Here is a 72089-nt window from a genome sequence, read left to right as displayed (position 1 = left end):
ATGCAGGGAGGTTCTTACAATTTCTCCCTTTCTTTCATTTTCACCCATTTAGCTCCACATTAGCCAAACTTAGCCTTTTGACCCATTAACTACACCCAAATTAAGCCTACCTGTCAAGCTAGTTTAGTGTACTTTTTGTGGTATATATCTCATTGTTGCGAGTTGGTTTATTCCTATTCATATGGAGTTGGTAGAAAAGAAAGAAAAGTGGGTAGGAAAATGAGAAAAGCATGGAAAAATAAAATGAAAAAAAAAAACGAAAAGCAAAAAAAAGGAAGTTGGAAAATGAAAAAGATAGACCATATAAAAAAGGGAAGTTTGAGACAGTCTTACTCCTATGCTTTATTCTATATCATTTGAGGAGGAGTTGTTTTTGGTTTGTGAGTTTTGCGCCAGTGAAGGGCGTGTGTGCTTTATTTTCATAATCAGCTGAGAATTGGATGTTCTTATATGGTCTTATTTAGGTGCTAGCTTGACGCTTTACCTCCACACATCCCATAATAATTTTGCCTTTTTTTACCTGTTGCCTCACTTTCCCATAACTTTTGTAAGCCCTCGGCTGTGACGGACATTGTTGGTTGGAATGTATGTATGGTGATTAGAATCGTCTATCATTTTTGTTGCATGCATGTTATGTGGGTCGCAGCTTAGGTGAGTGACTTTTTCCTCTTCTTCTCTTAAACATTTATATTCACCCTTTGCTTCATGAGAGAAGAGTGACCCGTGAGAGTCCGATTTTAAAGGTCTTGCAAGGTCGACAGGTCAGCTTATTTATAGACATCATACAATTCGTTTGTGCTTGACTGTTGTAGCTATAACCGTTAGTTTTGATTGCATTAAATGGTTTAAATAGAAAAGTTATAGCTAGCTCTGAGTTTTCATATCCGTTCCATTAGTTTGCATTTAGTTTACTCGAGGACGAGTAAAGGTTCGGTTTGGGGAGATTTGATATGTGCAATTTATATAGCCTTTTTAGCCTCTTATTGCACGCATTTTCATGTCACTTGTATTGCTTTGTATTGCAAAATGCCTCGAATTGGCTACTTTGGTTTGTTTTGTCTTAATTGCAGAAATGGACCTTAAAGTAGCGGAACCGTGCCTTTTTCGTCCGTCTTAGCATGCATTTTGAGGAGATGGAGGTTTTAGAGCAGAAAGTCGTACCTCGGGAAGCGTGAAGGAGTCCGTGGAAGACTAACCAAACGAATTCAAGGCTGTTTTCAGTGGAAGATACTCGATCGAGAGCTTTTATAGATCGATCGAGTAGTTTGGCAGATGAAGATGTTCGATCGAGTGGTTTCTGAACTCGATCGAAGGTAGCTGTTTTGGAGATGTTCGATCGAGAGCTACTTTTGCTCGATCGAGAAGATCTGTAGGAGAACCACTCGATCGAGAGGAATAAAAGGCCTCGATCGAGTGGATAGCTTATATACACGGGATTATTATTTCGTGTTAGGTTTATTTATGTTAATAAAACGCTCCCCTATATAAGGGAAGTCGTCATTAGGTCATAAACACACTTTTCATACACTTAATACTCTCTTTACTTCTCTTAATTACTGCTGCTACTTTGTTCTTTACGCCGGGTTCGCTCCTTTGTAATCTTTCTTTACCCTTAATCTCAATCTAATCCTTTGCTTGCCCTTAATTATTGTTCTACTTTGCCTTTTGTCCTTTAATTCTTATTGTTATCATTGTTAGTATACAATTCATCTCTTTACTCTCTTTATCATGTCTCTTATTAGTGTATTCATCGTTATTGTTGTTAAATCTGATAGCATGAGTAGCTAAATCCTTTATGTTAGGATTAGGGGAGCCATGGTAGTAATGTGACGATGTTGTGAATAGGCTAGATGATTAATTGCGAGAACCTGTGACCATAGCAATATAACTGTAATATGTTTAGTTGAGTGCACGCTTCTAAATGACTTTAATCTGGTTAAATTCGCTCCTAGATCGGAAGATTGGAATGAACAGGACTGCTTATGAACAAAAGAGACTACCCTAATGAGGACGGAAGTTAAGTTAGTTGTAATCTAGGGTGGATAGCGGATCGGAAGGACCTTTCCCTTGCCCTTCTCACAGTAGATTGTCTAGATTATTTATGACTGGGTTGATGAACTGCCATGGTGAACCGAAATCCTGACATACCTCTCCTTATCTGATCAATCTTAGCTTTTTCTTGCCTTTATTGCTCTTGTCTCTATTTCTCTTGCTTTATATCTTCAGTAGTCTAGAAAACAAATTTAAAACCCCCAATTGTGAGCCGACAGACGTATTTAGCAGATAGATACTTCGCCTCCCTGTGGAGATCGACCCTACTTACCGCTAGCTTCTGTTAGTTGTACTTAGGTATTTATTTTTGGTACCTAACGACGGTATCATATGACATCGTTCCCAACAATGTTCTTTTTGACTTTAACATCACTCATCAAAGTATTCTCATTGTTCTAATAAATAGTTTATATTTGCATTATAGTGTGAGGGGGAAATAAAGCAAATGTAAACTATTGACTGGGACGGAGAGAGTACATTTTAGATATAATAAGTTCACTTTAGAAAAGTTCAGATCCTACAAGTTCTTCAGATTCTATAAGTCCAGTTCAGTTCAGATTCTATAAGTTCAAAAAGTTCATCTCACATAAGTTGAGTTTAGATCCTATAGATTCAGCTCAGAAAAGTTTAGATCATACCCCCTCTTATTCTCTGACATCTTTCGCATTTCCTAAAACAGCAAATTCATAAAGATCGTCTACTTTCTTTATTTATCTATCTTTTGTGGTTATAATATCTTATAATCCTACATTCTCTCTCTTATTTTCATTTACATCCACATATCATCCTTCCACTAAATTTTACCCAAAAACAATGGTGGAAGAACATAGAGAATAAGAGGGAGTATAAGTTAAATATAAAAGAGTTCAAAATTTAGTACAAAGGAACATGACCTTCACGTTATTACTATTTTTATGTTCATTAATTCTAGTTTTAGGTAAAAACAAAATTAAAATGGTTGTATATTTGCTCTTAATTTGAGCATTACTATATAATTCGTTATCGAGTCACCCATCGAATTGACTAAAAAATGAGTCATGGACTTATGGGTCATCAATTTGGGTAGGTTAGCGTCGGATTCCTAATGGGCCAGATAAGCATTATTTTTAACGGTTAGCCATAACCTTTGATAAGATTGAGTCGGTTTGATTTACCCAATTCTTCGGGTTCTAATAAATTACTCCCTCCTTTCTAGTCATTTGGTTATCTTTGCTTTTGACACAAAGAATAAGGAGAGATAAAAAGATTATTTATTATTATTATTATTGGTAACAAGTGGATCAGAAATAATGGCGTGAATGATCATACTACGTATCAAACCATTATCAAAACACAAATTCTCATTATAGACGGACGCTATCCGTCTATACGTATAGACGGATACCATTTTCCCTCACAAAATACTCATTTGTTATAAAGTGGAAAGCACATGGAGGGTACCCCATCTTGTCTCCCTTACCCATTTTATTAGAGGTTTTTACCCGTCTGTTCGCCCCACCCGTCTATACCAAGACCTGTTGTTATCAAAATAGGAGTAAACAAGTGAGTGAGACACTTAAACATGCATATAGATAAACAAACGACTGAAATAAAGAGCCCGAGGTTCAGGCGTTTTAAGTCAGGTTCCTTAAAACGAATTAGATTTTGCTAGCTAAAATATCGGGTACGTAATCCATAAGCACTTAGATCAATTGAATCGGCTTCGTTTGGAAGAGTGCACCTCGGGTTTATTTGTTAACTCAAAAATCTGATGTAAAGAGTTGTTCTAATTTAATTAGAGTTCTTGAATTCAAGTCCTTAGAATTTAAAAGTATTAAAACTCATGCACAAAAACTTTACCACCCTAGTGATACAACAAAGCTCAATAGATATTAAGTCGAATGGTATACACACAAAAAAAAGGTATCGGGTACATAGACTCGTAAATACCATCGACGTTGCCGGCTTATCAATAGCAGCAAGTCTTGCTTGTCACGGGTATATTCGTCGCAAGCTTGTGACGGGTTAAGTACTACCCATGTGGATAGATACGATAAAACATATTGCTACTCCCTAGGTGAGACTCTGCTTTTGTCAACTACTATCCATATGAATAGTACTTAACACGTTGCAAGCTTGCTACGAATATGCGCGTCACAAATGAGAAATAGTGTAACAATAGATAGGGACATGAATGTAGTAACATGCTGATGTCGAGGTTTTATATGCAACTTGTTCTTCCTATAATTCTAATTCTTATCTTATAAAGTGGGCCTGTTTGGAGTCAACGGATGGTACAGCTAGACACCTTGTTTGACTTTTAAGTAATGTCCATGTAAAAGACTCGTGACCGAGTTCTTCTCATTATAGACGGTCACTATTCGTCTATAGTTATAAATGGATAGTGGCTCTGTCACAAAATTAAAGTGGAAAGATAAGTAAGGGTATTCATTTTCCACCCACTTGCACTACCCACTTTCATTTGTAAAAAAGACACTATCCATATATCCGTTTATAATGAGAATTTGTGCTTGTGACCAAGTCTCAACTTCTAAATACGATTGACTTTATTTACGAGCGTACGTCTGTACAAGAAAGTCTATGAGTCTCGACGTTAAATATTTATTTCTATTTGATGGGGCATATTCTGCACCCGCTGACCGAGTCAACATATTGAGTAAGGTCAAAGCCAAAAGACTGCAAGTCAACGTATCGAACAAATTTAACCGACGCAAGCGCGACTGTCACCATGTCACTGGGTCTCGGCTAGGCAACTAGCCGCCGGGAGGCATATCCGCGTACTCACATCCGGTCCCCTCGGCATGGAGTCAACCAGGCACCGGCTGCCATGGGTCCCTCGGCGAGGGTAGAACGATCTTTTCCACCGCTCCGCCACTTGGCCACTGGCCACCACGCGACAAAAGGTGAAAGTCTATAAATACTCCTCAATCCTCATTGAGAAAACGATCCACGATTCATCCTAAAACTCACTATTAATCTGGTATAAACTCCCTTATCTCTCTACAATATACTTTGCCAAGTAACACACAACTTAATCTCTTTAAGTTTACTGACTTGAGCGTCGGAGTAAGTACGCTCGGTACCAAGCCGAGCCCTCAGTTTGTTCATCTTTACAGGAGAGAGCGAAAGGAAGAGTCAAGCAAAGACATCATTCAACAAGCTTACGTGGTCATAACTCTGCTTCGGAATTACACCCGGAACAATTGGCGTCGTCTGTGGGGAACCATACTAAAAGCTGGTCACCTACCTTAAAAAAAAAAAACAACCAAAAACCATTCAAAGAGCTAAGAGGATGTCAAAACAACAAGACGTAATTGTGAGTGACGAAACCGCATACTACCAGGATGACACGTTCCCTAACTCTGAGATCGGACAGTCCCCCACCGGCCGAGTCATTGAGCCGGTGAAGTACGGGATGCCAAGAGAGCCAGAAACACCGATGCCGACCGGCCAAGTCACTGTCATGGGACATGTGGTCGATGCGGCCAAATTGAAGCTGTTCCTGGACATGATGGGTGGTACGCCGGTTACCCCTGTCACGGCGACAGGGGCGGCAGCGCCTCCACAGGTAACCAGGGCCCACAAAGTGACTCCAAACAATTTAACCGGAGTAATACAAGGAGCTGGGCATACAAGGACGCCGGCGGAGCCTGTGATGCCAGTGGCAGACCAAAGTCCTTCCCCCACTCGCGGGAGGACAGCGTCGCCGCAGCGTCAACGAGGCCACCCCCGAAGAAATGAAGAAAGAAGTCCGACTCTCCAAAGTCGGACAACAAGAAGCCCTTCCCGACACATGGAGAGAAGCCGGACTAGGGTTGCGAGGAGCCGATCGCCGCGTGTCATTCGGCACGTGGTCAGACAGCCTCTCAGTGCCTATGTCCTCGAAGTCCCGGTGCCGACCAAACTGAAGCTGCCGCCCATATCATATAAAAGGGATAGCGACCCAACCGACCATGCCGAGGCTTTCGAGTCATACATGTCGGTATGGGAGCAACCCGATGAGGTGTGGTGCCGAGTCTTCCCAACAACGCTGCATGGGATGGCTCAAAGTTGGTACAAGGGGTTACCTAATGGTTCGGTATACTGCTATGCCGACCTGAGAGACAACTTCATAGCCAAGTACGCCTGCAACAAGAGAAGGACTGTGGAGACCTCAGATCTCATGACTATCCGACAGGGGGAGGACGAGTCCCTCCGGAGCTACGTCAAGAGGTTCGACGCTAAGGTTCAGCAGATTCGTGAGCTGAACACCGAACTGGCGGCCTTCGCACTGATGAAAGGCCTACCGAAAGGCGAGTTCAAAAATGAGCTCATCAAGTGCGAGGACCTCAACCTAGACTCCGCCAGAAAGATGGCCGACCGAGCCGTAAAGGTGGAGGACTACCACAAGACCTGGGTAGGCCACAACGAAGCTGGGCACCCAGAGAGGAGGAGCCGCCGGGACAACGTAGATGAAGGACGCCGTGACACGAATAGGTCACGGCCTGAAAGATTTAATAGGAAACAGAACTCGGCGGGTGCCGGGGGGAGTTCGGGAACATACACCCAGAAGCGGTACAGCGGTCTCACCCCCCTAGTCAAATCACCGGCCGAGGTCTTTGCCCTAAGTAAGAATGAAGGGCAGAAGTGGGCCAGGCCCCCCAAGGCGAGGGAGGACGGCGACACTAACCAGTTTTGTGATTACCACGGCCAAACCGGCCATAAGACCGACAACTGTCGGCATTTGAGGAACGCCATCGAGGAGCCGATCCGAAAGGGGGCCCTCAAAGCAAATATGTAGTGGCGGCCCGTAAACAAGCTCCGACGGGGCGAATGAAAAAATCGATATTCCGGCGGATGGGAATGATCCAGGTTGTCACCTGGGGAAACGAGAACGGTGGGTCACTAATGGGCACAAACGGCACCTGAATGAGCTATACCAAGCCATCAACTTTGTGCCCAAAACAAGCGACCCCGCTTCCACCGTCTCCGATATAACCATCGGAAAGAGGGACTACGAAGGAGTCATCGCCCGCACAAACGACCCTCTCGTAGTCCACCTAGACATAGCCAACCACTTGGTCAAGAGGTGCCCGATTGACACAGCGCCTACACAAACATCATGTTCGGGAGTGCTTTCTCAATCTCGGTCTCGAAGATTGAAGACCGAGCCCCGCACCAACCCTCTATACTGACTTCTCCGGGGCCGCCTGGTACCCCGGGGTCAATCGATGCCGGTGATGTTTGACAAGCGAGATGCGGCCAAAAATGTTTGGTCCGAGTTCGTGGTTATTGATGGTTCGTCCGCCTACAATGTCCTAATAGGCCGGGTCACTTTGAGCGAGGCCGATGCAAGTGATGTCCATCAAGGCCCCGACATTGATGTATGTCTCGGACCGGGGGAAGCACAAAAGCTCGTCTTAAAGGACGAGAGAGATGAAATTGTCAATGTCCAAGTATCGCGGAGGGTGCAACATGCAATCCCTCAAAGTGGCGAAGAAATCAGAGAAGGGGAAGAGCCCATCCTTACAGCAGGAGGGTGATCCGATGCACACCAACGTCGGCATGGTCGAAGGAGCTGAGACCGAGGAAGTGGAAATTGACCCAGGGCGCACCGTAACTATCGGTGTCGGCCTGGAGCCAAAATTCAGAGCCGATATCCTAGACCTGCTGAGGAAGAACAAAGATGTCTTCGCATACTCAGCAGCCGAGATGCCAGGCGTGAGCCGGGAGGTGATCGTTCACAAGCTGAACGTACTCTCCACCGCTCGCCCTGTCAAACAGAAGATGAGGAACTCCTCAGCCGAGAAAGATGAGGCCATCAAAGCTGAGGTAGATAAACTATTAGAGGCGGGCTTTATCATGCCTTGTACTTACCCTGAGTGGCTAGCAAATGTTGTAATGGTAAAGAAGTCATCAGGGGGGTGGAGGATGTGTGCTGATTTTACAAATCTTAATAAAGCATGCCCTAAAGATTACTATCCCTTGCCTCGAATAGATAGTTTAATTGACGCAACGGCAGGCTACACTATGCTAAGCCTGCTAGACGCCTTCTCAGGGTACCATCAGGTATTCATGGCCGAGGAAGACATGCCTAAGTGCGCATTCATCACCATACACGGCACATACATGTAAAAAATGATGTCGTTCGGTTTGAAAAACGCTGGCGCAACTTACACTAGGCTGGTGGACAAAGTGTTTCAAGATCCAAAAGGGCGAAACATCGAGGCTTACGTCGACGATGCTATTGTAAAAAGCAAGTCTGACAGCGAGCACTTGGCCGACTTGAGCGAGACATTTTGTTCACTAAGGAAATATAGAATGAAGCTTAACCCAAAGAAATGCAACTTCGGTGTCCGGGCCGGCAAGTTCCTCGGCGTGTTTGTCAGCGCCAGGGGAATTGATGCCAATCCAGAGAAAATCCAAGCAATACTAGACCTGCCGGATCCGAGGAATCGAAAAGAGGTTATGATGCTGACCGGGAGGATGGCGGCTCTCGCCCGCTTCATCTCTCGGTCGGCCGACAAGAGCACCCCATTCTTTAAAGTGTTGAAGGGGAATAAAGACTTTTTTTGGGGGAGGCAGTGCGGCTTTCAAGCAATCGAAAGCCCACCTACTAACTCTCCGACCCTGTCGTGCCAACGCCGGGGAGACGCTATACCTATATTTAGCGATTACCTCGGCCCACGGTCGGTCGTAATGTCGTCGAGAAGAAAACAAGCGGCAACACCCAATCTACTTTATCAGCCATACACTGCTGCCCGCCGAAAGAAATTACCCACTGATTGAAAAAGCGTCCTTCGCCGTCGTCGTTGCCGCAAGGAAGTTAAAACCCTACTTCGACGCACATCCCGTGACGGTCTTAACCGATCAGCCATTGGAGAAAGCCTTAGAAAAATTCGAAAAATCAGGCAGACTTATCAAATGGGCAGTGGAGCTATCCGGCTTCGGCATTCAATACAAACCGAGGCCCTCGATAAAGGGGCAAGCGCTTGCAGACTTCCTGGCCGAGTGCACTTATCAAGAAGAACCAAATCCCGGGGTGTGGGAAGGATACACCGACGGGTCCTCCACGGCGAACAGCTCAGGAGCCGGCATCCTTATCATCAGCCCTAACGGGGACGAGTTTGAGTACGCCTTGAAGTTTACCTTCTCGGCCTTAAATAACGAATCCGAATATGAGGCGGTGATAACTGGTGTCGAGTTAGCTAGAGCTGCCGTGGCGGAGCATGTTGTGGTGAAAACAGATTCACTCTTAGTCACTAATCAAATCAGAGGAGAGTATGAGGCTCGAGACGACGGGATGGTGAGATACCTGGAAAGGGTAAAAGCCGACACTGCAAAGTTGAAATCTTTCCAAATACAATGCATCCCCAGGTCTGAGAACAACCGAGTCGATGCTCTCTCAAAACTTACCAGTTCAAGTATCAAGAATGTCAGTCGAACCGTGCTGGTGGATATCAGGAATGCTAAAAGCATCACTGAGACCGTCGGCATGGTGGGCGACATCGAAGCCGAGACGACGTGGATGACTCCGATAATGAAATATAAACTAACAAAAGAGTTACCGGAGGACCGCAGTCTCTCTCAGAAGATAAGAAGGATCGCCGCAAGGTACTTGGTGTTCGAAGGAGAACTATACAGAAGGTCCGTGATAAGACCACTTTTGAAATGTGTCGGCCCAGCCGACGCAGAGCTCATACTGACAGAGATTCACGAAGGCATCTGCGGACATCACATGGGGGCGAGAAAGTTAGCCCACAAAGCTCTCCGAGCCGGCTACTTCTGGCCGACCATGCTAAAAGATTCCAGAACTAAGACCAAGAAGTGCAAAAATTGTCAGATGCATGCTCCGGTGATACATGCACCTTCCCGAGACTTGCAACACCAAGATTTTAGCCCCCTACCATTTGCACAGTGGGGGATGGATTTATTAGGGCCATTTCCGACGGCCTCCGGAGGAAGGAAGTACCTAATCGTCGCCGTTGACTACTTCACCAAATGGGTCGAGGCTGTCGCGGTACTTGCCAAGACCACGGCGGCCGTAAGAAAGGTGATTTAGGAGAACGTCATAACTCGTTTTGGGTTACCCCAAGTCATGGTATTTGACCACGGCCGAGAGTTTTGGAGTGACATGGTGATGAATTGGTTGGAGGAGCTCGGTATCAAATTTGCATACTCCTCCGTCTGCCACCCTCAGAGCAACGGACAGGCGGAGGCAGCCAATAAAACAATATTGAACGGGCTGAAAAAGAAGGTTGAAGATCTAAAGGGAAGGTGGGCTGATGAACTACCCGGCGTCCTGTGGTCCCTTAGAACCACGGAGAAAGAAGCAACGGGGTACAGTCTATTCCACCTTGTCTATGGGTCTGAGGCCGTCCTGCCAATTGAAGCAGCGGTGCCGACATTCAGAACACAAACTTTTGACCCAGTCGAAAATGAGGAAGGCCTGAGAGCCTCCCTAGACCTGGTCGAAGAAAGTCGAGACACGGCACGGCTCAACTTGGCAGTGTATCAAAACCGAGTAAGAAGAGCATACAACCGTAGGTCCACAAAAGAGACTTAAGAGTAGGAGATCTAGTCCTAAGAAAGTCGGCCGCAACGAACAAAGGAAACATCCATGGTAAAATGACGGCCAACTGGGAAGGACCCTACAAAGTGGTTTAAGAAATGAGGCGGGACATACATACTGGGTGTGGGACATGGAGGGTGTTCCTCTAATGAGCCACTGGAACACGGACAACCTTAGGAAATATTTTGTATAGCGGCGGAGGTGTCCGAGACCGTTGTGGACACCCCAGCGCGTAACTATACCTTATGAAGAATGATCCAAAATTTCCATCAAGATGCTTGTCCCCTCCGCAGTCGTACCAAGGTAGACGCCACGGCCAAAGTCGGCGATCACCGCAATGGCGATTGATACTGCGAAAGCGACCAACATGCTTAGTAGACGCCACGACAGTCACTACAAATGCAGTTGATACTCGCGAAAGCGACCAACATGCTTAGGAACGTATAAGTACAGTTGAGAAACGCAAATCTGACAGCCTCGGCCAATCCGGGACTGGCAGAGGAAGCGATCAATATGTCTACAGATACGAACGCTGTCGAGCCGTAACCTCGATTGCCTCGGCCAAAGCCGGGAGTGACGGGGACACAGCGACCGATACGCTAACATGTTCACAACGGCGGTTGGCAAGCGCAAATCTGACCGCTCCGGCTAAGACCGGGAGTGGAGGAGGAAGCGACCGACATGCCAACATGTTTAAAAACGTTTAAGTACAATTGAGATGCGCCTTCTAACTGCCTCGGCCAAGCCGAAAGTAAAAACGAAAAAGCACTTAATATGTTGAAATGTAAGAAGACAACTTGATCAAGGCAAAATAAACAAACTTTATTGAAAAATGTTTACAGGTGAGGCAAAAACAAAGTCGACGGCCGTCCCCATAGGGATAGCCTAAACACAACCTACCAAAGCTTAACAAAAAAAAAAAAGAAGTACAGCAAAAGGTTACAAACATAAGACTTTTAAGCGCCAAAAGGATGGCAGGGAGGAAAGGCTCAATAGTTGGCCCCCGAACAGCTGAAGCTGTCTGAAGGGCCGGGTGAATCTAGTGACGACCGCCCGTCTCCCTATGCTTGTTTCTGCTCGCCACCGGCAGCAGTAGCAGCATCACCATCAGTGGGCGGCCCAGAAGCCGGTTTGGCAGCTTCACTTGCCTTGGCCCACTCAGCTTCCTCCATGGCCGCCTTCACCTTAGCATCCCGGGCCGCCTTCTCCGCAGCCTCCTCAGCGGCCTTCGCTGCCTTTGCCTTCTCCGCCGCCTTTGCCTCCGCAGCAGCCGCCTTCTCATCAAGAAGCCGGTCAAAATCTTTCCACGGGAAGGAGCTTTCAGGAAGGAGCTCTTTAATTACATCCCTGGTAGCATCTTCGGCCTGGTCCCGGTACTTGGCACACATGTCAGGGATGATGACATTTTTCAGCGTCTCAATGTCCTCCTCCCTCTGGGCAAGGATAGCCTTTGTGTTCTTGTGCTCCTTCGCCTCAGCCGAATGCAGAGCCTTCCATCTCTCCTTCTGCTCAACCACGGCCTTATAGCCGCCCTCAAATTTGTCTTTCTCCTCCAGCAGCTTAGCAGCGTCAGCCAACGCAGCCTCAACCTTGGCTCTCTCGGCTAGGACCGCCTTATCAGCTTCCTCCTTGAGCTTTCGCTCAGCAAGGAAGTCCTTCATAGCGGCCTGAAAATCTTTCTTCGACTTCTCGGCCTCCTTCTTAGAAGCAGCAAGCTCGGTCCTAAGTCGTTCAAGCACAGGGGCAGCTTGAGCCATGACCTGTTCCTGCTCCATAATATGGTTGCCGGCTAGTTCAGTCCACTTAGCTTGACCTCTTGGACAACCTCGTGCCTTCCGCCACAAGCTGAGCGGCGGAAACCTTCTGGGATGAGGTGTCGGCGGTGACATTTTTATCGCCCGTCTGCACAGGCTGCTTCTCCAATTGTCGTTCAGTGCGAACGACAGCTGGCGGCGGCTGATCTACAAAAAATCCAGACAAAGCATCCATGTCAACATTCATTGACATGTCAGAGAGCCTGTCATCAGGAATACCCAATGAACCTGCTAAATCCGAGCCATAGGTAAGATCCGTACCAGTCCTGGCCTTCTTGGGCAGAGGGTCGGTTGGTCCCTTTCCTTTCCCGGCCTCGGTAACAGCAGCGGCGGCAGATTCGGCCTCTTTTCTCTTATTTAAAGGAGGAGGACCCTCCACAACGGTGACCTCCTCTTCAACGTCAACGACCACCTGCTCCTTTTGGATTACGGGGATTGCAGATTGAGCTGGGGTTGATGCCGTTGCCGCCGTAGACGTTGTCTTTGGTCTCCGGCGCGGCACGTTACCGGCAATCTGCGCCTGAGCCGCCGCCACATCCAGTGCCTTCAACTGCTGCTCCATAAGTTCGTGAGGAGCCGGTCTGCGATCACGTGGCAGGGCCTTAGGATGCAGCTCAACAACTCTCCCGTTCTCGTCAAGTCCCAACCTATCAAGGACGGAGACAGGCAGTTCCGAGCCAAATCGGTCTGCAAAAGAAACGAAGCAGGAGTTAAGCAAAAGAAATAAAACTAAGGTTCAAATACAGAAACATAAAAAGCAAAGATGGGCCTCATACCGACCCCACTCACCCTGGCTGAGGGCCGGTATGAGGCCGACGTGGCAGAGCAGCTCATCCTGAAGAACGATCTGCGTCGGGGGCATCCACCCCTTCGGCGTGCCATCCTTCTCAGCCTCAAATAGCCTTATTGCCCGCGTTTCGTCCTCATTAAGATAGACCCTCGAGGCGTCCATCTTAAGCTTATTCCGGGAGACATATTTGTCATGCTCCCCTTGATTCTCACACCGCAGATTGACGCGACTCTGAAAGGACCGGGGCAGCGGATAGTCCTCCGGGACCTCTACGTATACCCACCGCCCCTTCCAGTCCTTGCAAGATGTCAACTTGGAAACGGTAACATAACCCGCCTCGGTCTGTATGCTATACCACCCCGTGCCACCTAGGGTAGACTGCCGAAGATGGTGGAGCCGGCGGAATAGGTTCACCGTTGGGGCCTCCCCTTTAAATAGACATAACCATACAAAGCCAATAATCGTCCTGATGGCCAACGGATGCAGTTGGACCACGGCGACATTCATGGCTTTAATTATGGCAGCAACGTATTCATTCAGAGGAAACCAGAGCCCATACTCCAGGTCTCTGATGTACACGCCGATACAACCCTCGGGAGGGCAACAGACGGCCTGACCCTCCTCAGGGATAATTATTTTATACCCCCTGCCGAAGGAGTAATGGTCTTCAAAAAGATCAGAACCGGAGCAACTAGCGAACTTATTCGTCCAGGCACGATCAGGACTGATCGAGCAGGCATCACCGTGCCACGAAAAATGCGGCCTCTTTACGACAGAAGGGGTCGCCTCATCATCATCGTCGTCATCAAAACCCTCCAAAAATTGAGGATCAATTTCAGGAGAAGGCGACTTAGGACCCCCAAACCCTATCGGGGTGACAATCAGTGGCTCCTGTTCATCAGGATGCGACGGTTCGCCCCCCGGCGCAGAGGTACTGGGTTGAGCATCCGCAGAAGACATAGTGACAACAAAAACTTAACAATTAAAAGTTGGAAAAATTTGTTTGTTTGCCTTGGAAAAAGTGCTACGCCGAGTAACGCTTTGAAGACTAGAGAGAAATTTCTTCGAAAAAACTAAGAGAGGGGAAATTTTTTTGAGAAAATGAAGTTTGATGGCCAAAAAACAGGGCACACTGCTCTATTTATAGAGCAAAGCCCATGAAGCGGACCAATCAAGGCGAAGCCCATGAAACGTCCACCAATCAATGCCAAGCCACGTGTCGAGCATGCAGCCACGGAATGTCAATCGACATACAGTTACAAATCTTCTTCGACACGCTCCTTGGTATCTACTTGCTAACGGCCAGCTGATCAACAAGGCAAAGACAGCACCGGCCGGGGGGCAATCAAAAGCACACGGCACCCTCAACCTTGGTCTCGGCCAGCGCCATTTTCTTTTCCACATTTGATGTCCATTACACATCCATGTGGAGGGGGGATACGGTACGGCCTAAACAGAACCAAGCCGAGGAAGAAGAAGTCGGGAAAGAAGTTCAACTTGCGCAGAATACGCTCAACACTCATCGAAGGTCCATACCACGGCATAGACTACGCTGGGGGCAAATTGATGGGGCATATTCTGCACCCGCTGACCGAGTCAACATATTGAGCAAGGTCAAAGCCAAAAGACTGCAAGTCAACGTATCGAAGACCCTAACCGAGCGCGCACTGTCGGCTTGTCACTGGGTCTCGGCTAGGCAACTAGCCACCGGGAGGCATATCCGCGTACTCACATCCGGTCCCTCGGCATGGAGTCAACCAGGCCGGCCCGGCTGCCATGGGTCCCTCGGCCGAGGGTAGAACGATCTTTCCACGTGCTGCTCGCCACTTGGCCACTACGTGACAAAAGGTGAAAGTCTATAAATACTCCTCAATCCTCATTGAGAAAACGATCCACAATTCATCCTAAAACTCACTATTAATCTGGTATAAACTCCCTTATCTCTCTACAATATACTTTGCCAAGTAACACACAACTTAATCTCTTTAAGTTTACTGACTTGAGCGTCAGAGTGAGTACGCTCGGTACCAAGCCGAGCCCTCAGTTTGTTCATCTTTACAGGAGAGAGCGAAAGGAAGAGTCAAGCAATGACATCATTCAACAAGCTTACGTGGTCATAACTCTGCTTCGGAATTACACCCGGAACACTATTTACAAGTGTATCATTTTATTTTTATACTACTCCCTCCGTCTAATAATATAAGTCATTTTACATTATTTTATAAGTATTAAAAAAGTATCATGAAATGTTGAATTTGTTGGGACTGCCGCCAGCCACCACATTATCACATTAGTACGATAATGTTTTCTTTGAACCAAGTCCGTACAGTTTTATATTTGAGCTCCTTCCTAAAAAGTCTCATAAAAATGAATTGGTGGGTCTCTTATAAACTACAGTGCATGAGTCATGACTATTCTACTTTTCCAATGTAGGCCACAAGTTGCTACCTTAAATAAAGTTTTTCTTATGTCATGTCATATTTTATTAATTTTTCAATGTTTAAGAAGTTTTGTCCACAATAGATGACATTTATATAAAGTTCTTAAATGATAAATAGTAAATACGTAATTGGTATTCACATTTTCCAACGTCATGTTTATTGGTCCCCAAATTTTCATTAATAAACAAACCAAGTTCTTATTTTAGAACTTAATTCTTAAAACTAATAATAAACTTGTAATTGAAATAGATAAACTTTTTATTTTTGGATTTTTGGATTTTTTATTTTCGATGTGATGGACCTATTGAGGAACGAACAAGGTTAGAAATGGCTAGAGTCTTGATAAATGTTCCTTTTGATAAACCTCCTCCACAAGAGGTTAAATTCTTAGATGAGGAAGGGTCTATTGTCAAGGTGAAGGTTAAGTTTGAATGGAATCCTATTCTATGTAAGATTTGTGGGGGTGTTGGTCATATTAACAATGCTTGTCAGAAAGTGAAACCCACTCGACCTGCTAGGAAGAAAGTAGTCCAAAAGTGGTTACCTAAGAATGCAGGGGACAAGGTTCATGTGACTAAGGTTCCAGTGGTCAAGGCAGCAACCCCTCCTAAGGCTCCTACTCCTCTGGTGCACCCTAGTCCTAGGACTGTTTTTACTCCAGTGTTTCCTACTACTAAGCAGGGTACTACTGTTAGGATAAATCAAATAGCTACCCCAGCTAGAGCAGTTATAAGGTTGAGTAGGCAAGAGCTCATTGATCATGACAGTAGCTCTGCTAAATTTGGCCAATATTCTTTCCTGGATGCTTTAAACAATGCAACTCCTAAGGTGGGGATAGGGACGAGTACAGTACCCCCTGAGAGGGGGGTTGCAATGATAGGATTTTGGAATGTTAGGGGATTGAACAGTCCAGCTAAATAGAAGTACATTAAATGGTTCCTTCATCATCACAAAGTTGGATTGTTTGGTCTCCTTGAGACGAAGGTCAAGCCTTCATCTCTAAATGGAATTAGGGATAATATTTGTAGTGGTTGGTGTGTGTCTACTAATACGCAGTATCATAAGGGGGGTAGAGTCTGGATTATTTGGAAGCCTAATCTGTTCAATATCCAGTTCCTTCAGTATAATGCTCAGTTTATCCATGCTTTTGTTAAGGACCTAGTTACTGGTGTCTCTTTCAATTTAACCATGGTGTATGCTTTTAATGGGGTGTCTGAGAGGAAGGCTTTGTGGAGTAGACTTATTGCCTTGAATACTCAAATCCAAGGGCCTTGGTTCATAGGGGGTGATTTTAATGCTGTTCTGAAACCTTGTGAAAGATTGGGAGGAGTGACTACAGAGGAGGAAATGGAGGATTTTCAAGTGTGTCTTGACCAATGTAACATGGTGGATATGCCTGCTACTGGGTCCTTCTTCACTTGGAATAATAAGCAAGAAGCTGCTACCAGGGTCTTTAGTAGACTTGATAGAGCCCTTGTCAACCATGAGTGGATTGAGCAGAGGCCTGATTTTTATGCTCATTTTCATACTGAGGGTTATTTTGACCATACGCCTTGCTTGGTACAGCATACCTCTGATATGGGACACAGGAAAGGGAGCTTTAAATATTTTAACATGTGGAGTGGCTCTGATCTTTTTCTCCCATGTGTTACACAGATTTGGGGGACTAGTATTCAGGGGACTCCCATGTTTCAGTTTGTGAGAAAACTCAAACTCCTTAAACAGCCACTAAAGATGCTGAATAGAGAGTTATATGCTGATATTGAGAATAACACCATGAGGGCTTGGAAACAGCTGGAGCATATTCAGATTCAGCTCAGAGATGAACCATCTAATACTGATCTAATAGGTTTGGAAATCACTGCTACTAAAGAGTATTATGAATTGCAGAAGGCTTGTGATAGTTTCATTTTGCAGAAATCCAAAGTTGCATGGGTGTGTAGTGGGGATAGTAATTCAAAGGTCTTTCATAGCTATATGAAGAGTAGACAAGCTAGGAATAAGGTCTTAAGGATTGCAAATGAGCAGGGCACATGGCTTAATGACCCTGACAGTATTCAGAGTGCTTTTTTATCCTTTTATCAGGAGTTACTGGGGATAACTAAAACACTGCAGGATGTGAATGTACAGGTTGTTCAGAGAGGACCTATGTGCACTGAGGATTTATGTGTGGTGTTAGGTCTGCCAGTTACTAATGCTAAGATTAGAGATGCTGTGTTTCAGATTACAAGTCATAAAGCTCCTGGGCCTGATGGCTTTACTAGTGCTTTTTATAAGGATTCATGGCCAGTGATTGGTGATGATGTGTGTGTTGTGGTTAAAGATTTTTTTGTCAATGGCAGGCTCCTTAAACAAGTGAACCACACCTTGGTTTCTCTTATTCCTAAAGTTGAATTGCCTCAGAATGTAGCACAATTCAGGCCAATTTCGTGTTGCAATGTCATTTATAAAGTAATCTCAAAGCTTCTATGCTCCAGATTGGACATGGTATTCCCTTATATTATCAGTCCTACTCAAGGTGGTTTTGTTAAGGGAAGGAACATCATTGAGAACATTCTTGTTTGTCAAGACATTATCAAGTTGTATAATAGAGCTGCTGTCTCTCCAAGATGCCTACTTAAAGTTGATCTTAAGAAGGCCTATGATTCAGTGAACTGGCAATTCCTTAGCCAGATGCTGGATGCTCTTATTTTCCCTCCTCATTTCAAGAAGCTCATTATGGAGTGTGTCTCTAGTGCATCTTATTCTCTTGTCCTTAATGGTGACACTTTTGGTTTTTTCCCTGGTAGAAAAGGACTCGGGCAGGGAGATCCTCTTTCTCCTCTTTTGTTCACTATAGCTATGGAATACCTCACTAGGATTCTTAATTTTACTACTGAGGTCCTGCCTTTTAAACATCATTCTCTGTGTAGAAGATTAAAACTGTCTCATTTGATGTTTGCTGACGGCCTTCTAATGTTCTCTAGAGGGGACTCTCAATCTGTGATGCTTCTTTTGAGATCCTTTGCCTCTTTTTCTAGGGCCTCTGGTCTGGAGATGAATAATGCTAAGTCTAGTATCTACTTCAATGGGGTTCATGGGTCCCTCAAGCAGCAGCTTATAGCTAGTTCAGGGTGTGTTGAGGGACAAATTCCCTTTAGATATTTGGGTGTTCCTATTGCAGCTGGTAGATTGGGGAAAAAGGAGTGTAGGATTCTGGTGGAGAAAATTATTGATAGAATCAGAATGTTTGGTGGCAGAAAAGTGTCCTATGCTGGCAGACTCATCCTGGTCAAATCTGTCCTTACTTCTCTTTTTTCTTATTGGGCTAATATATTCATGATTCCTAAAGGGGTATTGAAGCAAATTGATATTATCTGCCGTAATTACTTATGGGATGGCACAAGTGACTATATGAGGGTTCCTCTGGTTGGTTGGGATCATGTGTGCATTCCAAAGAGTGAGGGTGGTCTGGGTGTCAGGAATAGTACTCACTGGAATTTGGCCGCCATTGGGAAGCTTGTGTGGTGGATTTATAGCAAGCCAGATAGCTTATGGGTGAAGTGGGTGCATCAGATTTATATAAAAGGTGGTTCCTGGTATGATCATATTCCTAAAAGTCACTTGAGTGGCAACTGGAAGGCAATATGTAAGACCAGGGATCTATTTCAGAATGGGTATTCACATGGTACTTGGCTTGCTGATTTGAAAGGGTACTCTGTTAAGTCTGGTTATGATTGGATCAGGCTTAAGGAAACAAAAGTGGGGTGGTCTAAGCTAGTTTGGAATAATGCTGCTGTACCTAAGCATTGTTTTGTAAACTGGCTTATTATGAGGAATGCTCTGAACACAAAAGAGAAGCTGCAAAGGATTGGGATTAGTCCTGATGATTTGTGCTGCATTTGCCTAGCTGATTCTGAGAATGTTACTCATCTGTTCCAACACTGTCAGTACGTCCTTGAGATACTGGAGCTGATCTGTGCGTGGCTAAAGATTCCTAAACCTCAGGGGAACTCTCTTATCTGGACTGGTAGGAGGAATTGGTCGCAGGTGCAAGAAGACTATATGCTTAGCAGTCTTCATGGCTGTTAATTATGCAGTTTGGCAGCAACGTAATTCTGCACGGTTAGAGGGTGTTTTGATACGACCTACTGTTCTGTTTACTCAGTGTAAAAACCTGATGAAAATCAGGATTAGGTCCCAATTAAGTAAGGTTGTAAGAGCTAGTGATAGGGATTGGATCAATTGTATTCTAAACTAAGTTATGCTGTATCTTGTATCCTTGGTTTGAGCTTAATGAGATTACTTACATTTCACCAAAAAAAAAAAAAAATCAATTAGGTGTTATAAATGCTCTTTGAATAAAATGGCTTATGTCACCTCTTTTTTTCCTAATTGTTTGTGCTTTGGAAATGAAAAATGAAAAAAAAAACATGTAATACATTAGAAAATCTAAAACTACATATAAATAGAAATTTTGATTTTTTTCTAAAACGGCTTATATTATGAAACGGAGGGAATAACTTTTTTTAAGGCATATTTCTTATGGGGTTATATGTTTTGTGTAGTTCAAAATCGCACACTTTTCTTTCATGGTTTTTGGTCCCAAAATTAATAAATAACAATTTACCGGGATTGACAAAGTACCAGACATTGTCGTTATAGTTGGTTCAGACGTGTGAAGATCGAGTTTATCTAGGATTTCTAAAAATAACTAGATTTTTGGTATAATAAATGCAGCTTTAGCATAGCAATAGTGGGTTCTTATTCTTGGGGTTGTCATCAAGAACTCAAATTAAAAAGTTTATACAAATAAACATTTACTTATTTTATATTTTTCATTTAAGAACTTTATACAAATGTCATCTATTGTTAGACCTGGCAAAAGCAACCCGACCCGATTGACCCGACCCGAAAAAACTAACCCGAGACCCGAAGTGACCCGAACTACATCACCCGAATGTGACCCGAAAACCCGAATTGACTCGACCCGGCCCGAACATGACTCGAGCTTTCTTGACCCGTACTGGCCCGACCCGAAAATGACCCGATCCGAAACCACCAAACCTGAAAATGACCCGACAAAATACAACTCTAATTGAACCGAAAAGACTTGAGATGGCTATTTCTCTATTATTCATTGACCCGAAAATGATCCGACCCGAAACAACCCGACCCGCTGGACCCGAAACAGACCCGACAACAAACCCGTAACAGACCCGAAACCCGAAAAGACCCGTCCCGACCCGAATTAACCCGAACTCAACGACAGACCCGAATTGACCCGACCCGAATTGGCACGACCCGAATCTGACCCGTTGACCCGTTTTGCCAGGTCTATCTATTGTAGACAAAAGTTCTTAAACATTGGAACTAATAAAATATGATATGGTATAAGAAGAACTTAATATAAAGTTTCTTCTATTGCTATTGTTAACAAGTTTAGATAAGTTGGAGCTATAAATTATAGAATAAGAACGTTTTATAGTACTATAAAATAACACTTCTATTATTGGTTAAGCACCCATTATTTTATCAATAAAATTATTGATTACTGTTATTTATTATGTCGAATTGTACAAGTTATCCGTTTTGAACTTACCATTAATAGAGTCTAGAGCTAAGTATCTTGAAACACCTTCTTATACGTAAAATTACTCATCAAATAGCCTCGTTCTAGCCGAATGCACAAGGGGTGGATGCAAATGAGTAAAAATCCGAGTCCATTTTTTATCAACGGACGAGACTGAATTCTATCAACATCGAACATTTCACTATTTATGCATAGAAATAAAGGATTAATAGAATATGGAGAGTAAGCACCAAAAAAAAATAGAGTATGGAGAGTATAATATTATTAAATGGGTTTGTGAGAGAAAATGGAGAGAAAGAAAATGAAGAGAATCCTAATTGGACGTAGAGTTAGTTTTTTTTTTTTTTTTTTTTTTTTGACAATAATAAACTGAAATATATTAAAGAAGCACAGCTAGTATACAGAGTTAGCCTGTTGCCAGGCGTACAGACCAGTAAGGATAAATTACAAACAAAGCACGGATTTCCCGAAAGGAATGCCGCACACTAATTGGGACTGGCAAAGAGGTTGCCAGAACTGCAGATAGTTTACAACAAGGTACTAAGAAACAAACCGAACTCAGGCCCAGAGAATGGGCATAGCGCATAGCACATAGAAGGGTCCTGGTGGAAGCGTCAAAAGACGAACTTGCGCGAACAACACTTGACTTGGAATAGTCCAACTCGGTACTGATGATGCAGTAACTGAAACAGTTTGTTCGTGGGACGTAGCGTGTGGAAACAGAAAAAGAAATCGCACTCCGTTGAGGCGAAGATGCAGCTGTGACAACACATGGTGCAACAACTTCATTAGAGGGGTGCAACTGTGTAGGACGTACCTTGGAAAATTGCACATGTGAGTGCAGTAGATCCTCAATGAGTCGACAGGTAACTGCAGGGTCACCGTTGTGATTTCGAAAAATCACGGCATTGCGAGTAGTCCAAATGGCCTGGAGAACACAACAAAAGTGAAGCAGGAGCCACCTTTGATTAGGCACCAAAGATTGTCTGTGAAGATAAGACAAGAAGTCTCCAACCCAAGATATAAAGGAAATAGAAGGGTTAGCTATGGCGTTAATCCCAAGGGCGGATGCTTTCCAAACATGTTGGGCAGCTTCACATGAACGGAATAAGTGCTCTTCTGTTTCAGGGGATGAATGACAGAGAGTACACATTGAGTCAACCGGCACATATTTAGATATTAAATTATCATTTGTTGACATAATATTATGAGCAAGACGCCATAACATAATTGAGATCTTTGGTGGAATTTCTTTTTGCCACACTTGTTTCCAAGGAAAGGTATGGACAAAAGATCGGATGCAGCGGGCAGCTGAAGATTCAGACCATAGGAGCGAATAACCTGATTTTACCGAATATGAGCCATCCTCTGTATATTTCCAGTAGAGAAAGTCATCAAAATTCTGAGCTGGTGGTTCCAAAGCAATAATTTCCTTTGCACAAATAGAGGAGAAGTAACGGAAAACCATAGACGGATTCCAGTCACCGGATTCCAGCAAGAAATCAGAGAGAGATGGTGAAGGCTCTGGAACTGGAGCGGTGCCAAATGGCTGCTTACCATTAATCCAACGACTTGACCAAAGGTCAAGTAAACGTCCATTACCAAGTTTCCAGCAAATACCATTGTTAGCCGCGGAAACAACCTTGCAAATGCCGGACCAGATAAAAGATGGTTGAGATACTCGAGAGGTTGCCAGAGGAACAGGCAAGTCTCGGGCATACTTCGGGGCCATATATCTTGCCAAAAACGTGGTTGGCTGTGTATGGATACGCCAAAAATTCTTAAGAAGCAAAGCCTGGCTGAGCAGATGGGTATTTTTGAAACCAAGACCACCATATTCCTTTGGCGCTTGCAGTATACTTTTGGAAGTCCAGTGAATAGACTGCTTATTCCAGTCATTTCGCCACCAAAAAGCCGTCAGCAAGGCATCTATCTTGCGACACACACCGATAGGAATAGGAACCGTAGAGAAGACGTGATTCAAAGAAGCAAGCAAAATTGCCGAAATAACTATCAATTTACTTGGTTGGCTGAGATGGAGAGCAAACCAGGATGAAATGCGAGTAGTGAGAGTATCAACAAAAGGAAGAAAAAGCGCATACCTCTTGCGAGGGATATCAATAGGAACTCCCAAATAGGTACCAAAAGTGGGAACATGAGCCATCTTCAAAATCGAAGTCAGATGCTCTCGGAAGTCCGCAGGTGTATTCGGACTAAACTTGATATAGGACTTACTGAAATTAATCATCTGACCCGAAAACGCTTCGAAGTCCTTGAAAATATCCCGTAAAGTCTCAAAGGACAAAGGTGTTGCCTTGCAACATAGAAAAGCATCATCCGCATAGAATAAGTGCGAAAGCGTTGGTGCATATCTTGAAATCTTGATGCCAGTCAAGGAGCCAACTTTTTCAGCTCTGATCAGCTGTCGAGACAGAATTTTCATACACATAATAAAAAGGTAGGGAGACAGAGGATCCCCTTGACGAAGACCACACTCTGATCGGAAAGATTCCGACGGTTCGCCATTAATAAGAACCCTATAAGAGATTGTAGACACACATTCCCAAATAATATTTCGCCATAAAATTGGGAAACCCATACGCTTCATAATCAACATGAGGAAACTCCACGAAACACGATCAAAGGCCTTGTTCATGTCAAGCTTAAGCACAGCAAAACAGTTTGAACCTTTTGTTGTTTTGTTAATATAGTGCAGCACCTCATGAGCGACAAGGCAGCTGTCCGTCATCAGGCGTCCAGGGACAAAAGCTTGTTGCGAGTCAGATACAATAGATGGAATTACCAGCTTAAGCCTATTCGCCAGGCATTTTGATGCAATACGGTAGATAACATTACAAAGACTAATAGGCCGATACTGGGTTAGCAACTCAGGGTGTTCCACCTTCGGAATGAGTATAATATGTGTCTGGTTCTATTCCTTCAACATTACTCCAGAATTGAGAAAATGCAAGATTGCCGAAGTTACAAGATGACCAATCTGAGGCCAGAAAACCTGATAAAATCGGGGAGTAATACCATCCGGGCCAGGTGATTTCGAACCATCCATACTACGAATCACTCGGAGAACATCAGTCTCTGTGAAAGGAGTAGAGAGAATAGAACAGTCGGCCGGCGAAAGGGAAGGAACATCCAGGTCATCAAGAAAATCTGCTGTGGACTGAAACTTTTCAGCGGGAGACGACTGCTGACCTCCCAAAATAGATCGAAAATAAGAACAAATCTCCGCTTCTATTTCAATAGGGTCATTAATCCATGTTCCATCAGAAGTGCGAAGAGAAATCAGTCTTTGCTTGGAAGATCGTTGCTTAACACGGTTAAACAAAAAACGGGTCGGAAGGCCGTCCAGAATTTCTTTACGTGTCTTGTTTCGCTGAATCCAGTAACTATGTTGCTTGGAGAGCAGATGAAGGTGGGAAGATCGCAGGTTGTGGTACAAAAGGGCGTCATCAGAGTCCGAAAGAGAAGTAGATGCTTGAAGAAGATCACATTCAAGTGAAGACCAATTTATACCATAGCAGATGCGGTGTCGAATAACCCAATTCAGAATAGCAAAACGAGCAGCAGCTAACTTTCGGGATAGGACATAAGAAGAGGAACCATAAACTGGAGTATTCCATGCATTAGATACAAGGGTCATCACCTCCGGAATTTGAAGACACCAGTTATCAAGACGGTATGGCCTTTTACGCGATTTTGGTTGCGGTAGAAAACGTAGCATAATTGGCGAGTGATCTGAAATAAGAATAGGTAAGTGAAGAACCGAGGAAGCGGGAAAAAGATCAATCCAATCTTGGGTTGCATATGCACGATCAAGGCGTTCCATAATACAGTTGTTAGCAAGTTGGCCATTCATCCAGGTAAAACGAGGACCAAAGAAAGGAATATCCACGAGATTGTTATGAATTTTCCACGCTGTAAACTCAGCTTGACCTCTTATTGTTAAAGATCCACCAAGTTTGTCCGAATGTAACTCCACTTGATTGAAATCGCCAATAACCAGAAAAGGAGAGCAACCAGAGATTTCATTAGAAATATTATCCCATTGAAAAGACCTATATTGGAAAACAGGTTCCCCATACAGGAACATTACATACATATCTTTAAAAACAGCTTGATTTACAACTATGCCCAATTTACAAAAAATAAAACGGGGGCAACTACTTATAACTTGTATATCTACAGAGTCATCCCAGTACAAAAGAAGACCACCACTACGACCAAAAGAGTCCACCCCAAAGAAGTTAGGATAACCAAGATGGTGAGTCTTCGTTGTTGCTATGTCGACATTAGTATGAGTCTCTTGCAAAAACAAAACCAGCGGATGATATTTAAGGACACACTGATGTAGATACGGAATTGTAGGATCATCCGCTTCCCCAAAGCCCCTACAATTCCAACAAAAGATAGTCATTGGTACCCTGGTGGTGACTTAAGGCCCACCACCTGACCTAAACGATCCGTCCTATCTTCAGCGCTGTGAGAAGACAGGAAAAGAGACGAAAAAACAGTTAGCGACGAAAAATGGAAACCCCACACACTGTCAACAGAACATTTAAGACGTTTATAGGAACAAAACTCCAGGGCCGAATCCGAGCTCATAAATTTGCGTTTATTCGGCCCACAAACACCAGTAAGCTGAACTAAATCCGGCGATTTAGGTTTTGTGTAACTGAAACCCGGTAAACCCAGGAAAACAAAAAGACACTCAGGGGGGAGTGCTCGTGGTTCAAGGACAGACAAGGACGAATCCAAGGTTAAGTCCATAAAAGCAGACGAAAAGATCGTTTAAATCGTGGACAACTCAAGTGATGCAGCTCATAGTTTACCTTGCGCTTAAAAACAAATTTCAATTTCCTACCAGACGAGTCCATAGGAACGAAATTACCAGACCCAGAGCTAGGCCCAGCAACCAAAGGGTCACGAAAAAGGATGCCCACATCCACATGACGTGGGGGAGTAACCGGTTCAGGCAGACCAAGATCCATGATAGGATCCAAGTCCATTTCAGGAGCTGTCATACGAAAACTCGGGGAAACAGGAACAACAGAGGTCGATGCTCCATTAAGATCAGGGAGAGAGCGCCTCAAAGGGTGAGACTCAAGCAGAACTTCTCGAGATTCATCTTCATGGACCATAAAAGCAGGCGGTGGCGCAGCGAAAGGAGCTTCCTCATCCCCTCCATTGTCAGAAGGTGAAGAAGAAAACGAAAAAACTGGTGAATCTCCGCCTGAATCAACTTGAGCAGACTCATCAGGTTCAGCGATATCAATTCTGGAGGTCAAGTACTTCACTCTTGAAGGTAAGCCCATAATCTCCGGCGTGTAAAAACGCGAACCAGGTGGGCCATGGAGAACCATTAACCCACTTGCACTAAGCTCCTCCATACGGGCACGAATCCGGCGAGCACCGTGAATCTTCCCAGACGGACAAAAGGATACGCGATGACCCACTTCTCCACAAGTTTTACAAAATCTGAACACGCCCTCGTAAGAAAACCCAATCCACTGATGAGTACGATCATCAATCTCCAAGTAACAACCAGGGATCAATGGTTTCGAAAGGTCCACCCAGACCTTTACTCTAACAAAGCATCGAGAGGGTGTTAAAGAGTTTACAACCTCCTCCTCGCAAATGTCTCCCACATGAGACAACAGGTAAGCAGCAACAGAGGAGTGCATCAGATGAAACGGAAGATGCAGGACACGAACCCAAACAGGGACAATATGAAAGAGCATATTATCCGGGAAAGAAGTTGCAGAGCACGGACGAAGCACCATTAAACTACCATCAAGATTGACAGTTTGACGCTTGCGGAAGTACTTGTAATCAGCCATAGATGAAAAAGAAAACAAGTAATAAGGTTTCATGGGTCGAATCGAAATCGACCCATTTAGCCTCCAGTTGATACCAATCAGGTATAAAATCCTGTCAACATCCAGATATCTCTGGTCAATAAACCGGGCAGTTAGAACCCTATTGAAATCCAATCCCGTGAGGTCAACACAAAGGTGAGGTGGTAGTTTTATATTCACACCAGCCCGACAAGGGGCGGTGGAGGAGGAAGAAGCCATGGTGATGTGTTTAGGTATATAAAACAGGGAAAATATGAAGGTTAAGCTCTGGGGAGGAATTAAAAAGCGTAGAAATGTATATATAGGTGGAAACAGGAGACAAAGGGTTGGCCGGAGCTCTACGTGGCAACAGACCGGACAGAGCACCGACGCGTGTCCAAAACAAGGCAGCAAAAGGGATAGGCCATCTAGCAAATTGGGGAGTTTGGCAGAGGGGATAAGCAAGTTGATAAAGGGGTTTGGCGAGGATGAAAGATAACGGGATGGTGGATGAAGCTGTCGGAGTTGTGTCGGCTACAGAACAGAAAAATTTGGCGGTGGACAAAACCCAGAGGGTAAGAACTCTCAATTAGAGAGAAACTCTCTAGAGATAGAGAGAGAAACTTTGTTAACACACGTAGAGTTAGTTAAGGCAGCATAAATGGTGAGAGACACTTATTTATTTGTTTATTTTCTTTATTACTCATACGGAGTATTTATGAAAGATACTTGAATCAAAGGCATATAAACGATTTTGATAGATGAAATATAGAATCTGTGGTCTAAAAGAGTAGCTGAAAAGGTAGCTGAAACCTGAAAAGGTAGCTGAAAACCTGAAAAGTTAGCTGAAAACTGAAAAGTTAACTGAAACCTGAAAAGGTAACTGATAAGGTAGCTGAAAATTAGAAACTGATAAGGTATTTGATTATATAAAAAAATGTTTGGCAAACTAACTGAAAAGGTAACTGATTTTGATAAAATGACGTAAAAGGATATGATAATTATTTAATAGTATAGATTTAAAGGGTAAAAACGGAAAATCAAACTAAATAAGGTACCTGAAATCTCAAATGCTACTCTAGGTAGCATTTTATTTCAGGTAGCTTATTTGGTTAAATAAGCTACTTGCCAAACGCTTACGAAAAAATAAGGTACCTGAAATTTTGGTCAAATAAACTACTTTGACCAAATCAGGTACCTGAAATGCTTTGCCAAACGGAGGTTATGTGCAAGTCATAGTAGAAAAGCACAAAATCTCACTTTAGACGGATACTATTCTTCAAAATTTTTAGACGGGTCAAATATGTGACCACTTACATAATAAGACAAACAACAAGTGAAATGGTAGGGGTTACTATTCATGCAAACATGAGATTATTTGACCTGTTTACATCTTTAGACGGATATACCCGTCTACACTGAGACTAATTAGTAGAATAGATTGTAGTTACTCTAATGTGGGTCGCATCCGTTAACCAGCAATTTGGATCCTCTCCGTTACTTTCTCTCCATTTTCTCTCAACCTAAGTTAAATATTAACAATACATGCTTTATTGTTTAACTTTGTCAATTATAAATCTTTTAAACAACAAAATCACTAATTAATTTTCACGCATATTCACATAATTCATTAAAAGATGTTAATCTTCATAAAAAAAATCTCCTTTCCTTTTATTTCTCGGTTTTTATTCAGTCTCTCGATTACTATGTTAAGTAGGTATTCATACTTTAACTATCAAGAGGACAAATCATAATTTAATCAGTACTCGAACAATAAACTTAAGACATCATGTATTTTACATCCCGCTTGGTAATTACATATGTAATTTATAATTCAAATCAACATAAAAAATGTAACTATGTTTTTTATAAATCTTGCTAATCTACAATATTAAATTACATACTCGTGCAATTTTGCACGGGTTAAAAATTAGTACACTCTTATTCTAATATATTCTCTTTTCATTCATTAAACATTACTTTTATGAAATAATTACAACCATTAGATCATTCAAAAATTTAATCTGAACCGTTTAAAAATAATGGAGATCCATTTCTTTTTAAGTAATGAAGAGAATCCGTAACGATTAACCAAATAGGTAAAGGGATTGCTTATTTGGTGTGACGATAACAGGTGGAACGTTCTATCAAGCATTTAAGGGTGTGCATATATTCACGGGACCAATATACTGGCGCACGGGATTTGTAAAGCACTTGTCAGCATAGCCCTATGAAAAGTCAACAGACAAAAGAGCTATCACTACTTTAAAAGGGCTTTTTGGGTAAAAGGGTTGTAAATCCCGTGGGAGAGTATATTACCCTCGTGGATTTATGCCCTCCCGCATTTAAGCATCTCTAATGATCCAGTATGAGTCAGTGTTCACTCACACTGTAACACTAGTCACTCAGAAAGCTACTTGTGATTTGAAATACAATCTGTCTCAATTCAAGATTTAAAGCAATAATTAGTTCACAAATTCTCATTATAGACGACACTATCCGTCTATACGTATAGACGGATACCATTTCTCCTCACAAAATACTCATTTGCCATAAAGTGAGAAGTACATGGGGGTGCCCCACCTTGTCCCCCCTACCCATTTTATTAGGTCTTTACCCGTCTTTTCGTCTCACCCGTCTATACCAAGACCTATTGTAATTAGTTTATTTTAAGGGCGATGATAACGCCACTACTATTTTTGTTATTGCCACCCATATAATTGACTTGTAATTGAGTGACATTAACAAAAATGGTAGTGCCGTTAACATTACCCTATTTTAAAGGGTTATTTCATAACAATAATCCATTCTATTAGTAGTCTGCAATAATCACTCCACCATATCAATAATCTCAATTAAATCCAACTTAAACACCATACCTTCTAATAACGAACCAGTTCATATTTTTTTGAAGTTTATGTTGGAATATTTGATAGTTTTTGGACAACCTAGCTGGTATATGTGAAGTTTATGTGTAATATTTTCAAGTGATGAATCAAGAACTTGGTTTATTTGATACACATAAACATAAAAAAATATGAGCTAGTTCGTTATTAGAAGGTATGATGTTTAGGTTGGATTTAATTGGGATTATTGATAGGATGAAGTGATTATTACAGACCACCAATATGATGGATTATTGTTATGAAATAACCCTATTTTAAAAAGGATATATTTGTCTTTAAATTAAAATGGGTTAAATAGTACTCCCTCTTAGGCTCTGTTTGGCAAAACTACCTGAAAAGTTAGCTGAAACCTGAAAAAGTAGCTGAAAACTGAAAAGTTAATTGAAACCTGAAAAGGTAACTGATAAGGTAGCTGAAAATTAGGAGCTGATAAGGTAACTCTGATTATATAAAAATATTTTTGGCAAACTAGCTGAAAAGGTACCTGATTTTGGCAAAATGACGTAAAAGGATATGAAAACTATTTAATACTATAGAATAAAGGGGTAAAAAATGGAAAATAAGTCATTTCAGGTACCTGATTTTTCAAATGCTACCTGAGGTAGCATTTCATTTCAGGTACCTTATTTGACCAAATAACCTACTTACCAAACACTTGCAAAAAAATCTTCCACTTTCCTTATTTGTCTATAATTTGTGGTTCTTATAACTTGTGATCCCACATTTTCTCCCTTACTTTCATTTTCCTCCATTTTCTTCCACATATTTCACTCCTCTTAAAAACACCCCAAAAAACAATGTAGAAGAAGATAAAGAATAGGAGGGAGTATGTTACTCGCATAAATAAGACGAGACTTTTGCTAATAATTCTATTTTTATTTTATCTAAACAATTGATATGATATTTAACCCGTCTTAAATTTAAACTTTAAACAATACTCCCACCTTAAATACTCCTCCGTAAGAATTTGTATTCAAGTAAACAAAGTCTTACAATTTATATACGAAGTATACGGACAAACATGCAATGAGTCAATAATAGTCCATGGAGAGGATGAGAAACGCTTTTTTTGGGGAAAAAAAAGAACTTGGGCTGGATACATTGCTTTTGGATTGTTGGGTTATTTCTTTTCAACGATTGTCGTACTTTCGGTCGCAATTTTTTAAGTTGCGATCATTTTGCTCGTTGATGAAAAAAAGGTTGCAAAGTGATGCGAGTCTTGTAGAGTAATAAGTTTTTTTTTTTTTTTTTTTTTTTGACAAAGAACAAATAAGATAACACAATAGAAACTTCCCTGGGCAAGATTATGAAAGCTATCCTATTCACTCCCCTAGAGAAGAAGCTAAGAGAGCAACAAAGTGAAAACTAGACGTAATAGATTTAATATCCTGGATAATGCAAGAAAGAGACGCAATAGGCTTATCCGCTCCGGCCACCTGCAAAACCAAGACAAGACAATCCGTAACCAGTCTGACGTGAAGATACCCTTCCTCCAAGGCCCATTTTAGCGCCGGATTGCGGCGACCTTGACTTGGAGGCGCGAAGAGGCAAACGAGCGAGCCTTCGCAATTCCTTAAAATCCCATCACCGTCCAACAAGCACCACCCCATGCCGAACTTCTATCGACCCTCCATGCAAAGATCACACTTAACAAAGACAAACATTTCCGCACATAGGTCCCCCAACAATCCAAAAGGGAAAAGAGTTTCTGATTCTCTTTGCTAGTTCAAAATCAGAAGAGAAGTCCAACAAAGACGCTTGAAGGAGGCAATCATCCTTATTGCACACAACCGCGTTCATACACTCAATGTCACCAAGAATAGAGTTGAGGGCACCCATAGGCCAAGGGCGACGACTCCTGAAGACCATGTCATTCCTACAACACCAAATTCTCCAAAGGGTGGCGATAAGGGGAAAAAGGAGGGAGGTAGGATCTGGGCCAATTAAGAAATACTTGATCCAGTTAATGACCCAAATCCTGACATCAATATCCACCCCCCCAGTGATTCTAATTCCTAAAGGACAGCCAAACCAAATAGCTTTTGCAAAGCTACAATCTCTGAAGAGGTGAGAGATAGATTCCACACAAGTAGGTAAGCCATCGCAGAGAGTACAAGAGGAGCGCCAACTCATCTTGCGTTTGAGAAATTCAGACCCCACAGGAAGGGCATTAGCCATAAATTTCCATAAAAACACCCTTAGCTTGTTAGAGATAGGCAACTTCCACAACTTTGATTTGCAGAAGGCCACAATGGTAGGAAGCATTCTAGAACGGTCAGCACCCGTGGTAGGTCCATCAGATAAGGCCTTAGCAACATAGTAACCCGACTTGACAGTGTAGACGCCATGCTTAGAAAATTTCCAATAGAAGGAGTCATCCAAGGGTTGACACGGAATATAAGTTGCAAGGATTTTCTTTGTAACTTCCTCACCCGGATCAAAACCAAGAGAGGAAAGATCCCATCTTCTGTGATTATCATAAAGGTCACCTACCAAGAGCGTGGAGTCAGTAGGAACATCAAAAGAATCCCCGCAAAGATCATGAAGGCTACAACCCTCTATCCAGTTACTCTTCCAAGCATTAAGTCGAGATGAAGATCTAATTGACCAAGCAATGTTGTTGTAGATAAGATCGGAACCCCAGACAAGGCTTTTGAGAGCCCATGACGACGCACTGGGAGCCTTCCAACGATTCTGGAATAAAATATCATCTTGGATACCAAGCTTGGGACCAATCACCATACTAATAAGACTACCCGGATCACATAAGATTCTCCAAGCAGACTTAGCAAGGAGAGCTTGATTAAAGCAACCAATATTGCGAAGACCAAGGCCCCCTTCTCCCACAGGCTTACTAAGAAAGTCTTTACTACACCAGTGAATAGACTTATTAGTTCTAGTTCCACTCCACCAAAAATGCACCATCAAGGACTGAAGTTTTGATGTTACACTTACCGGTATGCGAAATACCGATAGAGAGAAAAGGGATAGTGAAGAGAGAACAGAACGAATAAGAGTCAATTTACCAGCCGAAGAAAGAAGAATATTATTCCAGGAGGAAAGCCTGCGCTTAGTCTTTTCGACAAGAAATTTAAAAAGCTCCCTCTTAGAAGACCCAATGCTCGTTGGTAAGCTAAGATAGTTACCAAGATCATGCTTAGGAGCAAATTTAAATTCAGTCAAGCACTTTTTGACCATCATGAGCGAGCAATTAGGACTGAAAAGAATAGAGGACTTATCTTTATTAAGGCATTGACCAGAGGCAGCACAATATTCATCAATAAGGTTCATAAGAAAGTCCATATTCCCATAGTCACCACGTAAAAAGAAGAGTGAGTCGTCTGCAAATAAGAGGTGGGAAATTTCCGGGCCGTTCTTACAAATCTTAATGCCCTTAATAAGATTACAATCCTGGGCATAGAGAATCATTTGGGAGAGGACTTCCGTACACAGCGCGAAAATATAGGGGGATAGCGGATCACCCTGCCGAATCCCACAGCACGGTTCAACATTTTCCATAGGAGCACCATTAATAAGGATTTCATAGGAAACAGTTTCAATAGTACTCATAATGAGATGAACCATAGAGTCTGGCAAATTCAAGTAAGAAAGCACCCCTCTTATGAAATTCCAGTTCAGTCTATCATATGCTTTACTCATATCAGCCTTTAATGCTATCATACCCTTCTTACCATAACTCCTATGATTGATGACGTGAAGAATTTCTTGGGCAATAACAATATTATCCGCAATACTTCTATTAGGAACAAAGGCACTTTGAAATGGACTAACCAGATCATCCATAACCCCTTTCAATCTATTAGCTATGCACTTTGTGACAATTTTCATAATAACATTGCATAGGCTAATCGGCCGAAAATCCCCAACTCTCTCAGGGCAATCATTTTTTGGAATAAGGACAATAAAGGTTTTATTAAAATCCTTAAGAACAGTACCCGAATTGAGAATATTGAGAGCTCCACTAATAACATCATTTTTAATAATAGACCAATACTTCTGGTAGAAGGCCGCAGGAATCCCGTCAGGACCCGGAGATTTTAGGGGTCCCAGTTGAAACACCGCCTGACGAACTTCATTTTTTGAGTATAACCGGCCCAACTTGGCTCTCTCCTCCATGTCCACTTTACACTTAAGATTATCAAATAAATAACCGTAATTATTTATGTAACCTTCAAAACACTCAGGCTCAGCATCAGACTTAAAGATATTAGAGAAGTGTGTATTAAACAATCCACCAATCTCCTTCATATCAAAAGTCCATTCATTAGACTCCTTCTTAATACCCAATATAAGATTAGCACCAGATCGTCCTTTAACCCAATTGAAAAAATATTTAGTGCACGTGTCACCCTCGCAATTCCATTTCAATTTGGCCCGTTGACGCCAATAAGTGCCCACGGCAATGGAGAATTCCATCAGCTTCTTATGACACAACTCGTAGTTAGTAGTGTCACCACCATTCTCAATATCCAAAAGAAAGGACTCCAGGTCTTGGTCAAATGCACTCCACTTTAGGCCCCATTCATCTTTTTTGTTACAAGCCCAAACTCTGAAAGCGTTGTTTATACGACGTAATTTTGACAAAAGAGAATGAGAAGCATCACCCTTGTCAGCCCTTCCCCAGTTATCTTTAACCAGGCCACTACATTCAGCATGATCAAAGCACCAAGCCTCTAGTCTGTAAATTTTCTTCTTGGTATGGAGAATCATATTTGTATCAAGGATAATAGGTGCATGATCCGAAATTTGAATAGGCAGGTGTTTAATGAAAGTATTGGGGAATAAAGATAGCCAATCATCAGAAGCAAAACCCTTATCAAGCCTTTCATAAATCCGATGAGGATTGTCCCTATTATTACACCAAGTGAATCTAGGTCCCTTGAAAGGGATATCCATCAGACAGTGTAAATTTTTCCAGAAGGAAAATAAGTTTGCCCCTCTAATTGATTTATCACTACCACCTAACTTATCAGACGAGAATTCAACTTGGTTGAAGTCACCAAAAAGCAAGAAAGGTTTGTCGAAAGAGTTAAGATGGCTGGTAAAAGATTCCCATACAGCGCCCCGCTTAGAGTGATCAGGTTCACCATACACACAACACAAATACCACATACAACCTTTACATTGAGTAACCAAGAGGATAATAAGATTGCGACTGGAAAAGATACATTCTAATTTACAGCTACTTTTCCATCCAACCCACAGCCCCCCCTTTAAACCATCAGCATCACACCCAGCAGATTCGAGAAAACCCATCGGGCGCAAAAGAACATCAACTGAACGTACATCACACTTAGTTTCAGAAAGGAAAACGAAATCTAAATTATTATGAAAAGACCTACAAATTGCTCTAATTTTAGGGATTGAAGGGGCAAGCGGATCATTAAGACCCCTACAATTCCAAGCCAACCCTTTCATGGAAACCAAAGAAGTTGAGACCACCGCAACCGGGCCACCCAACAGCATTACCAGACCCCAACACACCCTACCAAGCACATCACATACTGGAACCCACCTTCAAAACCAACAACCTTGAACTCGAAAACGGGACAATCGCCTTCGAAACAACCAACCCAGCCGAGACTCCGAAAACAAGGCCAAAAGGACACAAAATGAACCACTACACCCAGCTTCACCAAACACCAAACAGAAAAGAACAAGAACTGACCCGACAGCCAATAGGAGGACCCCATAACAACCTCAACAGCCTCAAACACCAAAGCAGCTAAACCAACACGCCTCGCCTTCTCCAACCGAGACTGACAAGCAGAACCGTCAAAGACATTCTAACAACCAACCGGAGCAAAGACTCACCAGCCTGACAACCCGGCATAACAACACACCAAAAAACAACCCAGAGCACCAGGGGACACCTCCCAGGACCACCGCCAGCAGAAAAACATTCTAAAAGACGAGACGACACTTAGTCGAAAAGGGGAAAAGGCAGAGGGAACGACAGGTGGGGGAAATGGGGGGATCACCGTATCGAACCCAAAGACCGGAACCAACCAAAAGGGCACAACCAGACAACCACTTAAACCAAGACAAACAACCCAAGGGTGGGGGGAATGGGGGGATCACCCTTAAGTTGAATGCGGACAGCGGCGGTACTAGACAACCTCATAAAACATGACAAACAACCCAAGGGTGGGGGGAATGGGGGGATCACCCTTAAATTGAATGCGGACAACGGCGGTGACAGGACAAGGTACCAAAGGGACGGGAACAACAAGGAGGGAAACACCCCCAGACGGACAAAGCTTCAAAACAGCGAGGGCCGACAACGCAACAAAAGCAAAAAAAACCAGCACCGCTCGTGATGCAAGAAGCAGGGACGACGGGAACAGACAGCCGGCGAGAGAGACAAAACCATCAGAGCCACCATAAAGAAAACGATGGACCAAAAAAGGCTCGGGTCAAAGAGCAATCGGCGGAGGTAGGAAGCATGGATACCGAACAAAGCAGATTAAGAGCAACGAACCAACCTTCGCCGGAGAAAGGCCAGGAAGGAAGCACCTCCGGCGAACAATGAACAGGACGAACCGGCGGTGAAGGAGAAAGCAACGAAGTCAAGGTTGAAGAGAGAAGGGGTTATAGGTATATTGATGTGACGGATCGCCGGAGATAGGCAGAGGGCCGATCCCATCTCCGGCGATCGAGTAGGGCGGGTTGAAGGTGGGCAAGCTTGGATGGTGGTGACGGCGGAGCAGCGGGATGAATTAGGGTTGTTGAATTGGGGGTTTTTTTCAGAATTTCGCTTTCTCTCTCTTCGAGCTTTTTTGTAGAGTAATAAGTAATGCATTTGATAACGATAGTTTTATGTGTTTAAAGAAAATTTCCTACTCTTCTTCCGTTTTTTTCCCTTTAAATCTTTCAATCCAAACACATCCTAAATGGTCGCACACTGAGAAATTGTCACCGTTGACTATTTTCTCGTTTTTGTTTCATTTTTGATATTCTCACAAGTGTGATCGTTTACAAACATTAAATTAACTTGTAAAAATTCATAAGTCAGCCATCACATTCATCGAAAAAGTTGCTAATTCACAATTCGAACCCTCCACTCTTAGTATTTCTAAATGGGTCTATAATCTCTTCATATATGAAAGAAGTCTCAATATCGCATCGGCCAGTCGGACTGATATTCTCACAAGTGTGATCGTTTAGCCAAGTGTTGTTTGCTAGCTCCTATATAAACTGTAATACTACGGTTTTATGAGTCTCTGGGTACTCTATCGAGTGGGGCTTACCAGAGGCGTCTCAAATAATTCGGAGGCCCCGTGCAAAATGAAAACGGAGGCCCTCAAAATTTGAGGAAATAAATAAAATAAATAAAAATGGTTTTAGCAAGGCTCGAACTCGGGTGGTTTGGGCAATTGAAACATGTATTCACCAATGTGCTATCACACTTTTGTTAATATACATAGAGATTATTATGTATATATGACTAATGTTTTCATACTTTATACGAACACGAGGCCCAAAAATTTGGAGGCCCAGTTCGCGTGCTCAGCCCGCACTTGGTCATAGCTGCCCCTGGGCTTACTCTGTCGAGTAAGTAAGTTTTGAGTTACGAAACAGTAGTCTGCCTGTAGGGTACTCGATCGAGTAGCCTTGGCACTCGATCGAGTAAGTGGCACTCGATCGAGTACGAGACTTACTCGATCGAGTAAGTTGGTTATTATCGGGTAATATTTTGATGGGTTTTGTTAATAATGCGAATTAGTATATATAATACTTCGTTATCTTTCCTAAACACTTTTACAAACTTAATACACACAAAAAGAGATTGCAAGTTACTTGTTCTCCACATTCGCCTTATTGGCAAATCCCAGAGCTAGAGAGGTCGGATTTCGTTGTTCTTTGTATCATTGTGATCCTTGCGTCAAGGGTAAGTTCTACGTACCGTTTTTTTATAGTATTTGGTTGAGTTTGGTTAAACCCTAACGTGGGGATTGGGGGTTTTTATGGTTATATTGTTGTGGCAGTGATTGTATGATTATGTGTATAGGAGGAGGGTTCGTAGAAGAAAGGTTTTGAGACAGCTGCTAGATCGTCTGCTTTGTGTTTGCATTCCAGGTAGGGTTTCCCTACTCAGTATTAGTTACATGATTTGTGGTGATTGTGTTGTAGTTAGTGATTGTTGATTGATTCAGACGGTTGTGATTTCATATTGTTGATTGTTCCAGATGGTTGTTGATGTTATAATGTGGTTACTGTTTAACTGTCTGTGTTCTTCGGGGCGCATCCCTGGCTGAGTGGAGTCACTTGCGGGAGTGGCTTCACGCCCTTGATTCGCCTTATGTGGAACCCGCCACAGAAGGGATGTGCACATTAATGAACATGGGTTTATCGCTCGATAGAGATGAGCGGGGATTTGGTGGGTACGACTGCAGTCCCCCCACTGGCGGTGTGGAGTACCTGTTGCGATGGGTACTCTGGCAGGGCTACACACTTTGGTCAGTTATGAGGAGATTGATTATGGAGTTTGGGGTTTGATGTGATGATTGAGCTGTTTGACTTCTGTCTTTTGTGATTTATGTCGTGTAATTAGTACTGACCCCGTTTATTGTTTCAAAAACTGTGGTAATCCATTCGAGGATGGTGATCAGTTATTGAGCAGGTTTGATTTGAGGCATTTGGGCTAGCTGGGATGAGTCACGACGAGCAGTTTAGAGTCTTCCGCTGTTATACTTTAGTTGTTTGAGACATTTGGTTTTTGAGAACATGTATCGTACTTTTAACAGTTTTGATTTTGGATATGTAACCTCTTTAAACCGTATTGCTATTTAAATTATGTTTCTTTATTGTCATTTGATTATCATTACCTCGGGAAACCGAGATGGTGATGTTTCTATACCTGAGTGGTTCTGGTAAGGCACTTGGAGTATGGGGGTGTCACAAAGTGGTATCAGAGGGACGATCCTGAAACCTGTAACTAATGAATCTAATGAACATAAGGAGTCAAATTAAAATGAACCCGGGGTAGAAGTTGTCGGAGCTAATGCAAAGGCTTAGGAGACGTCCTAAAGTCGCGAACTCGCCCTACAATTTTGAACCGGTCTCATGGGGTACGTGTCGGGATCGTATATGCTGTCTTATGGTTTGTATGTGTACATAGTAGCATGTGTTGTGAATTGGTGGATGATAAATGTGGAGGATTGGAGGTATGAAGTAGAAGTTAAAAGATATGTGATTTGTATGTTGAATTGGATGAAAAGCGTGTTAATGGTTTATAATGTGGCATACTAGTGGTGTGAATAAATCGTTTTGTTGATTATATAAAGAATCGCGTATATATGCATGCGTAGTTGTTGTTATTTTATTGAAATTATAAAGGTTGTATATTATGTTGGGAAAGTAAGATGAACATGCGGGTAGTGTATACGAGTCTGCATGACTCGACCGAGTAGGAGGCACTCGATCGAGTAGGTGAGGTGCTCGATCGAGTGGGTGTAACTCGGTCGAGTAGGTAGTTTATTGTTTTTCTGGGCAGAATCGTGTTTTTGGGTACTCGATCGAGTACATAGGGGCACTCGATCGAGTAGGGTCCGCTCGATCGAGTGGCTTGTCAGCTCGGTCGAGTATGTTTTTGACCAGAGGTCTGATTAGGTTCTAGAGTCGAGGCACTCGATCGAGTAGGTTGGGCACTCGATCGAGTAGCCTCAACTCGATCGAGTGGGTTCTGGTACTCGATCGAGTGGGGTATGTGCAGATCATATGCGTGTTCTGGGTTATAGTATGCGTGTTTATATCTACCTTTTTCTATATAGTTACAAGATGCCGCCAAAGAAAAACGCCTTGTATGCTAGAGCTGAGAACATGAACATTGATGATATAGTGAAGATGTTGGAGCACCAAGATGCTCTTACAGAAGTTTTGAAGAGAGTGGGAAATGATAAGGAGGTTGATCACTCCAAGATCAGCATCCACATATCTAGGTTCAGTCCGAAAGAGTATAAGGGAACTGGGGAGCCAATTCTTCTAGATAATTGGTATAAGGAGATGGAGAATATCTTGGAGTTAGTTCATTGTCCGGATGAGTTGAAGGTGGAACAAGTTGCGTTCTACTTGAGGGAAGCGGCAGGTGAGTGGTGGGATAAGGTCAAGGTGAGTGCTAGGGAGATGTATATGAAGCAGGGATTACCTGCAATACCTTGGGATGAGTTCAGGAAAGCTATGAGACGTGAGTTTGTGCCGGAGCATGTGAGGAGTAAGCTGAGGGAAGAGTTTGATGAGTTTAAGATGACATCCGAAATGACGGTGACTGAGTACTACTGTAAGTTTAATGAGAAGTCTAGGTATGCTGAGTATATGGGGCTGAGTGAGGAGAACCTAGCTTTAAGGTTTGAGAAGGGGTTGACCCCCAAGATAATGGAGAAGCTACCGATGGGAGTCCTTACAGATGTTAAGGAAGTTTATGAGAGAGCTGGGAGGGCTGAGAGGTTGGGGGAGATGACCAGGGAGAGGGGAGCTGAGAAGAGAAAGGCTGAGAGTGAGGGTGGTGGTCAATCCAACTATAAGAAGGGTAACCACACTCAGGCGAGAGCATATTCATTGGGCTCAGGGTTTAGTATTGGGGCTTCATACGAGCGAGGCCGTGGTAGTAGTGGTGGTAGTTGGGGTATGACCTGTTACAACTATGGTGGTGTAGGCCACAAGAGACATGAGTGCACCAGTGCGGTGACTGGGGGTTTCCAAAGGCCGGGATAGGGGAGCTTTTCACAGGGTCCTGCACAGAGTTATACGAGTAACAGACCGGCCGGGTCATGGAACTACAAGGGAGGTCAGAACAACAACGGTGGGGGCAGCCGCAATGGCGGTAATTCTTATCAGAAACCAGCTACGAACACCAACAAAAATCAAGGGTCGGGTGCTAAACCGGCTACTTCAGCTAGTACTGTCCAGGGAAGAGGGCAGAAGACTAGTGGCAAGCTGTTTATGATGGAGAAGAAAGCAGCTGAGGATGATGCTCACGTTATCACCGGTACATTTCTTGTTAATGGTGTTTATACCTTTGTTTTGTTTAATTCGGGGGCGTCACAGTCGTTTGTATCTACGAGTCATGTTAAAAGGTTGGGTTTGAGAGAGTATGAGTCTGTAAGAGAGGAAGTTTTTATACCTTCGGGTGAGTCTGTATCATGTGGGAGGTTGTATAGAGATGTATCCATGATAGTTAGGCAAGTTGATCTACCTGTAGACTTGCTAGAGTTCCCTTTAGACGGTTTTGAGATGATAGTCGGGATGGATTGGTTGGGAAAGTACAAAGCTAAGATAGATTGTCATCAAAATAAAGTTTCTCTGAGAGGTCCTAAGGGGATTAGTGTGTCTTATCGTGGGTTTGTTGTCAAAACCAAAGTTAAGTTGATTGCAGCTGTGACCTTAAAGTCTTATCTGAGGAAGGGGTGCCCGTTGATTTTGTGCCATGTGAGGGATCAAAGAGTGGAGAGTCCGACAGTTGAGCAGATACCAGTTGTGGGAGAGTTTCCAGATGTCTTTCCAGAGGAGATTCCGGGGTTGCCACCGAAGAGGGAGATAGATTTCAGTGTTGAGCTGAAACCGGGGACGGGGCCAATCTCTAAGGCACCGTACCGGATGGGTCCTAAGGAGTTGGAGGAGCTAAGGAAGCAGTTAGATGATCTGATTGAAAGAGGATACATTAGACCTAGTGTATCACCGTGGGGAGCACCAGTTCTTTTTGTGAAGAAGAAAGATGAGAGCTTGAGGTTGTGTATAGATTACAGGGAGCTGAAGCGAGTGACGGTGAAGAACAAGTATCCTTTGCCAAGGATAGATGACCTGTTTGATCAGTTGAGTGGTGCAGCAGTCTTTTTTAAGATTGATTTGAGGTCGGGGTACCATCAGGTGAAGATTAGAGAGGAGGACATACCAAATACAGCTTTCACGTCGAGGTATGGCCATTATGAGTATGTGGTGATGCCGTTTGGGTTATCTAATGCACTAGCTGTATTTATGGATTTGATGAACAGAGTCTTCAGCCAGTTTTTGGACAAGTTTGTGGTGATTTTCATAGATGACATCTTAGTCTTTTCTAAGACTAAGGAGGAGCATGAGGAACATATGAGGATTGTGTTGCAGACGTTGAGGGAGCATGAGTTGTATGCAAAGTTGTCCAAGTGTGAGTTCTGGTTGGAGAAAGTTGCTTTTCTAGGGCATGTGATTTCTAAAGAAGGGGTAGCTGTGGATCCTGCAAAGATTGAGGCAGTTACCAAGTGGGAAGCACCGAAGAATGTAGCTGAGATCAAGAGTTTCTTGGGTTTAGCTGGGTATTATCGACGGTTCGTGAAAAATTTCTCCAAGATTGCTAGACCTATGACAGCTTTGATGAGGAAAGAGAACAGGTTTCGTTGAGATGAGAGTTGTGAGATGGCGTTCCAAACATTAAAGGAGCGTTTGACCACGGCTCCAGTTTTAGCATTGTCTGAAGGGAGTGAAAATTTTGAGGTGTATACAGATGCCTCAAAGAATGGATTGGGATGTGTGTTAATGCAGAACGGTAAAGTAATTGCCTATGCTTCTAGGCAATTGAAGCCTTATGAGGAGAATTATCCTACACATGATCTAGAGTTGGGTGCAGTTGTGTTTGCTCTTAAGATTTGGAGACATTACCTATATGTGGCGACCTTTAAAGTATTTTCAGATCACAAGAGTCTCAAGTACATCTTCACTCAAAAGGAGTTGAACATGAGACAGAGGAGGTGGATGGAGCTGATTGGCGATTATGACATGGATATTATCTACCATGAAGGGAAAGCCAATGTAGTTGCAGATGCTTTGAGTAGGAAGAATGTGCATTCTTTGTGCACAGCCATATCTTTGATGATATTGAGGGATGAGGTTGCGATGTTTGCGATACATATGATACAGAAAGGGGAAGCCATGGGAGATTTGACAGTGCAGCCTGATCTTTATGATGATATTCGCGGTAAATAGGTGTTGGATCCCAATATAGTAGAGTGGAGAGCTGGAGTAGAGAAATGGACAGTGTCTAGATTCTATATTCACACAGATGGTAGTTTGAGATTTGATGGGAGGTGGTGTGTCCCTAATGATGAGGAGCTGAAAAAGATGATCATGACAGAGGCTCATTGCAGACCATATTCGGTACATCCAGGTGGTGACAAGCTATACAAGGATTTAAAGAAAATTTTCTGGTGGCCTGGGATGAAGAAAGAAACAGCTGAGTTCGTGGCCCGTTGTTTGACATGTCAGAGAGTGAAAAGGGAGCAGCGGCGACCACAAGGTAAGATTCAGTCTTTTGAGGTACCTGAGTGGAAGCGGGAGTCCATTTCTATGGATTTTATCGTGGGTTTACCGAAGAGTCAGCAAGATAACAACATGATATGAGTTATAGTTGATCGACTGACCAAGTCAGCTCATTTTGTGCCAATAAAAGATACATGGACTAAGGCACAATTAGTTATGTTTTATCGGAAGAATGTGCTGAGATTGCATGGGGTGCCTAAAGATATAGTATCTGTCAGAGATTCGAGATTTATCTCGCGGTTTTGGAAAAAGTTGCAGGAGTCTTTGGGAACTACGTTGAAGATGAGTACATCATTTCATCCTGCAACAGATGGTTAGACAGAGAGGACAATCAAGACTCTAGAGGATATGTTACGAGCTTGTGTGATGGATTTTGGTGGTAGCTGGGAACAGAGGTTAGATTTGATTTAGTTTTCTTACAACAACAACTATCACACCAGCATTGGCATGACGCCATTTGAGGCTTTATGTGGGAGGAGATGTAGGAGTCCGGTTTGTTGGGACGATAGTGCTGAGGCAGTGGTTTTAGGACCAGAGATGGTACATGAGATGGTAGAGCAGATTAAGCTGATCAAAGAGAGGATGAGAGCGGCCCAAGACCGACAAAAGAGTTATGCAGATTTATATCGGCGGGATATAGAGTTTCAGGTTGGGGACAAGGTTCTCTTGAAAGTGTCTCCTATGCGTGGGGTCATGAGATTTGGTAAGAAAGGAAAGATGAGCCAGAAGTTCATAGGACCATACGAGATTTTAAACCGTGTTGGAAAGGTTGCTTATCGGTTGGCTTTACTGTCTGCTTTGGATAGGGTACATAATGTGTTTCATGTGTCTCAGCTGCGGAAGTATATTAGTGATCCGTCACATGTGTTAGAGGTGGAGAACATAGAGCTAGATGAGTCCTTGTCTTATCTTGAGGTGCCTAAACAGATCCTTGACCGGAAGGTTAGGAAGACTAGACATGGTGAGACAGTCTTGCTTAAGATTATTTGGTCTAATCATGAGGTTGAGGAAGCTACATGGGAGGCGGAGGAGGCCATGAGAGAGCGCTATCCGTTTCTTTTTGATCAGGTATGTATGGTTACGGGGACGTAACCTTGTTTCTTTTAGGGGGGTAGGAGATGGTCGCGAAGAGTTTTTGCATCTTTTTGTGTTGATTTTGATATAGTTAGTAGTTGTTTGAGTCGGGTTGAGTTTGGTTGGTACGTATGTTTTGGGAGTTTTATGTTGAGTTTTGTTTTTATTGTTGTGTCGGGAGAGTGTTAGTATGTTTTGTTTTGGTGTGGTTTGAACTTCGGGGACGAAGTTCTTTTTAAGAAGGGAAGACTGTAATACTACGGTTTTATGAGTCTCTGGGTACTCTATCAAGTGGAGCTTACTCTGTCGAGTAAGTGTGTTTTGAGTTACGAAACAGTAGTCTGCCTGTAGGGTACTCGATCGAGTAAGTGGCACTCGATCGAGTACGAGACTTACTCGATCGAGTAAGTTGGTTATCGGGTAATATTTTGACGGGTTTTGTTATTAATGCGAATTAGTATATATAATATTCCGTTATCTTTCCTAAATACTTTTATAAACCTAATACACACAAAAAGAGATTGCAAGTTAGGTTGTTCTCCACATTCGCATTATTGGCAAATCCCGGAGCTAGAGAGGTCGGATTTCGTTGTTCTTTGTATCATTGTGATCCTTGCGTCAAGGGTAAGTTCTACGTCCTGTTTTTATAGTATTTGGTTGAGTTTGGTTAAACCCTAACGTGGGGATTGAGGTTTTTATGGTTAGATTTTTGTGGTAGTGATTGTATGATTATGTGTATAAGAGGAGGGTTCGTAGAAGAAAGGTTTTGAGACAGCTGCTAGATCGTCTGCTTTGTGTTTGCATTCCAGGTAGGGTTTCCCTACTCAGTATTAGTTACATGATTTGTGGTGATTGTGCTGTAGTTAGTGATTGTTGATTGATTTAGACGGTTGTGATTTCATATTGTTGATTGTTCCAGACGGTTGTTGATGTTATAATGTGGTTACAGTTTAACTGTCTGTGTTCTTCGGGGCGCGTCCCTGGCTGAGTGGAGTCACTTGCGGGAGTGGCTTCACGCCCTTGATTCGCCTTCTGTGGAACCCGCCACAGAAGGGATGTGCACATTAATGAACATGGGTGTATCGCTCGATGGAGATGAGCGGGGATTTGGTGGGTACCGGTTGCGGTCCCCTACTGGCGGTGTGGAGTACCTGTTGCGATGGGTATTCTGGCAGGGCTACACACTTTAGTGTGTAGTCAGTTATGAGGAGATTGATTATGGAGTTTGGGGTTTGATGTGATGATTGAGTTGTTTGACTTCTGTCTTTTGTGATTTATGTCGTGTAATTAGTACTGACCCCGTTTATTATTTCAAAAACTGTGGTGATCCATTCGGGGATGGTGATCAGTTATTGAGCAGGTTTGATTTGAGGCATATGGGCTAGCTGGGATGAGTCACGACGAGCAGTTTAGAGTCTTCCGCTGTCATACTTTAGTTGTTTGAGACATTTGGTTTTTGAGAACATGTATCGTACATTTAACAGTTTTGGTTTTGGATATGTAACCGCTTAAACCGTATTGCTATTTAAATTATGTTTCTTTATTGTCATTTGATTATCATTGCCTCGGGAAACTGAGATGGTGACGTTTCTATACCTGAGTGGTCCTGGTAAGGCATTTGGAGTATGGGGGTGTCACATAAACATCGGATAGTTAGACAATCATTCTCATTCTCGATGCCTTGGGAAAACTAATTCCATCAAACATTACCCTCTAACCTCTAGTCCATTTTGTCACCGAAAGGACAGGGGTCCGACTAATCGTATTACCTCAAAGTCATCTTTGTGCTTGTGCGGTCCGTGAGGCCGCACATGACCCCCAAATTTTGGGCCAAAAGCCAAAGTAATGTTAGGATAAATGAATGATCAGACAATTGTTAAGCTTAATGTTGATCAAAATAAAAGTAATTTAGTGTTTAGTTTGATAATGAAGTGATCACTTAAGCAAATAATGATCGAAAACTAAACTTATTCTTAAAATTTGAAGTAATGCGATAAAGTAACTAGACCTGAAATGACCAACCCGACACGGTACACGAATTGACCCAAAATTACCCGACCGAGAACAACTCGACCCGAAAGGCATGTTGATCGATATTATCCGAAAGTCATTATGACCCAACTTGACTTGACCAGACCTAATTTTGTCTTGGTTGTCACCTCTAAATTCTAAGTTCAAAACGTAATACCCACAAACATGTAAGTACTATTTTATGCGGAAAGACTAATTGCAGTTAAGAGTTGATCCCAATCTAACATTTTATTGTATATATCACAATCAATCAACTAATTCTGATAGATTGTGCCAATGACTGTAATCGAGAACTGGTCTATAGTGATCTCAATTTTTATGACATCCATTTAATTTGATCTTATAATTACATGAGTTATATTTGTACGAGGACTATGTTATAGACTAACCACTCTGGGTATATAAACGTATACAAAATCTCACTTTAGATTGAAATTATCCACTTTATACGTATAAATAAACAATTACCCTTAAAGTGATGACGTTTTTTGCCCCCACCACCCCACTTGTTGCTTGTTCTATTAGGAATGTGATATTGTATTTAATCCGTCTTTAGTTATAGACGGATATGTGCCGTCTACAATGAGATTTTGTAATAAATAAATAAACGGATAATTCACGCGGTACCCTTGAGTTTTGCAACTTTGCACGAAATACCCAAATTTTTGATCCGGAAAATTTAAAGAGGTCATAACTAGTGTTTACGAGTTCAGAAAATGACGAGTTTTTTTCTAAATCGCTCATCTTTCCGAGAACTTCTATTTGAAAAAAAAATTGTCACATTTTGATCCCGCTACCAGGAGTTATTGTGTCTCAAATTCTTTTCGACCGAACAAATTTTGAATGATCATATCTCTTGGTTACGAGTTCCAAAATCGTCCATTTTTTTTCAAATCGTAGTTCTCGGAAAGATGATCGATTTGAAAAAAAAATATTCACGCTCTGAGTTCGTAAACATGAGTTATGGCCTTTTTAAATTTTTTGGATCAAAAATTTGGGTGTTTCGTGCAAAGTGGCAAAATTCAAGAGTACCGTGTAAATTATCCGTAAAAATAAATGCCTGAACAAGATTTAAATGTACGAGTACCAAGTTGAAAAGTTGGCCTTGAATGTCCCCATTTGTGCATATGAATTGAGTTTGACATGGTGAGTAGGAAATTAAAGTGCCAACTGTGTACATTTATTCACAATGCGTCCATTGGATAGTCAGAACAATTAGCCACCAATCATTATTCACAAAACTTAAAAACCAAAAGCTGGCACAACCTTATTTAGTGTATGTGCTTCACAATTTCAACAATTACTTTCAACAAGCACAACGTAAGAATCTTCTAGTTTATTCTAGACATTCTAACAACATTTTTTTTGGATTTTCTCTACACCCAATTAAATCACCCTTTTGTATGATTGAGCAAGTTTTTCAATGTGTGGGTGCATAAAATGAGGTTTAATATTTGACTTTGGAATATATAAGTGAAATGCAAACATTAATACAAGTAGTTGTATATATGATGTTAAAAAGCTCCGAACTCGGATTTTAAGTATGACTTTTCATGACTTTATCAGTACCTGACAATAAGGTTGATACATTTAAACTATTGTAAGATTGATTAACGTGCATGTGAAATGAATGGATCATTACTTGTTTGAATTAAGTGGTTAATATGAGTACTATCATATACTTCGAATTCCTTCATTCAACTCCACTCTACCAATTTTATTTTTGTACACTATTTACAAGTGAGTATTCAGTTTTAATTTTCTCTCGATACACAAGTAAAAATATGTTCATGTGGGATCTTATTTGTGTCTTTACGAGTACACTAAAAATATATAACTTTTATAATTTTTGCAAATACGTAGCAAATGATATTTAACGCGTAAAACACGGGTTGCCAAACGTGAAAAGAAAAGTGGTAGCGTGAAGTTGAATGGAGGAAGTAAGTCATGATTCATCATAAAGATGAATTAGTCTTACTTTAGGTGAATTAAAATAAGACTCTTTCTAATGAGACTCGTAGACTACTACTCCTAACCGTAATTAAACAATACTTTCTAAAATTAATGTCAAATCAAATTTTTTAAATAAATAATTTTGTTGGGATATTCTAAAGTTGCGAAAATTATTTTTAGAGCTCACGGCCTCACATAGAAATTTTTATCTGTTGGTTCTCATTTTAAACTATTTGTTAATCTTTGTATTTGGTTTAAATTTTAAATTATTTCCCAAAATTTATAATGTTTAACAACAAGGTTTGTGTAAATTTAATGACACATGATCTAAATTTAATCAAAATATTAAATAACTTTTTTAAATAGTTGTTAAAAATATCACATGAATTTTTACTAAATTTATATAACAATGTAACACACATTATTTAGTTTTCAGCAAGTCTCTCTTGTAACGCACATATCCGTTATAAGCTTACGACGGGTCAAGTAATACTCATGTGGGTAGATAAGACAAAACTGATTGCTACTTCCTAGTCACTCTACTTTTGTCTTATCTATTTCACATGGGTAATACTTGACTCGTCTCAAGCTTGCGACGGATATACTAAACACAAATGAGAATTTGTGTTTAGGTTTACAAAAGTTTCATGTTGCACTAGCTATTTATTATGTATAAAAGCAACAAGAGTTTAGTTAAATGTACCCAAAATTCTTGCTATTATTAATGAAAGTAAATGAATTAAACTTTAGACAACCCACAATGCAACCACCCAAATCACACAGAGACTCAAACTTTAGTTGTTGAAGCACTAAATGTGGAACCACCTAAATTTGAGGTGTTCAAAGCCTCAAACACCAAATTGAATTGAATGTTTTATTGTCTACAAGCCATAATCTAACAAAAACATAGCTACACATTTTTTTAATTATATTGGTTAAAACAAGATGTAAAAGGAGAAACAATAACCACAATTTTCTCTACTATGCTAGACATATGAGTAAAAGAAAAGTTTATTCAAAACAACCCTATTTTGATCCCAATAACGTTTAATGATTTACTTTATATTATTTTCGTGTAAGGATAAGAAAATTAACCTAACACATAATCTACATCAACGTAAATAAACCACTTACATAAAATTACCTTCTATTCAACTGATTCTTTACGTTTTCTTAAAAGAGATTTTAGATTAACGTAAAGAATCAGTTGAATAAAATCGTAATAAAGCTTCCAAATTCATCATTTACCATGCCTTTAGGGGATACCTATTAATACAATCATTCCAAGGATTTTCATCAAAACTTGAATCCACTAATGCTTTCCAAACCAAACTTCCAACCTTAAATCCAGTACCAAATGCCAACATCCAAAGTTTATCCCCTTTCTTTATCTTTTCCTTAGCTTCAAAGTAAGCCAATTCATAAAATACGAGGCTACTCGACGTGTTCCCAAACCTATGTAAAGTCATTCGGGCTGGCTCGGTTATTGAGTCTCCTAACCTCAATGCCTTCCCAACCGCTTCAATAACAGCCTTTCCACCCGTATGTATGCAAATATGATCAAATGCCGTAGTAAAATCAGGCACAATTGGTTTCGACTCGCCTTGAGTCAACACGGATTTCGTGACCGATTTAGCATACTGAATTAGTTGGCTCAGGGGAAGGACCCTTGGGGCCAAAATCCTTAGGTGGGCCCTCAGGTTTTGGCCAGCCACTCTAATTAAATCTTTAGTGAGTGATATTCCAGTTGTACCCTTGTCATCCTCCTCTTGTATCGCCGCCCTGTAGGAGCTATCGTCCGCCCCGTGGTGGGTCCGGAGCGAGTCCATGAGCTGGAACTTAGCTAATCGAGCACGAGCGGGGTCGTTGGTGATAATGGTGGCCGCACACCCAACACGGAATAATACGTTAGTGACCAACATAGGTCGATTATCACCCAAGTACCAATTAAGGCTTATATTTTCCGTGATCACTACTAGGGCATTTTGGACTTTTCGTCCTGAGGCACGTAATAAATGAGAGGCCATGTCGATTGAAAGGACCCCACTTCCGCACCCCATACCGCCCAGGTTAAAGGTGCGGACACTGGGGTCCATCCCATATCGATGGACCAATAAAGAGGAGAGGGAGGGCGCGGGTGAAAACCCTCCACACGTAACAATAACGATATGAATGTCCCGGGGATCGATCTTGGCCTTTAATAAAACCGAATCAACGGCCGAGAACATCCCCTCACGTGCCTCCAACATGACATAATTATAAGGCGCCTCATCGTACCCGTCGAATACAAAGGGTGGGACGTACGTCTCCTCACCTAGGCCAGATTTTAGATAAATGGAACGCATAAAATCAATACTTTTTTCATTAAAACGCTGCGTTCTACGTACAAAGTACTCGTCAAATTCGACATTGGATTTTCTATCATCGGGTGGTTTGTAACACGAGTAGTCTAGGAGAAGAATAGGGTACGGCTTGAAGAAAAGATAGTAAACGAGGTATAGAAAAATGATGCTGAAAGCGCCCACAAAGGCGAGAGAGAGTCCGATAGAGAACGGAGGGAGTTGGGAGAGGAAGAAAAGAAGCAAGAGTGAAGATTGGAGGAATATGTGAGTGTAAGTTAGAGAAATGTGTATTTTCATTTTCATATTGAGTAGGTGTATGAGAAAAGGAATGGAGTTTGTGCATGGTTTTATATAGAAAAAATACAAGGTAAAAGGGCATTGAATTGTAAATGAAACTTTGATGTTGGGGAGTTTAGACAGTGTAGTGTAATAACTACGAGTACTAGTTTGTTGTATTTGTACCGTTGAAGAAATATTGAGGAATCACAAGGTGCTCGTTTAGTGGGGTTGACCACATTGTTGTACCTATCAATGTTTCTATAAAACACTTCTCCATTCACAAAATAATACCCTGTACGCTATTACACGGAAAAACTATAACAAGACTTTAATGTCCTTGTTATGAAAAGTAGTAAATAATAGATTTTAGGTAAATAATCAATTGATTTTATAAGAATTTTTGTAAAAATAAAGGTACAAGTGTAGGGTTTTTAATACCCTATGAACCCGGATCTAATCGCAAGTATTATACAAATTAACATAGGAAATAAGATGAATCACATACCTCTTAGTGCAGCGGAATAATAATGATAATAAGAAGTATATTTGATGTAGAGATCCGAAACCCCAGACGAATAATAAGCACCCCACTTGTGATGCCTCTACCGGTATCCACACAGGTACTAATCTGCACCTCGTATGCTAGTACTAAAGGGAAGAAAACTAACTTGGAGAAAACTCCTTTTCTTTCTCTTAGTGTATCTGTTGGGTTCCTTTGATTGATGATAACATGTCCATTTAATGTGTGCTATCTTAGTTTACCTTTTCAGGATTTTGGTTAAATCAAGCTTGGATTAAGAAGTGTTGAATTCTTGATCACCCAATTATATTGAGTCCTAGGCGTCATCTAATGTACAAGTTAGAAAGTAAAGTATTTTAAAGTAATAGAAACAGTCAAGACCACTGTTACTTTCACAAGTAACAGCAGTCTGGACCGTTGTCTCAATTCGTAACACTTGAACTCTTTCTTATCTTTCAAAAGTCATTTACGTGTCTTATATTTTGAAAGATAACTTTCAGATTTTTACAAGGATTTGGCCTTCTAGAAAAAGTGGTTTGAATAATTATCATTTCAAATTGTTTCCTCTTTGTGCAAATTTGACTCTTTTGTCTTTCATAAAATAAGGATTGCTTTTTGCCATTTTTGTGAAAGCTTGTCATCATGTGACTTGTTTTCCATCCTTTGTTTTCTGAAAACTTATGATCTCTTTTGGATAATTTCAAACACTCTTTCTCTCCTTTGCCTTTTGAATAAGAACCCTCTTTTGTGCAAGTTTGGGAAGTTGTTGAGACTCATCACATGTGATGGTCTTTGACCCTCAAAACCCTAACAACCCACCTTGCTTACCCTCCCTATAAAGGGCGTGCCTCATCCTCTCAAAACCTTAAGACTTTTTCTGAGATTTCATCTAAGTTTGCAAATTGTTTTCATCGCTTAAAAACGAGTCTTTACTTTGCAAAACTTTTAAAAAGTCTTCAAGTGTTACAATCGTGGCTACTGTTACTTTAATATACTAGACTCTCTCACTTATGAATTGTTGATCTTGTAAAGTTGTCCATCTCAATTCTTTTTAAGAATAAGCTTAGTGGAAACTTGATCCTTATAACATTCTAAGTTTGTGTGTAGAGTTTAGGACGGATTAGTCTTCAACTCTTTGGCAACCGGAGTAGGTTGCAAGTTGACTTGTTCTAGAACGGAGTAGTTCTTGAACTTGCGTCACAACCGGAGTAGGTTGTTGTCTTTTTATTGTACGGGTTTTTTAGTAGTCGGAGTAGATCACTAAAATTAATTAATAAAAAGTAGATTGGACGTAGGCACTTGAGTTCTTGCCGAACCAATTCAAAAATCTCGTGTTTGATTTTATTTGTTTTATTCCGCTGCTCTTTATTTCATTTGCACTTGCTTTGCTTAACTTTCGAAGTAACAGTTCCACATACTGTCACATTTGGTCTGCAGTCTATACTTCATAAACTGAGACAAATAGCTACAGTCAGAACAATTGTTACCTTCATACTTCATCAAACGTTCATTTTAATACTCGTTTAATTTCTCCATATTATTCGAAGTATTCTCATGTCTCTTTTCATCCTACAACTCACTTTAAATTAATAAAGTTGAAGTTAAATTTTTTAAATAGTACCTAATTCACCCCCTCCCCCTTTTAGGTACTTGAATCCATAAACTCAGCAATTGGTATCAGAGCCTCGTGCTCTTGATCGAGGCTAATCGCCTTAGAGTTTGATTCGTGGGTAATGGATTCCGAGAAACACTCCAAGATCCCGGTCTTTACCGGTGCGAATTTTGGATGGTGGAAACTCAAAATGGAACATTACATCAAAAGCATAGACTATCAATGTTGGAACGTCATCCAAAATGGACCTCTTGTTATTGAGGAAACCGATATCTTAAACGGTTTCACCAAAACGAAAGAGGAAAAAGATTACAATGAAAATGACTTCAAACTTGCCGAAAAGAACTCCAAAGCAATGTCGATTCTTCAACGTTGTGTTGGTGAGGGGGAAGTTAGTCGAATCTCTGGATGTCCTACGGCAAAATCTATTTGAGATTCCCTTGTACTTGCTTATGAAGGGACATCCCAAGTGAGAAAACACCGTGTTGACCTTCTCATGCAACAATATGAGATGTTTAGAATGTCAAAGGACGAGTCCATAAATAGTTTTTCTTCACGTTTTTCTTGTATTATTAATGAGCTTAAGAGTTTAGGAAGGAATTTTGAGTCCGAGGACATCATTCGAAAAATCCTTCGTAGTCTAACCTCTAAGTGGCAACCCAAGGTCACCGCCATAGAGGAAGCTAAAGACTTGTCAACCCTATCTCTTCATGAACTAATGGGATCACTAATGGCTCACGAGTCATCTCGACAAGCATTCTAGTGAGTCCTCAAAGGGAAAGAGTCTCGCCCTCACATCCTCTCCAAGTGATGGAGAAGATGAGGAGGAAGACGAGTTTGCTATATTCTCAAGGAATCTAGCCGGGTTAGTCAATGGTCAAGGAAACAAAAGGTTCACTAATAATTACTCGAAAAAATGCTTTCCTAGGAAACGACCTAATTCCACCGTGGGATGCTTTAAATGTGGTGATAAAACTCACCAAATTAAAGAATGTCCCAAGTGGGATGACATCAAATCAAAGGAAAGAAGAGAAAAAGTTAAAAAGGACTATAAACATAGAGTCATGAGTGCAATTTGGGGAATGTCCGACTCCGAGGAAGATGAGGAACTCATCGAGGAGGAACTAGAGGCTAAAATGTGTCTTACAAGTCATCTTAAGGACAAAGTCCCAAAAACCTCAAAAATTGAACATCTAAGATGCCTCATGGCTAATCCCGATGACTCCGAATCCGATTCCGACAACGAGGTAAATCATCTAAAGGCCAAGGCTAGAACTTACTCCAAAGAGAAATTATGTAAGCTTCTTGACCAACTTTTTGATAAGTGTCGGTTTCAAAATGATAAGCTTGAGGTAATGCAAAATGAGATTGAGGAAATTGTTCAAGAGAACTTTAACCTTAAAAATGAACTAAAAGCAACACACAGCGTCACTGTCACCTCTGAGGCTTATGATGAAGTTAAAAGAGTCAACAAGTTAAACAAACATTTGACCAAAGAACTAGAGCGTCTTAGGATGACCCCCACGGACGTCTCTGACCTTGAAAATGTCAACACTACCTTGGTGATGCAAGTTTCCTCACTAACCAAGGAGCGTGATGATCTTTTGAGGGACAAAGATGCTCTTGAAAATGAAGTATAAGACCTTGTGGTTGAGATTGTAGACCTAAGAGAAACAGTGTCTGGGACTGTTGCTTCTGACAAACATTTAGACAAGTCCAATGAGAAAATTGAATGTTTGGTCAATGAAAACAAGTGTCTAAAAGGTGAGGTTGTTAGTCTCAAAAAAGAAATAGAGGTTCTTCATGGGAGGCTTACTTTTCTTCATAAGGGTATGCCCGAGTGTAGTACTTCTAGATCTACTCCTCATCATGGATCCGATGAATTCGTTGATCTAAACAAACGTCTTGATGAGATGACATCTAAATATGAAGAGTCCAAAGAAAAGATCGGATATCTCGTGTCTAAACTCAATAACCACACTCATGACTTCATAGTTGAGAAAATGTTGTCTTTAGAAATTGTAAATAATGATGAACTCAAGAGGGAAAAAGAAAAGAATTTGCATCTCCTCTCCAGAGTCAATGACTTGACCAATGAACTTGTAAAAGCTAAAAAAATCACTGAAAAATGGGAAGGAAGTCAAACTGTGTTAAACTTTCTCACAAGTCAAACCGAGAGATGTAGCAAAGTTGCTGGTTTGGGCTTCAAATGGAACAGACAGACAGACTGTTGCATCCAGAAGCCTAAAACTAATTTTAGAAGAAGGAAATACGTTGGTCTTCCCGAATACTTTATGTGCAATTATTGTGGTAAGAATGGTCATGTATTCAATGCTTGTAGAAAAAGATTTGATGATATTAACAAGAACATCAAAGTAATAAAGCAAATGTGGATTAGGAAAGACACCGTAAGATATGTTGATCACAAAAGGGGACCCAAGTTTGTTTGGGTTCCTAAACTCAAAATCTAATCTTGTGTAGGGCTTGGTGAGAGGCGGCCGCAATTGGTACTTGGATAGTGGATTCTCTCGTCACATGACGGGTGATAGAAGCCAATTCCTCTCACTTAAAGCATATAATGGTGGCACGGTAACGTTTGGTGACAACAAAAAAGGTGAAGTAATTGGCATTGGAAAGGTTGGTAAGTCATCATTACTTTGTGTCGACAACGTGCGGCTTGTCAAAGGTTTGAAGCATAATCTCCTTAGCATTTCTCAACTTTGTGATAAGGGTAATATTGTAAAATTTAGTGCTAATATGTGTCGAATAATTGATGCCACTACTAATGAACTAATACTCGAAGGAAGACGTGTCAAAGACGTGTACTTAATTAATTTGAACACTCTATCCGGTCATACCATGTCTTGCATGAGTGTAATGAACAATGATCCTTGGTTATGGCATAAAATGTTTGGTCATGTTAGTACTAAAACTCTTAATACCCTTAAAAGACTCGACTTAGTTGAAGGCATTCCCAATATGAAGTTTGATTTTGATAAAGTGTGTGATGAATGTGCTAGAGGCAAACATGTTAGAAGTTCCTTTAAATCCAAAAGAATTATGAGTACATCTCAACCTTTACAACTTCTACATATCGACTTGTGTGGACCAATGAGAACTAGAAGTAGAGGTGGTAGTCGTTATGTGTGTGTTATTGTTGATGATTACTCTAGGTTTGTTTGGGCACTCTTCTTAAGCTCTAAGAATGAGACATTTGATGAGTTTCTAATTTGGTTAAGAAAGATTCAAAATAAACTTGATTTAAAACTTGTTTCAATAAGAACCGATCATGGAACCGAATTCGAAAACTCATCATTTGGTGCTTATTGTGATGACAATGGTGTAGACCATAACTTCTCGGCTCCTAGAACCCCACAACAAAATGGTGTGGTTGAAAGGATGAATAGGACCCTTGAAGGTATGGCTAGAACAATGTTATTATGTAGTAAGTTGTCTAAGAACTTTTGGGCCGAAGCGGTAAGTTCCGCTTGCTACATTCATAATCGTGTCATGATTAGGAGTATCTTGAATAAAACTCCCTATGAATTACTACGTGGAAGAAAACCCAATATGTCATATTTTAGATGTTTTGGAAGCAAATGTTTTATTCATAAAAATGGTAAAAACAACTTGGGTAAGTTCGATCCACGTAGTGATGAAGGGGTATTTATTGGCTACTCCGATCATAGCAAGGCCTACAAAGTTTACAATAAACGAACCATGTTGATTGAAGAAAGCATCCATGTCATTTTTGATGAATCTAGTGTGCTTGGACAGGTACAAAACGTGGAAGATGATGATGATGATGATGAGTTCGAGATTGGTCTTGTTCGAAAAGATTTCGTGTTCGAGGAAATAGAAGCTCCGAACGCTGATTTACAACAGCCACAGGGACTGTTACCTTCAAAGGAAAGCTACAACTCAGGGGGAACTCGTGGTACACCTGCTGCGGTTCCTCTCTGGATGCAACAGACCCAACGACTGTTGCCTCCACCTCCAGAATTGAATCAACCCAAAACAGTGCTGATGAAGATCACTCTAAGCAAAAGGAAACAGTCACTGTGACTGATGCTGCTGAGGGGGAACAAGAAACCGTTGTTCCAAAGAAGTGGAAACATCAAAGCTCTCATCCACTCTCTAATCTCACAAGCGATCTCAACTCGGGAATTCGAACAAGATCATCCTCAACAATCTCGCTCATCTCAACGAGTATTGTGCCCACAATGCCTTCCTCTCTCAAATTGAACCCGCAAATATAACAGTCGCTCTAACTGATGCAGATTGGTTGCTTGCCATGCAAGAAGAACTCAATCAATTCAAAAGAAACGAGGTATGGCACTTAGTCCCTAGACCGCCTAATCGTACCGTCATTGGTACTAGGTGGTTCTTTCGCAATAAGCTTGATGACTCGGGATAAATTGTAAGGAACAAGGCTAGGCTAGTGGTGCAAGGTTATAACCAACAAGAAGGTATTGACTATGATGAGACCTATGCACCGATAGCTAGACTTGAAGCCATACGATTACTTATAGCTTTTGTGGCTCACAAAGGCATTAAACTCTTCCAAATGGATGTTAAAACCGCTTTCTTAAATGGATATTTGGAGGAAGATGTCTTTGTAGAGCAACCACCGGGTTTTGAGAACAATGATTTGCCTAACCATGTTTTCAAATTAGACAAAGCTCTTTATGGTTTAAAACAAGCACCTAGGTGTTGGTATGATAGATTGTCTAAATTTCTTATTGAAAATGGTTTTAAAAGAGGCTCCGTTGACAAAATATTGTTCTTAAAGTCACAGTCAGCTGAACTGTTGGTAGTCCAAGTATATGTCGATGACATTATATTTGGTGCAACAAATGAACTCCTTTACTTTTATTTTTCGGAACTAATGAAATCGGAGTTTGAAATGAGCATGATGGGTGAGCTAGGATTTTTCCTTGGGCTCCAAATCAAACAATCAAAGGATGGAATCATGATTCATCAACAAAAGTACATTAAAGAAATGCTTAAGAAATTTGGGATGACAAATGGTAGGTCTCATGATACACCTATGGTAGCCGGGTCCAAATTGGACAAAGATGAACTCGGTAAGAATATTAGTGAAAAGGTGTATAGAGGTATGATAGGCTCACTTCTCTACTTGACCGCAAGTCGTCCCGACATTCTCTTTAGTGTTTGTTTATATGCTAGGTTTCAAGCAAATCCGAAAGAATCCCATTTTAAATCCGTTAAACGAATTCTTCGGTATTTGATTGGAACACAAGATCTCTACTTATGGTATCCCTTACATTGTCCTTTTGATCTCATTGGCTTTTCGGATGCGGACTATGCGGGGTGCACGGTCGATAGAAAGAGCACCTCCGGAATTGCAACATTCTTAGGTCCTTGCTTGATTTCATGGGGCTCAAAGAAACAAAACACGGTAGCTCTTTCAACGGCCGAAAGCGAGTATGTTAGTGCCGCACATTGTTGTTCTCAACTCCTTTAGGTAAGACAACAACTCTTGGATTTTGGTGTTATTTTTGACTCCGTTCCCATAATGTGTGATAATACGAGTGTAATAAATACTTCCAAAAATCCTATTCAACACTCTAAAACCAAACATATTGATATTCGTCATCATTTCATTCGTGATCATGTGGAGAAAGGACATGTTAGACTTATCTTTTGCAAAACCGAAAATCAAATTGCTGACATTTTTACTAAGCCACTTGTAAGAGAACATTTTGAGAAATTTAGACTAGAAATTGGGTTAATTAATTGCTTGTGATTTCTAGTGTGAGTCTTGCTAATTTCCCTAATTGATTAAACTAAAATGGACATATGTTTTTAAGTGTTCTAAGTGCATTCATATCATTTTTAGACCGAAAATTGACACCATACTTGTGAGTCGATAATCACTCAACCTCATGTCTAAATTTACGTTTATATTATGCTACCTTGCTTGTAATTTCGAGTGATCAAATAAATTTTGGCCAACTACCTCCACTTGCCTCATTTATTATTTCGGCCATTTACTCCTTTAACCCACCGTCCAAAATCCCTCAACCCACAAAACCTATCACCTTCCACTCCCTCCATCTCACCTACCCTATAACCCTTTTACCCACCATGGTCAAAACCTCGTTTAATACCACTATACCCATCAAAACCGTAAAAATGACTACCCCATCCATCACATCAGACCAACCACCCACTTCACAAACAATGCCATCTCAAAAAGACTCCCATGCCTTTCCTCGACATCAAAACCCATCCACAAATTCATCACCAACCCCTAACCCAGAACCTGTAAGCCCTCATCCAACCCCTCTCGCCACTATTCATCCAACTACGGTCCCATCTGACGACGTTCCAATCTCCACCATGGTTGGGCGTCGAACTCGAGGTGGTCGCATAAAGAATACCACTATCTCAAGCTCCTCCACCGAGACCTTCACTGTGGATATTGATGAAAATGAAGAAACTCCGTGTGATATAAATGTGGATCCGACTAAGTCTGCCGATTCCGTTCCGACTCCGGCAAACAAAGGTAACAAAAGAAAAGAAACAGCTGCTTCATCGTCCCTACCTCCTATTTTTGAAAGTGTCGAACAAAGTGAAGTTGAAAACGCAACAATTAATCCTCCTGTTGAACCGTCTCTTGAACCCCCTTCCAAAAAAATCAAAACCCTCAAAGAAAAAATTAGTATACCTCTCACCTTCAGATTCTGTGTCCTTGATTTCCAAATGGGATACGGCTAGTGTTTGGCAACAACTTGTAAACTTGGATCTCCCTACCTCCATCTACAAAAATTGTGAAAAATTGATGAACCCCAAAGCTATTCACTCTCCTCGGGTCTATAAACAGTCCTGGTTCGAGTCTCCTGCTTTTCACAATGTAAGAGACATGATTATGGCTCAAGGGTAGGAAAATCTATTGGAGCTTCGTGAACCCGTGTTTGTTAGTGAAGTGGTTCAGTTCTTTGCAACGGTCCGAGTGGATAAATCGGGTGATTTCCTCACGGCTAAGGTTAATGGTAAGCCGCTCAAACTATTTCAATCTGATTTCGCTACTGCTCTTAATGTCCCAACCGGAGGTTACGATAATCTCCCCGCTGAAACTTGGGTTGCCTTACCTTATGCCTCACCCCTAGCCATTGCCAAAGTTGTTTGTCCAAAAGCCGTCACTTGTGGTCCCGTTAGTAATACCTCCATATCCCCTCCTCTCCGATTAATCTTTAACATGCTTTGTCGTTCCCTTTACCCTTCGGGTGACCGGGGAAAATTGTCCATAGCCCAACAATACCTCATATATCATATTGCCACTCACAAAAAAGTCAATTTGATTGGGTTAATGTTTAAGCGTTTTGATCTTATCTCAACCAAACTCCGTAAACCATCCTCTAGTGTGCTTCATCTCCCGTATGGAATGTGGTTGTCAATCGTGCTTAAGGCACACGGGGTGTTAGTAAGCTCTAGTATGGGGTCTTTTGATATGTGTGATATAATGAGTGATGGTCAAATGGGAAAGATGCTTATCAAAGTGGATAATGATGAACTAATTTCTGTGAAGATTAAGTCTGAATCGGAGGCTGGGTCGTCTAGTCAAGTTGGAACGGGTAGTTTACGGGAAATTCTTCAAGCCATTGCTGATTTGAGTGCTTGGGTCAAGCATGATGCTAGTCAAAAGGACGTGGATCTCTCGGCTCTTACATCCACTATGGACGTGATTCGTGGTGAAGTGGATATTATTTCCACACTTGTCTCAACTAAGGAGCATGGTGATGATGGTATAGCCGACCCACTGGATGATGACCCCTTGGGTGAAGAGTTGGATGGTGACCAAGCCTCCTCCCCTTAAACAAACTCCCCTTCCCATATTATCCTTGCTTTTATCCCACCTTGTTGCGCCCTTTTCAAATTGTTTTTCACTCTTAATATTTTGCTTGGTGGTGTATGTTAAACTACTTTTAGCCGTGGTGAACTATGGTTAGACTATGTTCAAACCGTATGTTTGTGTTGACCTTGTTATCTTGTCACGTTTACATGTGTCTTTTTGTGTTTTCTTATGCGTGCTTGCTCTTGGATGCTTTTGACATCCCTGCCCTTTTTTGATGATGTCAAGAGGGGGAAAAAGTAAACTCATGCTCTTAATCTCTTTGCATATTGGTTAACTCATAACTAGGCCTAACCTTCACAACTTTTGCTCTTGCTTTGGGGCAATGTAAACTTGCCATGGTAAGTTTGATTTAAGTTCTTGCTTCATAAGGTAATATAGTTCCTTCTCTCATATGATCTTGCTTGATTAAATCTTGAAATAAGTTGTTTACTGATGGGGCATATTCTGCACCCCCTGACCGAGTCAACATATTGAGCAAGGTCAAGGATCAAGAGACAGCAAGTCAACATGTTAGACCGCCTAACCGACGCAGCCTGTCGGCCGGTCACTTGGGTCTCGGCTGAGCCATCAGCCGGCCGGGAGACATATCCGCGTACTCATATCCAAGACCCCTCGGCATGGAGTCAGCCGACCTGCCATGGGTCCATCGGCCGAGGGTAGAACAGTCTTTCCCCTGCTAGCCACTTGGCCACTTGGCCACTACGTGACAAAAGGTGAAAGTCTATAAATACTCCACTTCTCTCATTGAGAAGGGGATCCACCATCTAACCTAAAACTCACTATTCATCTGGTATAAACTCCCTTATCTCTCTACAATATACTTTGTCAAGTAACACACAACTTAATCCCTTTAAGTTCACTGACTTGAGCGTCGGAGTGAGTACGCTCGGTGCAAAGCCGAGCCCTCAGTTTGTTCATCGTTTCAGGAGAGACCGAAAGGAAGAGTCAAAGCAAGGAAGGACATCCATTCACCAAGCTTACGTGGTAAACAATACTGCTCCGGAATCTACGCCCGGAACAATTGGCGCCGTCTGTGGGGAACAGATACTAGAAGCTAGTCAAATCCCTTACAAAAAAAACAACACAAAACAAAACCCACCCAACAAGCTAAGAAGATGTCAAAACAGCCAGAAGCAATTGTGACTGACGAAACCGAATTCTGCCAGGATGATACAGTCCACAATTCTGGGATTGGGCAGTCCCCCACCGGCCGAGTAATTCAGCCGGCGTACGGGATGCCAATAATACAGAAACACCGCGCCCGCCGGCCATGTCACTATCATGGGACATGTGGTCGATGCAAAGCAAAGTGGCTACTCCTGGACCTGATGGGTAATACGCCGATCACCCCCGCCGCAACGCCGGTGACGGCAGCACACCCGCAGGTGACCAGGGCCCATAAAGTGACCCCGAACAACTTGTCCGGGGCAATGCAAGGAGTGAAGCATACTAGGACGCCGGCGGTTCCCGTGGTGTCAGTGGCCGACCAAAGTCCTTCCCCCACGCGAGGGAGGACAGCGTCGCCGCGGCATCAAAGAGGCCACCCCCGAAGAAATGAAGACAGAAGTCCGACTCTCCAAAGTCGGACAACAAGAAGCCCTTCCCGCCACGGGGAGAGAAGCCGGACTAGGGCCGCGAGGAGCCGATCGCCACGTGCCACTCGGCACGTGGTCAGACAGCCCCTCAGCACCTACGTCCTCGAGGTTCCGGTGCCGAGTAAACTAAAGCTGCCACCCCTATCCTACAAAGGGGACAACGACCCGACCGACCACGCCGAGGCTTTCGAGTCTTACATGTCGGTGTGGGAGCAACCTGATGAGGTTTGGTGCCGAATCTTCCCAACAACCCTTCATGGGATGGCCCAAAGTTGGTACAAGGGGCTACCCAATGGCTCGGTGTATTACTACGCCGACCTAAGAGACAACTTCATAGCCCAGTACTCTTGCAACAAGAGAAGGGCCGTGGAGACATCCGATCTCCTCACTATCCGACAGGGGGAGGACGAGTCCCTCCGGAGCTACGTGAAGAGGTTCGACGCGAAAGCTCGGCAGATCCGGGAGCGAATGCCGAGCCGGCGGCCTTCGCACCGATGAAGGGCCTCTGAAAGGCGAGCTCAAAGATGAGCCGATCAAGTGCGGGGACCTCAACCCGGACTCGCGGAAGGATGGCCGACCAAGCCATAAAGGTGGAGGACTACCACAAGACCTGGGTCAGCCACAGTGAATCTGAGCACTCAGGAAGGAGGAGCCGCCGAGTCAACGAGGATGAAGGACGCCGTGACAGCAATAGGTCACGGCCGGAAAGATCCAGCAGGAAGCAAAACTCGGCGGGCGCCGGGGAGAGTTCGGGACCATACACCCATAAGCGGTACAGCGGTCCCACCCCTCTGGTCAAATCGCCGGCAGAGGTCTTCGCCCTGAGCAAGAGCGAAGGGCAGAAGTAGACAAGACCCCCCAAGATGAAGAGGGAAGGCGACACAAGCCAATTTTGCGATTACCACGGCCAGACCGGCCATAAGACCGACGACTGTCGGCAACTGAAGAACGTCATTGAGGAGCTGATCCAAAAGGGGGCCCTCAGCAAGTACGTAGCTGGGAACCCAGAATCCAGCTCCGGCGGGGAAAAGAGGAAATCAGTATTCCACAGGATGGGAATGATCCACGTTGTCATCGGCGGGAACGAGAACGGTGGGTCCGCTAATGGGCACAAACGGCACCTAAACGAGCTTTACCAAGCCATCAACTTTGTGCCCACCACAGCGACCCCCGCTCACACCGTCCCCGATATAACCATCGGAAGAAAAGACTACGAAGGAGTCGTAGCCCCACACAAATGACCCGACCGGTGGTCCACCTAGACATAGCCAACCACTTGGTGAAGAGGTGCCTAATTGATACAGGCGCCTATACCAACATCATGTTCAGGGAATGCTTTCTCAATCTCGGCCTGAAAATTGAGGACCTGAGCCCCTGCACCAACCCACTGTACAGCTTCTCCGGGGCCGGCCTGGTACCCCTGGGGTCTATCGGGACCGCTTAGGTGATGTTTGGCCAAGCCGATGCGGCCAAGAATGTTTTATCTGAGTTCGTGGTCATCGACGGCTCGTCTGCCTACAACGTCCTCATAGGCCGAGTCACCTTGAGCGAGGCCGATGCTGTAATGTCCATCCGGGCCCTGACATTGATGTATGTCTCGGACCGGGGGGAAGTGCAAAAGCTCATCTCAAAGGACGAGAGGAACGAAGTTGTCAATGTCCAGATATCTGCCAGAGGGTGCAACATGCGGTCCCTCAAAGTGGCGAAAAAGTCGAGAAAGGGAAGAGCCCATCCTTACGACGGGAGGGTGATCCGATGAGCACCAACAACGTCGGCGTGGTCGAAGGAGCGAGACCGAGCAGATAGAGATTGACCCGGGCGCACCGTAACTATCGGTGTCGGCCCGGAGCCAAAGTTCGAGCCAATCTCCTAGACCTGCTGAGGAAGAACAAAGACGTCTTCGCGTACTCAGCCGCCGAGATGCCAGGCGTGAGCCGAGAGGTTATCGTTCACAAGCTGAACGTACTCCCCAGCGCTCGCCCTGTGAAGCAGAAGATGAGGAACTCGTCGGTCGAGAAAGACGATGCCATCAAGGCCGAGGTAGATAAGTTGTTAGAAGCGGGCTTTATCATGCCTTGTACTTACCCTGAGTGGCTAGCTAACGTTGTAATGGTGAAGAAGTCATCAGGGGGGTGGAGGATGTGTGTTGATTTTACAAATCTTAATAAAGCATGCCCTAAAGATTGCTATCCCTTGCCTCGAATAGATAGCTTAATAGACGCAACGGCAGGCTACACTATGCTGAGCCTACTAGACGCCTTTCCTGGGTACCATCAGGTATTCATGGCCGAAGAAGACATGCCTAAGTGCGCATTCATCACCATACACGGCACATATATGTACAAAATGATGCCGTTCGGTTTGAAAAACGCTGGCGTAACTTACACTAGGCTGGTGGACAAAGTGTTTCAAGACCAAAAAGGGCGAAACATCGAGGCTTACGTCGACGATGCTATTGTAAAAAGCAAGTCTGACGGCGAGCACCTGGCCGACTTGAGCGAAACATTTTGTTCACTAAGGAAATACAAGATGAAACTTAACCCAATGAAATGCAACTTCGGTGTCCGGGCCGGCAAGTTCCTCGGCGTGCTTGTCGGCGCTGGGGAATTGATGCCAATCCAGAGAAAATCAAAGCAATTCTAGACCTGCCGGAGCCGAGGAATCGCAAAGAGGTTATGATGCTGACCGGGAGGATGGCGGCTCTTGCCCGCTTTATCTCTCGATCAGCCGACAAGAGCACCCCATTCTTCAAAGTGTTGAAAGGGAATAAAGACTTTTGCTGGGGGGAGGAACAGAGCATAGCTTTCAGGCAACTGAAAGCTCATCTACAAACTCTCCCGACCCTGTCCAGACCGACGCTGGGGGAAACTCTATATCTATACTTAGCAGTTACCTCGGCCACGGTCAGTGCCGTAATCGTCGAGAAGAAAACAAGCAAGAAGCACCCAATCTACTTCATCAGCCATACACTGTTGCCCGCCGAAAGAAATTACCCACTGATTGAAAAAGCAGCCTTTGCTGTCGTCGTTGCCGCAAGGAAACTAAAACCTTACTTCGACGCACATCCCGTAACGGTCTTAACCGACCAGCCATTGGAGAAAGCATTGGAAAAATTTGAACAATCCGGCAGGCTCATCAAATGGGCAGTAGAGCTATCCGGCTTCGGCATTCAATACAGGCCGAGGCCCTCGATAAAGGGGCAAGCACTTGCAGACTTCCTCGCCGAGTGCACATACCAAGAAGAATCACACCCCGGTGTATAGGAGGTATACACCGACGGGTCCTCCACGATGAACAGCTCAGGAGCCGGCATCCTTATCATCAGCCCAAACGGGGACGAATTTGAGTACGCCTTGAAGTTTACCTTCTCGGCCTCAAACAACGAATCCGAATACGAGGCGGTGATACCCGGAGTCGAGTTAGCTAGAGCAGCCGGGGCAGAACACATTGTGTTGAAGACGGACTCACTATTGGTTACTAACCAAGTCAGAGGAGAGTTTGAGGCTCGAGACGACGAGATGGTGAGATACCTGGAAAAGGTAAAAGCTGACACAAAGAAAATTGAAATCTTTCGGATCCAATGCATCCCTGTGTCCGAGAACAACCGAGCCGACGCTCTCTCAAAACTTGCCAGTTCAACCATCAAGAATGTCAGTCGAACCGTGCTGGTGGATATAAGGAATGCTAAAAGCATCACCGAGACCGTTGGCATGGTGGGCGACATAGAAGCCGAGACGACGTGGATGACTCCGATAATGAAGTACAAACTTACAAAAGAGTTGCCGGAAAACCGCAGTCTCTCCCAGAAGATAAAAAGGATCGCCGCAAGGTACCTGGTGTTCGAAGGAGAACTATACAGAAGGTCTGTGATAAGACCACTTTTGAAATGTGTCGGCCCGGCCCGACGCGGAGCTCATATCTTGTGAGAGATACACGAAGGCATCTGTGGACATCACATGGGGGCAAGAACGCTAGCCCACAAAGCTCTCCGAGCCGGCTACTCGGCCTACCGTGCTTTGGAAGATTCCGAACTAAGACCAAAAAGTGCAAGAACGTCGGATGCATGCTCCGGTGATACATGCACCTTCCCGAGACCCGCAACCAGCACTCTCACCCGTTACCATTTGCACAATGGGGGATGGATTTACTGGGGCCATTTCCGACGGCCTCCGGAGGAAGAAAGTACCTAATTGTCGCCGTTGACTACTTCACCAAATGGGTCGAAGCTGTCGCAGTACCTGCCAAGACCACGGCGACCGTGAGAAAGGTAATCTGGGAAAACATCATAACTCGTTTTGGGTTACCCCAAGTCATGGTATTTGACCATGGCCGAGAATTTTGGAGTGACTTGGTGATGGCGGCTAGAAGAGCTCGGTATCAAGTTCGCATACTCCTCCGTCCGCCACCCTCGAGTAACGGGCGGCGGAGGCGCCTAACAAGACAATTTTGAACGGATTGAAAAAGAAGGTTGAAGATCTAAAGGGAAGATGGGCTGATGAACTACCCGGCGTCCTATGGTCACTACGAACCACGGAGAAAGAAGCAACGGGGTACAGTCCATTCCACCTTGTCTATGGGTCTGAGGCCGTCCTGCCAGTTGAAGCAACGGTGTCAACATTTAGAAGGCAAACCTTCGACTCAGTCCAAAATGAGGAAGGCCTGAAAGCCTCCCTAGACCTGGTTGAAGAAAGTCGAGATACGGCACGGCTCAACTTGGCCGTTTACCAAAACAGAATGAGAAGAGCATACAACCGAAGGGTCCACAAAAGGGACTTACAAGTAGGAGATCTAGTCCTAAGAAAGTCAGCCGCCACCAACAAAGGAAACATCCATGGCAAAATGACGGCCAGCTGGGAAGGACCCTACAAAGTGGTTGAGGAAATGAGGCCGGGTACATACCGGCTAACCGACATGGAGGGAGTGCCTTTAATGAGCCACTGGAACACAGACAACCTCAGAAAATACTTCATATAGCGGCGGAGGTGTCCGAGACCGTTGTGGGAACCCCAACGCATGATTACTTCTAATAAAGAGTGTTCCAAGTTTTCCATCAAAATGGAGTGTCCCTCCCATAGTCCTACAAAAGAAGACATATGTACACAGCAGACAGCGCCAAAACCTCGATCACCTCGGCCGCTAACCGGGAGTGACGGGGAAACGAGCCAAAATGCTAACATATATACAACAGCAGTCAAAACGTTAACTCGGTTGCCCGCCAAAGCCGGAAGAAACGAGGGAACCACGACTTGCCCTCGGCTAATTAAGACCGAGCTTAAGAACGTATAAGTACCGTTGAGACGCAAATCTGACACCTCGGCAAATTAAGACCGGGCGTGGACGAGGACGCGATCAATAATCGTCTATAGATACGAACGCTGTCGCGCCGTAACCCCGATTCCCTCGGCCAAGGCCTGGAAGCAGCGGGGACACAACGACCGATACGCTAACATGTTCACAGCGGCGGTTGGGACACGCAAATCTGACCGCCTCGGGCGGTGGAGGAAGCGACCGACATGCCAACATGTTTAAAAATGTTAAGTACAGTTGAGGTACGCATTCTAACCGCCGGCCAGCAAAGCCGAAGGTAGAAACAGAAAAGAAGCGCTCAATTAATAACGTAAGAAGACAACTCAGACAAAAATGAGAAAAAGACCTCGGCCAAGCCAGAGGCAAAGTAAACAAACTCTTATTAAAAATGTTTACAGGTTACAAGGAAGAAGTCGACGGCCGTCCCCATTGGGATAGCCTAAACACTACCTACCAAAGTTTACAAAAAAGAAGTAACAGCAAAAAGGTACAGACATAAAACTTTGAAGTGCCAAAAGATGGCAGGGAGGAAAGGCTCAATAGTTGGCCCCCGAACAGCTAAAGCTATCCGAGATACCGGGTGAGTCTGGTAACGGCCGCCCGTCTCCCTATGCCAGTTGCTGCTCACCACTGGTAGCCGCAGCAGCATCATCTTTGATAGGTGACCCAGAAGGAGATCCGGCAGCTTCACGTGCCCTTGCCCTCTCGGCCTCTTCTTTGGCCTCCTTCCCCTTGGCATCCCGGGCCGCCTTCTCCGCAGCCTCCTCCTCCTCCTTCTTCACCTTTGCCTCCTCAGCGGCCTTCGCCTCCGCGGCCTTCTCCTTAGCATCAAGCTTGTCATCAAGCAGCTCGTCAAATCTCTTCCACGGGAAGGAGCCTTCAAGAAAGAGCTCCCCGATCACTTCACTGGCGGCTTCTTCGGCCAGGTCCCGGTATTGGGCGCACATGTTAGGAAGAATGACGCTTTGGAGCGTCTCAATGTCCAACTCCCTCTGGGCGATGATAGCCTTCGTATTCCGAAGCGCCTTCCCCTGGGCCTTAAACATGGACTTCCATTCGTCCCTCTTCTCAGCAGTGAAGTTGACGACAGCCTGAAGCTTGTTACGCTCCTCCGCCAGCCTTAGCGGCCCGGCCCCCGCAACCTCAACCTTGGCTCTCTCTCAAGAAGGATCGCCTTTTCAGCGTCCTCCCTAAGTTTTCGCTCAGCAAGGACCGCCTTTTCAGCCTCAGCCTTGGCCCTCTCAGCTTCCTTCTTCGCAGCAGCGAGCTCAAGCCCGAGCCGCTCAAGCTGTGGGGCAACTTCAGCCATGACCTTTTCTTGCTCCACAATATGAGCACCGGCCACATCAGCCCACTTCGCCAGCATCCTGGACAAACTTAGGCCCTCCGACCTAATCTGGGCGGGGGTAGGCTTCGGGAAGGAGGAGACGACGGTGGCATCTTTACCACCCGTCTGCGCAGGTCGCTTCTCAGTACGCCGTTCAATAGTGTGTCCGGTAGACGGCGGCGGTTGATCTACAAAAAATTCAATCAAAGCATCCATGTCAACATTCATGGACATACCAGAGAGCCTGTCATCAGGAACACCTAATGAACCGGCTAAGTCTGAGCCACAGGTTAGATCTGTACCAGGCTTGGCCTTCTTGGCCGGAGGACCCATTTCTTTGCCGGCCTCGGTAGCAGTAGCAGCAGTAGTAGCAGCAGCGGCAGCAGCAGTCTCTTTTCTCTTGCGTAAGAGAGGAGATTCCTCTGCCAAGGTGACCTCCTCCTCGGTAATATCGACGACCTCCACAGTCTCCTTTTGGACTGCGGGGATTGGAGGTGGAACTGAAGTTGACACCGTCGCCACCGAAGACATTGCTTTTCGCTTTCGGCGCGGTATGTTACCGACAACCTTCGCCTGGGCCGCCGTCACATCTAGGACCTTCAACTCTGGTCCATGAGGTCGTTTGGCGCCGGTCTGCGATCACGTGTATCGGCCTTCGGATGCATCTCAACAACGTTCTTGTCTTTGTCAAGTCCCATCTTCTTGAGGACTTCCTTAGACAGATCCGGGCCAAAACGGTCTGTAAAAGAAACGAAGCAAGAGTTAAATAAAAGAAATAAATCAAGGTTCAAAAGCAGAAACATTAAAAGCAGATATGGGCCTCACACCGACCCCACTCACCCTGTGCTAGGGCCGGTATGAGGCCGACGTGACAGAGCGGCTCATCTTGAAGAATGATCTGCGTCGGGGGCATCCATCCCTTCGGCGACCCATCCTTCTCAGTCTCAAACAACTTCATTGCCCGCCGTTCGTCCGCGTTAAGAGGGACCTTCAAGGCGTCCATCTTAAGCTTGCCCCGGAAGACATATTTCTCACGCTTCCCTTTGCTCTCGCACCGCAAATTGACTAAGTGCTGGAAGGACCGAGGCAATGGATAATCCCCTGGAACCTCAACGTACACCCACCGTGTCTTCCAGTCCTTGCAGGAAGTAAGCTTAGAGACGGTGATATAACCTGGCTCGGTCTGTATGCTATACCACCCCTGCCACCTTGGACATTCAGTCGAAGGTGATGAAGCCGGCGGAATAGGTTCACCGTTGGGGCTTCCCCCTTAAACTGGCATAGCCACACAAAGCCAACAAGCGTCCTGATGGCCAACGGATGCAGCTGCGCCACAGCGACGTTCATCGCCTTAATTATGGCAGCAACGTATGCATTGAGAGGAAACCGGAGCCCATACTCCAGGTGTCTCATGTATACACCGATACAACCCGGGGGAGGGCAACAGACGGCCTGACCCTCTCAAGGAATAACAATCTTATACTCCCTGCCGAAGGAGAAATGATGTTCGAAAAAGTCAGGACCAGAACAACTGGCGAACTTGCTGGTCCAAGCACGATCAGGGCCGATCTTACAGGCGTCACCGTGATCCAGGAGATACGACCTCTCCTCATCGGGATGAGTCCTTTCCTCATCATCACCGTCATCATCACCATCACCATCATCCGAGAAATCCTCCAAATACTGATCATCCACCTCAGGAGAAGGAGACCTAGGGCCCCCAGACCTTATCGGGACGGCGGCCAGTGCCTCCTCTTCATCAAGGCGCGACGGGGAACCCCCCGGCGCAGGATTACTAGGTCCGGCATCAGCAGAAGACATGTTCACAACAAAAACTTAAACAATTAAAAGTTGGAAAATTTGTTTGTTTACCTTGGGAAGAGTGTTACGCCGAGTAACGCTTCGAAGACTAGAGAGAGGTTTCGTCAAAGAAAACTAAGCGAAAAGAAGAAAATTTTTGAGAGAATGAATTTGGAAGGCCAAATTCAGGGGCTAACCCTCCTATTTATAGGGCAAAGCCCACTCAATCCGACCAATCAGGGCAAAGCCCATGAAGCGTCAACCAATCAACACCGAGACACGTGTCAAGCATGCAACCACGGAATGTCAATCGTCACAACAGTTACCAATCTTCTTTGACACGCTACTTGGCGGAATGCCAATCGACGTATCTTCTTCAACACGCTCCTTGTTATCTACTTGCCAAACGGCCAGCTGATCAACCAAGCTTGGCAGCAAAGACGGCCGGGGCAATCAACGCATCCGGCACTCTTAACCTTGGACCCGCCGGCCAGCGACATCTTCTTTTCCACATTTGATGTCCATTACACATCCATGTGGAGGGGGGATATGGTACGGCCTGAACAGAAGCAAGTCGAGGAAGAGGAAGCCGGGGAAGAATTTTCAACTTGCGCAGAATACGCTCAACACTCATCGAAGGTCCATACCACGGCATAGACTACGCTGGGGGCAAATTGATGGGGCATATTCTGCACCCCCTGACCGAGTCAACATATTGAGCAAGGTCAAGGATCAAGAGACAGCAAGTCAACATGTTAGACCGCCTAACCGACGCAGCCTGTCGGCCGGTCACTTGGGTCTCGGCTGAGCCATCAGCCGGCCGGGAGACATATCCGCGTACTCATATCCAAGACCCCTCGGCATGGAGTCAGCCGACCTGCCATGGGTCCCTCGGCCGAGGGTAGAACAGTCTTTCCCCTGCTAGCCACTTGGCCACTTGGCCACTACGTGACAAAAGGTGAAAGTCTATAAATACTCCACTTCTCTCATTGAGAAGGGGATCCACCATCTAACCTAAAACTCACTATTCATCTGGTATAAACTCCCTTATCTCTCTACAATATACTTTGTCAAGTAACAC

General features: G+C 43.4%; 2 protein-coding genes across 2 annotated transcripts; both read right to left on the bottom strand.

The window, feature by feature from the left end:
- Positions 1–21626: 21626 nt before the first annotated feature.
- LOC141607388 (uncharacterized) lies at positions 21627–27312 on the bottom strand. Its single transcript, XM_074426740.1, has 4 exons — positions 26068–27312; positions 25771–25778; positions 24207–25626; positions 21627–24122 (listed from the first exon to the last, which is right to left on the bottom strand). Exons 1-4 carry the CDS (start codon positions 27310–27312, stop codon positions 21627–21629), a joined length of 5169 nt encoding a protein of 1722 aa, XP_074282841.1.
- A 22027-nt stretch (positions 27313–49339) lies between these two features.
- LOC141605453 (3-ketoacyl-CoA synthase 4-like) lies at positions 49340–51112 on the bottom strand. The gene has a single exon (XM_074424227.1). The coding sequence runs from the start codon at positions 50987–50989 to the stop codon at positions 49589–49591; it is 1401 nt and encodes a 466-aa protein (XP_074280328.1). The 5' UTR covers positions 50990–51112; the 3' UTR covers positions 49340–49588.
- Positions 51113–72089: the final 20977 nt, after the last annotated feature.

Source organism: Silene latifolia, chromosome 10 (assembly GCF_048544455.1).
Source record: "Silene latifolia isolate original U9 population chromosome 10, ASM4854445v1, whole genome shotgun sequence".
Classification (NCBI taxonomy): Eukaryota; Viridiplantae; Streptophyta; class Magnoliopsida; order Caryophyllales; family Caryophyllaceae; genus Silene; species Silene latifolia.
This window is presented reverse-complemented; position numbering and strand designations above follow the sequence as displayed.

Coding starts and splice junctions, on each gene's coding strand:
- LOC141607388 (XM_074426740.1), bottom strand. CDS start 27,312: ATGGCTTCTTCCTCCTCCACCGCCCCTTGTCGGGCTGGTGTGAATATA. Junction 24,123..24,206: donor GGCCTCAGATTGGTCATCTT/GTAACTTCGGCA, acceptor CTCATTCCGAAG/GTGGAACACCCTGAGTTGCT.
- LOC141605453 (XM_074424227.1), bottom strand. CDS start 50,989: ATGAAAATGAAAATACACATTTCTCTAACTTACACTCACATATTCCTC.